General features: G+C 36.8%; 3 protein-coding genes, 1 long non-coding RNA gene and 1 pseudogene across 6 annotated transcripts; 4 read left to right on the forward strand and 1 right to left on the reverse strand.

Moving 5' to 3' along the window:
- Positions 1 to 6,045: 6,045 nt before the first annotated feature.
- LOC126606719 (uncharacterized) lies at positions 6,046 to 6,953 on the reverse strand. The gene is made up of 3 exons (XR_007617342.1): positions 6,782 to 6,953; positions 6,208 to 6,295; positions 6,046 to 6,127 (listed from the first exon to the last, which is right to left on the reverse strand). It is a non-coding gene; the product is annotated as an uncharacterized LOC126606719 (long non-coding RNA).
- A 3,949-nt stretch (positions 6,954 to 10,902) lies between these two features.
- Positions 10,903 to 12,805, forward strand: LOC126608739 (uncharacterized; annotated as a pseudogene).
- Positions 12,806 to 35,659: 22,854 nt separating this feature from the next.
- On the forward strand, positions 35,660 to 40,403 carry LOC126608466 (uncharacterized). The gene is made up of 7 exons (XM_050276353.1): positions 35,660 to 36,054; positions 36,160 to 36,243; positions 36,390 to 36,550; positions 37,379 to 37,496; positions 38,413 to 38,548; positions 39,092 to 39,270; positions 39,856 to 40,403. Exons 1-7 carry the CDS (start codon positions 35,737 to 35,739, stop codon positions 40,090 to 40,092), a joined length of 1,233 nt encoding a protein of 410 aa, XP_050132310.1. The 5' UTR covers positions 35,660 to 35,736; the 3' UTR covers positions 40,093 to 40,403.
- Positions 40,404 to 40,550: 147 nt separating this feature from the next.
- On the forward strand, positions 40,551 to 47,588 carry LOC126608465 (PH, RCC1 and FYVE domains-containing protein 1-like). Of its 2 annotated transcripts, none has more exons than XM_050276351.1 (10): positions 40,551 to 40,742; positions 40,988 to 41,401; positions 42,044 to 42,130; positions 42,274 to 42,363; positions 42,497 to 42,583; positions 42,669 to 42,773; positions 43,617 to 45,668; positions 45,790 to 45,936; positions 46,124 to 46,581; positions 47,182 to 47,588. In XM_050276351.1, the coding sequence occupies exons 2-10, from the start codon at positions 41,354 to 41,356 to the stop codon at positions 47,351 to 47,353; spliced, it is 3,246 nt and encodes a 1,081-aa protein (XP_050132308.1). In that variant the 5' UTR covers positions 40,551 to 40,742; positions 40,988 to 41,353; the 3' UTR covers positions 47,354 to 47,588. The 2 variants fall into 2 exon arrangements, with proteins under 2 accessions (XP_050132308.1, XP_050132309.1); XM_050276352.1 differs by lacking the exon at positions 40,551 to 40,742 and adding an exon at positions 40,755 to 40,875.
- Positions 47,589 to 54,967: 7,379 nt separating this feature from the next.
- Positions 54,968 to 61,194, forward strand: LOC126607802 (putative E3 ubiquitin-protein ligase XBAT35). 2 transcript variants are annotated; one of them, XR_007617704.1, is made up of 11 exons: positions 54,968 to 55,404; positions 55,580 to 55,694; positions 56,301 to 56,381; positions 56,516 to 56,604; positions 56,741 to 56,832; positions 57,114 to 57,195; positions 58,936 to 59,038; positions 59,169 to 59,240; positions 59,492 to 59,577; positions 59,711 to 60,479; positions 60,602 to 61,194. XR_007617704.1 is itself a non-coding variant. In XM_050275522.1 (10 exons), the coding sequence occupies exons 1-10, from the start codon at positions 55,303 to 55,305 to the stop codon at positions 60,386 to 60,388; spliced, it is 1,500 nt and encodes a 499-aa protein (XP_050131479.1). In that variant the 5' UTR covers positions 54,968 to 55,302; the 3' UTR covers positions 60,389 to 61,194. The 2 variants fall into 2 exon arrangements, 1 of the variants encoding a protein (XP_050131479.1); XM_050275522.1 differs by having other exon boundaries at positions 59,711 to 61,194.
- Positions 61,195 to 72,089: the final 10,895 nt, after the last annotated feature.

Below are 72,089 nucleotides of genomic sequence, written 5' to 3' on the forward strand. Positions count from 1 at the left end.
CTCATATCAATCAACATAAACATTATACATTCTAACACATTAATACATAAACATCATACATTCCAACACATTCATACATAAACATCATACATTCCAACACATCCATACATAATCCAACTGTGCTTCAAAAGAGTTCAACATACTTTGTGTCTTCAATACTTGCTACAATGTGCCTCGACACCTTGCCCTTATTCTCACCAACCAGGTGATGAAATGTGAAGAAGGAACTCATCTTCATGCCACCAACCAGGTGATGAAATGTGCAACCTGTACTCTCCTTTATGCCACCAATCAGGTGATGAAATGTACAACCCGTACTCTAATATTTTTTGACAACTTGCCACTGATGCCACCAACCATGTGAAGAAAGAACTCATCTTCATGCCACAAACTAGGTGATGAAATGTACAACCCGTACTCTCCTTCATGCCACCAACCAGGTGCTGAAATGTACAACCAGTACTCTAATATCATTTGGCAACTTGCCACTCATGCAGGTGAAAAATGAAGTACAACCCGTACTCTCCTTCATGCCACCAACTAGGTGATGAAATGTACAACCCGTACTCTAATATCATTTGGCAGCTTGTCATTCATGCCACCAACCAGGTGAAGAAGGAACTCATTATCGTGCCACCAACCAAGTGATGAAATGTGATGAAAGGTGATGAAGGAACTCACCTTCGTACCATCAACCAAGTGATGAAATGTGATGAAAGGTGATGAAGGAACTCACCTTCGTACCATCAACCAAGTGATGAAAGCAACTCACCATTCATTCCACCTACCAAAAGACGAGTGGTACAACTTGTACATGTGAACTCCTAGCATTCACAAATAATCAAAAACCCTCAAGCTTGACAACTCAACTAGGGGAGCACTTATGCCCAACAAGAGTTATAGTCACCAACAAAGTCTTATTGCAAGCCAATAACAACTTCAGTGCATGGCATACGAAGATCAAGTTATTCAGCCCTCTTGCATCTGCTTCAGACATTTCCCCTCTGTAACAATGCAAACACTACAACTCGTAGAAAGCTTCACACACTCTTGATCAAGACAGTGTGAAACAAAACCAATTTATGGTGCCAAAAAGAGCTTCATCAATGGAGGGCAACCACAATTCTCAAAAGCTTCACACACTCTTGATCAAGACAGTGTGAAGCAAAACCAATTTATGGTGCCAACAAGAGCTTCATCAAAGGAGTTCAACCACAATTCTCAAAAGCTTCACACACTCTTGATCAAGACAGTGTGAAGCAAAACCAATTTATGGTGCCAACAAGAGCTTCATCAATGGAGGGCAACCACAATTCTCAAAAGCTTCACACACTCTTGATTAAGACAGTGTGAAGCAAAACCAATTTATGGTGCCAACAAGAGTTTCATCAAAGGAGCTCAACCACAATTCTCAAAAGCTTCACACTCTTGATCAAGACAGTGTGAAGCAAAACCAATTTATGGTGTCAACAAGAGCTTCATCAATGGAGAGCAACCACAATTATCAAAAGCTTCACACACTCTTGATCAAGACAGTGTGAAGCAATACCAATTTATGGTGCCAACAAAAGCTTTATCAAAAGAGTTCAACCACAATTCTCAAAAGCTTCACACACTCTTGATCAAGATAGTGTGAAGCGAAACCAATTTATGGTGCCAACAAAAGCTTCATCAATGGAAGACAACTACAATTCTCAAACCTTCGAAGCAAATTCAAGTATGTTCGAAGCAAATTCAATTTATATGGTTCATCCAAACCTTCGACTACTACAAGGTGTGGCTTACATCACAATCTCTCGCTCAACAGTGTGGAAACAAAATTTGTATATGTTGTCTCTCCCACATTTTCAAATTTCTAGTTTCCCAAAAAAAAAAAAAAAAAAAAACAAGGGAAATTCAACAAAGCTTCATCAATGGAGGACAACTACAAATTCTCAAAAGCTTCACACTATCTTGATCAAGATAGTGTGAAGCAAAATCAATTCATGGTACACAACAAAAGCTTCAACTCCAAAGCTTCACCTACAAAGCTTCACCCATAAAAACTTCACCAACAAAAGCTTCACCTCCAAAGCTTCACATACAAAGCTTCAACTCCAAAGCTTCACCTACAAAAGTTTCACCTACAAAAGCTTCACCCACAAAAGCTTCACCTACAAAAGCTTCACCCATAAAAGCTTCACCAACAAAAGCTTCACCCACAAAAGCTTTCCACACCATAAAAGCTTTCCACACCATAAAAGCTTCACCCACAAAAGCTTCACCCACAAAAGCTTTCCACACCATAAAAGCTTCACCCACAAAAGCTTCCCCCACCACAAAAGCTTCACCCATAAAAGCTTCACCCACCACAAAAAGCTTCACCCATAAAAGCTTCACCCACCACAAAAGCTTCACCCATAAAAGCTTCACCTAGAAAGCTTCAACACAAAAGCTTCACCTACAAGTTCACACTATCTTGATCAAGATAGTGTGAAGCAAAATCATTTCATGGTACCCAACAAAGCTTCACCTACAAAGCTTTAAAAAAAAATTATATATATATATATATATATTTTTTTTTTTCAGAAATTCGAAATTTCAAAAATTCGGAAATTTGAAAATTCGAAAAAAAAATTTCAAAAAAAAAAAAATGCCTAGGCCTCCTCTTCTTTGGGTCTAACAACTTTCATAACAAATACATATGAATAAGGAGTTTTGGGCTACCACTTAGAAAGGAAATACCTCATTCGTTAACTCCCTCGACCGGAAACTTGGGGGACTTCTACCATATGCTACTGCACCTTGATACTCGGCAGTCTCACAACCACTCAGTGACTTGGATTTTTTGAAGTCTCCAACCGATAAGTTTTCCTCACTCGGGAAATTAAGGAAGCACTACCTCAACCTACATGCTTCACTCACAAAGCTTCAACATACAAGATTCAACAAAAGGAAAAATTCAAAGAACTTAGTGAAGAAAACCTTGGTGTATTTAACACAATACGTTGAAATGAAGCAAAGCTTGTTTATTGATATCTCTGATAAGTTACAAATATGTACATATACAAGAATCAAAATAAACAAACAAGAGGGAACATTCACAAAGGTTGCTCAGGAGAAGTCTCAGCAGTTGGCAAAACCCAGAAAGAGGCGGCACCAGAGGGTGATTATTTGGAGCCTCAATACTAGGCAGAACCCCAGAAGGAGGAGGCACCGAAGGTTGATCATTTGGAGCTTCATTACGCGGTACAACCCCAGAAGACGAAGGCAATAAATGCTTTTGGAACAAACCCACAAACCTCTTATGATCAAGTAAAATCTGACCATCAGATTCCTGCAGCTGGTCGAGCTTCCTCTTCATGTTTGTAGCATAGTTATGTGCGAGCTTGTGCAACTGTTTATTCTCATGTTTGAGCCATCTGATCTCCTGTTTGAGACTTATCACTTTAACCGCCAATGATTCAACTTGGCGGGTTCGAGAAAATAGGCGATGGGCCATATTAGATATAGAACCTGCACACTGAACACTGAGAGCCAGAGAATCCTTAACAACTAACTCATCAGACCGTTTGGAAAGTAGTCTGTTATCTTTGGGAGTGAAAAGGTTCCTAGCCACCACCGTAGCGGTTATATCATTCTCCATCACAAAGTCCCCAATGGTAAGAGGACTAGTAGGGGATAAGAAGGATGGGCGCCATATGTTGTCTTGAGAAGGCATGGCTGCCTCTTCACCAAAGTTCAAGTCAAAACGACGGTCGGATGGGCCAGACATTCTTAGAAATGATGAAGGAGAAATGAGGTGCAATAAATCTCTGAAGTAAGGGGAAAATTCCTACAAGCAATAACTCTCTTAATGTACTTCTTGCACACAATTGGTGCCCTTATAAAAGAAAGGGCAACATGATCGTTGGTTCAAAAATCGAAGAGGCATCAGTCTCCGGATTCCAAAGAGGCACCACTTTCCACACGCAACATCAGCTCCTCGGGTACCATAGATAACTTTGTCAAAGATCTCTGACAAAGTTTAGACACATAAATTTTGAAGGTCTAGCTACTTTACTATTACCTACAAGGGTAAAGGAACAGCACCACTGCTTGATAACTAGAAAGTCCCAATGTGTGTCAACCTCCGTGCTCCGTGGCAAGGATGATTGGCAAAAATGCCCAACTTTTACTCACATTCGGGAAAACACTTCCAACAAGATTGCTTGCTCAAAAATCGAAGAGGCACCGCCCTCCGAATCTCGAGAGCCAAACTCCCAACAGGATTACTTTCTCAAAAATTGAAAAGACACTACTATTCGAATCTCAAAAGTCAGACTCCCAACAGGATTGCTTTCTCAAAAATCGAAGAGTCACCGTTCTCTGAATCTCGAGAGCCAAATCCCCAACAGGATTGCTTGTTCGAAAACCGAAGAGGCACCACTCTCCGAACATCGAGAGCCAGATTTCCTTGGATAAAGCTTGTCTGTAATCTTCACACGCAACATCAGCTTTCCAGATACCACAGACCACTTTTTCAAAGTGCTCTGACAAAGTTAAAACACGTGAAGCTTGCAGCTCCCACTATATTGCTATGACCAAGAAGGGTAAAGGAATAGCACTACAAATTGTTGTTATGGAAACTCCTATATATGTCGACTTTCATCCTCCACAGCCAGGCAAACCTGCAAATTAAAAAAAAATGTTGAACTTTTCTTCATATCCGAGAGGGCACTCTCAGCAGAGTTTCTCGAAATACTCAGCTTCTTTTCCTCCCAATAATACCTCTGCAAACAAGCCACACCAGAGCAAGAGTATCTCATATCATTAGGGTTAAAAGCAAGAGTATCCCATATCATGCTTTTTCCATGTCTTTTCCTTTGGCCTTGTTCTTACCTGCAAGACAATGAGAAAAAGAGCAATCAGTCAACACTTGGAATCAAGCTTCCAGTCAGGAACTGACTGCTTGGAACCCCTTGCCTGATTACTTACCTGGCATTGCTCTCGAGTACTCATCTTCAACATCTTATGCTTTCAGAGAAGATACCACATCTACTTGAGGAATAGATATGGCAAGTGATAAGGATACAAGGAAGCATGTGGAGACAAGTGTAACAGAACACGTGCCGATACATCCACTACTTTGTCAACAGCAAAAGTATCCCATATCATCAGGGTCGAACGTACTTTAGATTTGATGGACTTGTTTTGACCCTCAAATTCTTGAGTCGGCCTTATACTCTGGAGGAAACCAGAAAACCCTCCAGCCCAGTTCAAGAATAAGCCTGTGAAAAATTACTTCTTCAAAAGAAAAAGTATCTCATATCATCTCTTCTCCATTTGCTTCTCCTTATCCTTGTTGTTGTTTACGACACAAGGAGAAGGAGAACAATCAACCGGAAGCCGAAGTCGAACCTCTGATCCAGGTTGCGTGCTTGGAAGTCTGATTGCTTACCTTGTCTGTTACCTCCTTCGGCAAATCTCCTAGCTCGGCGACTTGGGGGACTCCTACTATAGGGTTTGTATCACACTTGACCAAGCCCGAAACTACAAGTAAGCTTCAAGTGAAATTGATACATTACCTTGTGCATCTTCATTGGTTAAAGATACCACCCTTGGATGGAGGAAAAGTACTTCCAAAGAAGATGCCACATCTACATATGAGATAGATAAGGCAAGTGAAAATGATACCACACTTCGGTACTTAGAAGTTTCGTGATTACTTAATGGCTAACCTACTTATCAACACACCTAAAATTGATTAATCATGTAGCTTTACAGCTCAAAAAGGGTACATTCATAAGAAACTCCACATGCAGAACCTCAACTCACAATTGAGCAAATTAGAAAAAACCCACATCAAAATTCACAAACTTGATACAAACCCATGACATAACACAATTGAAAATACAAAACTATGCACAAACATAGGAACTATCTTACAATTGGGTTTTATAAAAAGGTGAGACTAAACCCAAAAGAACAAAAATCCAGCAGTAAAATCAAACTAAAGAATCAAACCCAGGAACAAAATCACAAAAAAAAAAAAGAAGGAGAAATTCGAAAGGGTAATGGAGAAGTGGAGGTGAAAAGAAACGTACTGGGATCTTGTGAAGAGGGACTTGGGACTTGAAGTAGATGTCATCTCCAAGAAGAGTAAGAACTGAAAAACAATAACAATGAAATGGGAAAATTGAATAACAACCATGTAAATGAAGAAGATAAAGGACCATGATCAATTACTCTGCTGCTCACTTCTTGTGATCCAAATTTGAAGAAGAATGGCGGTTTCTTCCTTCCGTGTATCTAGACCTCTTTGTTTCTTCTATCCCTGCATTGCCGACCTAAACAACATCAAACCAAGTGCAATACAATCCAATCCAATGTAATACTCATAGAAACAAAAGGGGGACCAACGTCCTTCCACCAACTACCCATTACAAAATATGTATAAAAAAAATATGCTAATCAAAAGTCCAAGCAACAAATGAGAAAATTTTCGAGCAGTGCAACCATGTAAATGAAGAAGGAAAAAGACCATGATCAATTACTCTGCTACTCCCTTTTTGTGATCCACCGAATTTTTCAGAGCTTCGACTCTGTAGTCCCAATCCTTTTCACGAATCTGCAAGGAACAAAGAAAATGAAAAGAGTGACAAATCACAACTGGAGTTGGGGATTTTCCGTGGCTCTATAGATGCCCAATCGCTTTTAACACACACAATCTCACCCATTGCGTAAGATACATTCCCAAATTAACGACAGAAAAAAAAACCCAAAAATGAACCCTAGTTTTTAAAATTGGGAAGTTGGGTACCTGGAGAAGATGGCAATGAAGGCGACAGTTTCAGTCACAACTAGCTTAATCGAAGCAAGATCCAGATGAACAACTAATGGGTAACTGAGATAAAGTGAGAGGAAGATCGGAGCTTACATGAAAGTTGCTGGTGCTGTTGGATCTGAGTGAATTAGTGGGAAGAAAACTGCTTTGTATTTATGCTGGTGCGGTTGGATCTGAGTGAGACTGCAGTTTCCTTCCATTATGCGTGTTCTTTACCAGTTTTTTGTTGAGATATGGTTTTTTACCAGTTTGTCCTTATTTTTTTGAATTTTTTGGGTTTTGATTATGAAGGAAACAAATGGACATTTTTTGCATTTTGGAAAGCTTCACGGGCTCTTCCTTTATATATATAAATAGATATATTTTTTTTTAAAGATAAAAGTCCAATTTTGTGAGTCACTATTAAGATTAGTCCATTTACTGAAATTGATTCAATTTCTAGGATTACACGTCGTCATATTTTTATTTTCATGACAATATACCCCTAAGATTATGAATTGTTGATTACTAGTTGAACGAATTCCTTAATTTTTAGGAGTCGAACTAGTCTCTTAATAACTTCCACTTTCCCATTCAAACTTTGACTTGTGTTCATCTTTATCGTTATCGTATGTTTTTTATTTTGTGTTCATCTTTCTCCTTAAACACCGTTGCTAGTTTGTATATGCATAAAACCTCTTCCTCCCATTAATGATACTCGTGTAAATGTTCGAAAAACTGAAGGTGATCATAATGAATCAAATTGATTGTCATTTAGTCATTTATGTGTATAGAACAAAACAATGATTTGATAACAATTAACATGAGATACTAACATTTAAAAAAAATAAAAAAATAAAAACATAAAAAAATAAAAACTTGCTTCAAAAGAGTATTTACTTGATTAATGATTTGGCTTGTGTTCTTTATCTTGATAGGTATACACATAAAACGTCTTCCTCACATCAACAAGGATAATCATATAAAAGTTGAAAAACATGAAAGCGACCAAAGTGATCAAGGCGTCTCTCAGACCAAAATGAGAATCAAAGGCACCTCATTTCCTTAGGTATTTTACATCTCCACAATCCAATTTGGTTTTTGTTAATGCCACGGTAAATTGTTCCATAATGCTACTACAAAAATATATGAACATCTTTATTCCGTAGTTCCTATTTAGGGTCATAAATAAGTCGAGCCAAACAAAATATTATGCTGCTCAGGCTTGATTTATTGGCTTGCTTATGATACAAGCCGATCGAGCCAGAGTGAGCTTCAAAAATTCAGGCTTGATACAAAGCCCAAGTTGTTTGGAGTCATTTACTAGACACATCAATTTTTACCCTTTTTGTTTTAAAGAAAACAAAAGCATAGTTTTTATTAAATCAATACAGTACATTAATTTGAAAATGCTTTTAAAATGACTAGAAGTGTTTTTGGTGAAAATATTTTTGAAACCAATATTTAGTAAAAATCCAAGTGGATCTTGGAAAAGCACTCTAAGTGCTTCCTGCAAGAAGCATATATTTGGTGCTTTTTCTAAAGTGCTTTTGGAACCCAAAAAATAATATCACCGAAAGTGCTTTCAGTCATTTTAAAAGCATTTTCAAATGAGTCCAAAAACTTTTTGAACTTATTCTACATCAGTTACAATTTGGAAGCCATTGTACACGTTACAAGCAAGTAAAGAAACTCTCAATTTTAATTTCGATATCAACATGAAATGCTATAATGACTTAATTGAGGGTAATTTGGGAAACCCGAAAAATGTTAAATATGACACAATCTCATTTAGGTAATTTGTTTACGGGGAATCTAGTCATCGGGTTTTCTTTAGTAAAATAGTTTATGGTGGATTTTATGTAAAGAAAATTGAGTTTGAAGGGTTTTCAGTGATTTTATTTTAACATTTAGCATATAAACAGTGAGTATAAATTTAAAAGGCAACTGTTGACTTTGCTATTATATAGAGTCCTTTATAGAGTCTCTTAGAGATGATTTTTTCATATTTCACTCTTTAAAATAGAGTTTTAATGGTTTTACAGTTTCTCTTGGAGATGCTCTAAGGGGTAGGGTAGTGGCTAAACCTTACAATGGGTAGCCATAATAATTTGATTCGAATTCGCATTTGACGAGGATCAAACCTAAGACCTCTCAATTACAAGTGAAGAGTAATATCACTAAATTTTAGTACTAAGTGATTCCGCCAATATAATTTTAAAGGTTAAAAAAGGCAGGAATTGAGGAACATAATAAAATAAATTAAATTAAATAAAAAAGTATTTTGGATGCAGTCCCTAGTCCTTAATACTCTTTAACTAAAACCTTAATGATATTCAAAGTTTGATCAAAGTTCTTTGACTTTGTACACCTCATTATATTACTATTAATATTTATATTTCTATAGGTTTGACATTAATTGTTTGATATTTTATGAGATTTATAATCCTATAAATTTAAAATCTCTCATTATAATACTATAGAAACGGCTACAATAAAAAAATTCAAACACTTTGATTGAATAAAGAGTTAAAAACTATGTCACAATATGAAATAATAAATGACAAAAGAATGTATCCTTTGTGTCAAAAAAAAATTGGTACATTTTACATATAAAATCTTACAAAAAAGGAGTACATTTTACAAAAAGAATTGGTACATTTTACATATAACAAAGTGGTACATTAATAAAAAAGAATGGGTACATTATAAATAAGTTACGGTACAAATAAAAGATTAAAAAAAATGAATTTTAAAAAATATGAGAACAAAAAGAAATTAATACATGGGTACAAATTAAAACTAAAAACAAAATAGTACAAATTTAAAAAAAAAAAAGGTTGCAAATTAAAAGTGGGTATAAACTAAAAATATAAATATATGATACAAAGTTTAGCCATAAAATATAGATATACCATATGTAATTTTTCTAACACTAAATGAATATTTTAGAAATTTAAAGTAATTATGTTGTATATTGAAATAATGACATTCATTAAAATCAAAGGATCTTGATAAAAAAAATTACAAAGAAATAAGGTTTCAATCAATGGAATAGAAAAAAAGAGAAATGAAAATCTAATTTTCTCTAATTATATATATATATATACACACACATACAGAGAGCTTAAGGGGAGGGATCCCCATTTTTTGAAAAAAAAGGGATTAGGTGTGGGGCCCACTTCACATCTAATTTCAACGATCCGAACCTTCTATTTTATTAGTCTCGATTCATAGATCATCCTTGCAAAATATTAGCTAAATTGGAAATGTTTAAGACATCTAATTGGATTCAAGGAAATAAATGAATACTTTGATATATAAGAAAATATGAAATTTGATATTGATAATTAAATAGGCAAATGATTTCGGATTGAATTGAATTTTTGCAAGGACGATCTATGAATCGAGACTAACAAAATAGACGGTTCGGATCGTTGAAATTAGATGTGAAGTGGGCCCCACACCTAATCCCCATTTTTTTCAAAAAATGGGGATCCCTCCCCTTAAGCTCTCTGTATATATATATATATATATCCGTAGCTTATGGTAAAAATCCAACAACAAGTTGGGGCACCACCGCACAGGAAAACCAAATAAAAAATCGTTTTCCAATTTTTACTTGCTTCAGGATTTTGAATTGGTAAGATGAACTTAGTCCTTTCGGGGAAATCCAATAAAACTGGTCAGATGAATTTAAATTCTTATAATTTTTTGCCTTTGCATTGTTAAAAAATTAATTAAGTTTGAAGTTTCAATGACTATGGATTATATGTTTGGTGCCTAAAAGATGATTTTTTTTTTTTTCATAATATGAATTTTTATCTTCCATAAAACACAAGTTTATGATTGTTTTTTTTTAGATGGTTAAAATGTTGGAGCTTTTTTTGTCTCTTTAGTTAGTTTATATATCGGCCCTGCACATTTAAAACTCTGGTACATTTCTCTAATAAATGTAGGTCCATTGATTCAAGTGTGTCTCACCTTAATTAAAAAGATAGTAAAAATATGATACAACAAATATGATAAAAGTAACATTTTTGTAAGAAAATAAAATATAAAAAAAAGCAAAGTAATACACATAGGTGGGTATGACAAAATTGACTTATAATGCAGGAATGAGTTTATTCCGAGGACTAGTGACGAATCTCCAAACACTTTTGGGTAGGCCACATACACATTCCTATCATTAATTTTTATGGATTTAGATCCTTGCAGTATCCTCTCCTTGGGGATCCTAGGGATCAACGAACATAAACCGTTGATAAAAAATCGTGCGGTTCCAATTAAATGCTTTTTATATTTAAAAAAAATAACATCGTTTTGCGTGAAAAATATAAAAAAGGAAAAAATTGTGGCCACACGATTTTTGATCAACAATCCGTATTCGTTGATCCCTAGGATCCCCAAGGAAGGGATCCGACGAGGATCCAAATCCAATTTTTATGATTGTTTTATTAATAGTCAATATTATATTAAAATGGTTGTAACTTTGTATTTACTTTTAATGAACCTAGGAATCAATCATATATATCAGATGAAATTGATGCATAAGCGGGTCAAGCAGTTTTTACCTTTCATGTGTAAAGCAATGAGAGCACAAGGTATGAGATATTTTAAAAGAAAGAAATTGAACGAAGCACTGCGCGTGGCAATAGAATGAGGGCATGTGGAGTATATTACTCATTTTTTTATAGATTCCTCATATCCTGTAGATGACGTTAAGAACGAAAAAGGCCAAACCTTGTTGCAAATTGCAACTGAATGCCGTCACCACAAAGTTTATAATTTTATATATGATTAGTTACGTAAAAAAGAAAATATAATTGGCCTTGATCCATCTGATGAAATACAGGAAAGAGGGGTGGAGAGATTATTTTGGCAATAATCTGCTACATACAGTAACCAAAATTACCCCATTGTCACAAATTGATCACATTCAAGGTGCAGCTTTGCAAATGAAGAGAGAACTACAATGGTTCAAGGTAATTATTTATCTATATATGCTTATATTTATGAAAAACTTAGACTATATGTTGTTTATATATATTTTTGTGGCTATAACTTTACTCTCATTTTCTCTTACTCCTTCACATATTTTTGTTATTCTATTTATTCAATTTCAAAGAAAAAAATAGAGAACGCAAAAATTATTCTCTTTATAAATTAAAAATAAAAACAAAAAGTTTGTCGACATACACAAGCATTATGGGAAAAAAATTGAAATTAAAAGGAAAACATTATTATTTAACTACGTACTATACTATCATCCTACATGCTTAACTAATGATTTTGGGTTATGTGGTGTCTCAAATGTCAAAAGTTGAAGGATTTATATGAAGAGATAAAGATTTCAGAGTCACATCCATAAACAATTTTGTCAACAAAAATGCAGGAGGTGGAGAGCATAGTAGATCCCAAGGATTGTGAATCTGTAAACAAAGATAATAAGACACCACGAAAAGTATTTACGGAGAATCACAAAGAATTGGGGAGAGAGGCAGAAAAATCAATGAAGGAAACATCAACTTCTTGTACAGTTGTAGATGCTCTTATTGTCACCATAATGTTTGATGTAGCATTCACAGTTCCTGGTGGAAATGATGAAAAGACAGGTCTTCCTACATTCTTAACTAAAAAGGTATTCACAACATTTATAGTATCAGATGCAATCTTGCACTTTTCTTGTACAACTTTGGTTATCATGTTTTTGGGAATTCTCACATCACGTTATTTTGAAGAAGATTTTCACAAATTCTTGCCAACAAAAATGATAGCAGGCCTTTTCACCCTCTTTTTATCTATTGTCACCATGATGATTGCCTTTTCTTGTGCCATTTACATTATACTTGATGGGAAATCATCGACTGTTGTTCCAAGCATGCTGCTTGCCAGTGTTCCAGTTACCTCGTTCATATGGATGCAATTTCCATTGCTTGTTGAGTTATTCATTTCTACTTTTGGACGGGGAATATTTGATAGGAACCAAAAAACTTTGTTTTGAATTCTTATGTTATCTTTAGTTAGATTCGAATTTGCTCCTTTCTAACAAACTTGTAAAGAAAAGCCAATGTATGTGTTTTTTATTTGAGAATTATGTGTGCGCTTTCTATTTAACAGTTATGTATTTTCTTTCGATCCTAAAAGAAAGTTCCAACTTCAAATTATTCTTTTCAGTTTTCTTTTTTGATGAATTTCTATTTTGAGTTAGTTACCAAGACAAGCTCTCTAAATAGGCTCTATTTTTTGGTCGATAAATTGAATTCATTATAGCAAGACCAACAAGGGGAAAAGTACAACAATGTTACCTCAAGTAGGGAAAACATAACCCAGCAAGTAGAGACTAACAAAACTAAGCCATACAAGAATACAAAATGAGGGTAGCAGAAGGCACTGCCGAGCCATAACAGTTAAAATACCGGAGAACATTGTAATCCATCGCATGACAGGAGTATAGGACCAAGACCAAAGACATCATATTTTGAAAATTACACGTACATCCAAAAATGTTTGGACTTTGAGAAGACGATTCACGTGTTAGTAGTTTAAAACGTATTTGGAACATGAGAAACCTTATGTGTTATAAACCAACACACAAATTAAACCCTATAATTTAGATGATTGTAGTATGAGCAAGTAGGGATCGTTCTAGGCCGGGGATTATGGGGGATGCTAATCAACACAAATTAAACTTAAAAACTGAAAACTAAGCTAGACTAACACAAAATAAGAACTGAGGGGATTTTTGGACGAATTTTAACAAAAATAAAGTAAATTGCAGCAAACGAATTAGGTCTTGTACGAGATATAGGTGAAAGTCTAGCTAAAGGATTCTTCTCCACATGAAGCATATGCATACGAATCGATTTCCAGTTATTATTTCTATAAACCATGAATGACAATACCCCAAATTCACTGTGAATTGCACAAATTAACTCTCAGATTTTCCTAGGTTTATTGAATTAAACTCAGCGACGCAATCAAATTATTCTTCTCAAGTTCCCCAACTATGAAAAGCATAATAGAGATAAATCTTGAAGATCATTAAGTTTTGTGAAAATCATAAGCATTGAAGAAGCATTCGTAACTATGAAAAGCATGAAACTCCTGCTAAGAATTTACTTAACTCAATCATGACTAGTGACCTTTACTACTTGCAAATATAAGTTCATAACGATTAGATGAAATTCCCTTATATTCTAGCATCAAATCCTTGCATGCAGACTAAGTATGCATCCTTAATAAACATACAAGAATAAGTTCTCTATAAAGCAAATAAGTAAATTGCATTCATGTCTTATGAAACAATAACTTGATGTAATCAATTTATATAAAACATATGATCATGGCTTCAAATTCACCTTTAGCTAAAAGAAACTTAGTTACACATGTTCATCATAATTGAAAAGCAATCTAAAATAAACATTAAAACTAAACAAGGATAGAAAGAACTCTGGAAACTCCAATGGTTGAATGGCAGGTTGCGGCACTTCCTCTTTGGATGCAGGTTGTTGCACTCTTTTCTCCCCCCTCAATATTTGCGGCACAATTTGTTTTTATAGGGCGAAGGCACGACTAACCCTAGGAGGAAAATGATTAGATCATTTGAATTATTTTAGGACTCCTAGAATCAGATAGGAAGTGTTAGAATGTGATAAGAATTCATCTTTGTAGCTGGAGATAAGATAAGGTAAGATTGGATAAGATAGGATAAGATAAGGTTGGATAAGATAAGATTGGATAAGGTTGCTCTTTCTTGTCTAATTCCTTATCTTCCAAGCCTCAATTTTAATTCCTCCAGATTTTAGCACAAATCTAGCACCATTTAAACACCAAAAATGTTAGCCCATATGTTGTCCAATCCAAGTCCAAAACTGCTCCAAATTGCTCCATTTTGCCATTTATTGCCATCTTTACCAATTGGACCTACAATAATATGAAAACAACATAAATTACCAAAATAAATGGAAATTAACTAAGAAAAAGCAAAGAAATAAGATAACAAAGTCACATAAATATGCTCCTATCAAATTCCCCCACACTTAGCTTTTGCTAGTCCTCGAGCAAAACAAAGAAAACAAAACAAAACCTAAACCTTCCAGCAATTGCCTCAGGGATTTCCAATGAAACATGACATGTTAAAAATCACTACTCACATAGATTTTAGTCATCCTTACTCTTGAGCTTATACTCAACTGCAATAACCACTCACTAGCTCGCATTTAATCATTTTAGAACAACATTTGAATGTAGTAACATGCCTTAGAGAATTTACTCAATTCCTCACCGGATATACTCTCTATTTTCACATAGATTTTCTGACTACACTCCCTATACTAAGTATATGTGAGAAGATTGATGTAAACATGTAGACTAGCACTCACATATGTTATAATCAAGAAGGCACTTTCTGGAATTATTAATACAAACATGTATAAGATCTTATGAACGGAATGCCACTACTTAGAAGGAGAACCAGGGATTCCATATGCTCGTACCAATTTCCAACTCCACATATTGAAACACATAACAATCAAGATAAAAGTCTAGGGTTGTAACAGGGCTAAGGTATTGGCTAACAAAGAAAGGTTAAGGATAAACAAAGGTTCTTAAAGGAATAGTAAGCAAAGTAATGAAATCAACACTTAGAATTCAACTTTTGATTGCAGTACCCAACTTTAAACACAAAGGGGAGATTCTTACAACATTTAGGGTCAAATTCACATTTTTGGACCCTTCTTCAACAACCAACACTTATGAACTCATTCTCACTTCTTTTCAAACTTTATTTTTTTCTTTTCTCAACTTCTTTTGTTTTTCTTTCTTTTCTGTTTTTTTTGGAAACATACAACATACACACTACTTCACCAGATTTAAAAGAAAAAATTCTTCCCCCACACTTGTCTTTCTGTAAATCATAGATAAAAAGAAATTCCCAACAAGTCATGTTTCACTATTCTTTAAGAACAGGGTATGAATATTCCTATACTAGGCTAGGTAGGGATAATGTAGGCTAACAAAGAAAATAGGCTAAATAAAGCTTAAAGGGGATAAACCTACAATACATATGCAAGGGATAAGACTTTTTGGCTCTGGTGGTAACTAAACAACTTCATCTTGTTATTTGTTATGCAATCAATTTTATGATTTGAATGAAACGAGCATGAGTTCTAGTATTTGGAACTAAAATGATGAAAAAGCATTCTAAGTAACAACCAAGCAAAGAAATAATGAGATCATGCAACGACTTTAGAAAACAAGAATATCACAGATTAATAACTCTCCAAACAAAAAATAGGCTCAAGTCTCACAGGATTGTAGCGTTAGTTTGAGTTTCTTCCTTCAAGCATGTTACAAAAACTGATTTTTTTTTTCTTTGTGATTACATGTGAATTCGTAAAATGACAACTACAACTAAGTATTAACCAAAGAGCATATCAAACTTCCACCCATGTTTGTAACTTTCTTTAACAGTCATGCAATTAAAAACCAAATCCTCATCATTGTGTTGGAAGGTACCCTAAGACACAAACAAGCAACAAAAACAACTCCTTTTGGTATTTTCTCAAAAAATTTCGATTTTTTTTTTAAATCTTTTTATATGACACACAAGAAAACACTTTAAAATAGTGAATAACAACGTTAGTAGTGATAGGTGATGAAATTCGCAGAGAAATCATGAAAAGCATTATGTTTACCCCCCCCCCCCACACTTAAACCAAACATTGTCTTCAATGTTTCAAAAATAAACTTAAACAAGAAAGCAATATAAAGATAACTAGCAAACAAGACAATAATGGAAAGTAAAAATAATAAAGAGATGGGTAAAAGAGAGCAAATCTAGTTGCAGGAGCCGGAAATTCCATGGTCTCTTTATTTGAACACATGGGTTGCCTTCCAAGAAGCGCTTGCTTTAATGTCTTCTAGCCGGACGATACCTCAATTTAAGCTTTACTAGGACTAACGGCATGGAGAGGTACCTCCTCCACGACATGCTCCTTAAAACTTCCATGCATTGGATCTATAAACTGAAGGGGATAATGATCCTTCCTGATTGTAGCGTTGAGCTTCCTAAAGTCAATGTAAACTCTCCCACTAGCTTGGATTCGATTGGGCACTTGAACCAAAGAAGGTAACAACCTATTAGTTGAAATGGGAATTGGAATTGGAATAGGTGGCTCACCGATGTACTGTGATGAAGACTCAAAAGTAACAGCACTATCAATAATTTTAGAGGTGGTGCTATCAGCCTTGGGTGCTTTGAGGGCAGTGGCTTGTCCTGTGTGATCCACTTCAATTCCCTTTTTAATGGCGATTTTAAATACATCCTTCTTTATAGGTGTTAAACGTTCCTGCCCTATATTTTTAATCACATTAATGGCAAAATAAGAACGAACATCATTAGGATACTTAACAGAATCAGAAACATTACAATTAATCACATCGCCATCAAACTCCATAGTTAAAACTCCCTTGGACACATCAATCTTGGTTTGTGCTGTTTTCATGAAAGGTCTTCCAAGTAAGATTGGCAATGGTGTAGAGTGGGTTGAATCCTCCATCTCAAGCACATAAAAATCTGCTGGAAAAATCAAATGGCCTACCTGCACCAAAACATCTTCCAAAACTCTTTTCGGATATGCATTAGATCGATCAACCAATTGAATAATGACACCATCATTTTTAAGCTCTCCTAGATTCATAGATGGATAAATGGAATATGGCATGACACTAATGGAAGCACCTAAATCTAGCATACCATGTTCAAACCTTGTATTACCAATAACACAAGGGATAGTGAAACTACCTGGATCTTTGCATTTAGGTGGCAGCTTTCTTTGCAAAACTGCAGAGACATTTTCACTTACATGTACCATCTCCTTCTCGAGAATCCGTTTCTTTGTTGTACAAAGCTTCTTCAAAAACTTAGCATACTTCGGAACTTGCTTTATTGCATCAAGAAGCGGGATATTAACTTGTACCTTTCTGAAGGTTTCTAAGATGTCTTTTTCACTTTCTTCTTTCTTTGATTACATAAACCTACAAGGGAAAGGCACATTTGGTGGAATAGGGTTAGAAGGAATTGAATTCGAACCAACCTTACCTGAATTGGGAGGCGTAGAAGCCTTAGGAGGTTGCGGCAAGGATTGTTCTTCCCTTGCCATGGCCTTGTCCACCTCTTCTTCTTTGAGCAGCAGCTGTTCGTCCTCTTTTTGGCTTTGTTTGGACGTTTTTGGATTGGTTCCAATCTCTTTGCCACTTTTCAAGGTAATAGCTTTAGCAGTTTCAAAACCTTCATTTGGATTTATAATGGTTGAACTAGGAAACTTGCCTTGTTCCCTAAATTGTCCCATGAATTCTGCCATCTGCCCCATTTGATTCTTCATTTCACCCATCTCTTTGGCTTGATTTTGTAAACCCTAAGTCAAAAAAGTTAGTGCTTGAAGAATTTTTTTCATTATCCATTGATGAACCTGAATTTGGTTGGGAAGGTTGTAGGGTGGCTATGGTGGTGCAAATGGCCTTTGATAGAGCCCAGGAAGTGGTTGTCTATATTCGCCTTGTTGTTGAGTGTGTTGAGGTTCCCTCCACTTCATATTTGGATGATCTCTCCAGCCTTGATTGTAGGTGTTGGAAAATGGGTCATTTCTTGGTTGATTTTGGCCTTGATAACCTATGGAATTGGCATTTTCCCATCCCCCATTCTCGATTAAGTGAGGACATTGATTAGTAGGGGGTCCTTGCATAGAGTATACACCACATGCAGCTACACTTTGCATCTTGGATCTTTCAACAACCTATGATATAAGAGTACAAAGATTAGCCATTTGAGATCGAAGTTCTAAAATAGCACTTACCTCATTAACTTGACTTTGCCGTGTATACTCTCTTCCTCCAACTCCTTCGTATTGTTATGCATTCAAGGCTCGATTTGCTATTAAGATCTTCGCAGCAACAGGTGTTTTGTCAACCAAAGCACCTCATGCTGAAGCATCAAACATTTGTTTCTCAAGTGGAAGTAGTCCTTCATAGAAATATTGAATTAAAAGCTCTTCCTTCATTTGATGTTGTGGACAAGATGCAACTAAAGTTTTGAAACACTCATAATACGCTGGAAATGATTCTCCTGGGCCTTGTTGAATTCCAATAATTTTCTCCCTCAAAAGAATGACTCTTGAAGTTGGGAAGAATTTCTCTAAGAATGCTTTCTTCATGCTTTCCCAAGAAGTGATGGTTCTAGGTGCTAATTCAAAGAGTCAATCTTTAGCCTTTTTCCAAAAGAGAGAATGGAAAAGCTTTCATCTTCAAAATATTCCTATCCACATTAATTGGTGTCATGCTCGAGCACATCACTTCAAATTCCTTAAGATGCTTGTTCAGATCTTCCATGGACAGCCTATGGTATTTAGGAATGTGATGCAACAAACTAGACTTTAGTTCAAACTCATCAGTTTTGCCTTGAACGGCTGCAGGGTATTGAATGCAAAATGGAATGACATTGACCAATCCTGAGGCTGAATGCTCCTTGATTGTTTGATTGTCAACAGCCATGACTTGTTCCTCTTCTAATTCCGTTTCAATTTCAGTTTCAGATTCGGATTCAAAATTAGAACTAGGTGGATTGAATTCTAGCTGCCTCCTCTTCCTTCTCAAAGTCTATTCAAAATTGTTGTCAAATTCTAATATATTCTCACGAACAGGTTGAAAACTTCGAGTCATAAACGAATACCTAAATCAAAACAAAACAAAACAAAATCAGACACAAAAGGAAAAAAAAAAAAACAAGAACAGAAACAAAGGGGAAGATTAGCAATTTTGCTAATCCCCAGCAATGACGCCAAAATTTGATGTGGTATAAACTAACACACAAATTAAACCCTATAATTTAGATGATTGTAGTATGAGCAAGTAGAGATCATTCTAGGCGGGGGATTATGAGGGATGCTAATCAACACAAATTAAACTTAAAAACTAAAAACTAAGCTAGACTAACACAAAATAAGAACTGAGGGGGTTTTTGGATGAATTTTAACAAATATAAAGTAAATTGCAGCAAACGAATTAGGTCTTGTACGATATAGGTGAAGGGCTAGCTAGATGATTCTTCTCCACACATGAAACATATGCATACAAATCGATTTCCAGTTATTATTTCTATAAACCATGAATGACAATGCCCCAAATTAACTGTGAACTCCACAAATTAACTCTCAGATTTTCCTAGGTTTATTGAATTGAACACAGCGACGCAATCAAATTATTCTTCTCAAGTTCCCTAACTATGAAAAGCATGATAGAGATACATCTCGAAGATCATTAAGTTCTGTGAAAATCATAAGCATTGACGAAGCATTCGTAACTATGAAAAGCATGAAACTCCTGCTAAGAATTTACTTAACTCAATCATGACTAGTGACTTTTACTACTTGTAACAATAAGTTCATAACGATTAGGTGAAATTCCCTTATATTCTAGCATCAAATCCCTGCATGCAAACTAAGTATGCATCCTTAATAAACATACAAGAATAAGTTCTCTATAAAGAAGATAAGTAAATCACATTCATATCTTATGAAACAATAACTGAATGTAATCAATTTATATAAAACATATGATCATGGCTTCAAATTCACCTCTAGCTAAAAGAAACTTAGTTACACATGTTCATCATAATTGAAAAGCAATCTAAAATAAACATTAAAACTAAACAATGATAGAAAGAACTCTGGAAACTCCGATGGTTAAATGGCAGATTGCGGCACTTCCTCTCTGGATGCAGGTTGCGGCACTCTTTTCTCCCCCTTCAATATTTGTGGCACAATTTGTTTTTATAGGGCAAAGGCACAGCTAACCCTAGGAGGAAAAGGATTAGATCATTTGAATTATTATAGGACTCCTAGAATCAGATAGGAAGTGTTAGAATGTGATAAGGACTCCTCTTTGCAGTTGGAGATAAGATAAGGTAAGAGTGGATAAGATAGGATAAGATAAGATTGGATAAGGTTGCTCTTTCTTGTCTAATTCCTTATCTTCCAAGCCTCAATTTTAATTCCTCCAGATTTTAGCACAAATCTAGCACCATTTAAACACCAAAAACGTCAGCCCATATGCTATCCAAGCCTATTGTCTAATCCAAGTCCAAAACTCTCCAAATTGCTCCATTTTGCCATTTATTGTCATCTTTACCCATTGGACCTACAATAATATGAAAATAACATAAATTGCCAAAATAAATGGAAATTAACTAAGTAAAAGCAAAGAAATAAGTTAACGAAGTCGCATAAATGTGCTCCTATGAAAACCCTTCCACAACTATTATTAACATTAGCAACGATGATGTCACATCTTAACCCGGGCCCTGACCACATCCAGGGCTCGACTCCGTCATAGCACGATATTGTCTGCTTTGGGCCCCGACCACGCCCTCATGGTTCTGTTTCTGAGAACTCACATGAGAACTTCCTAGTGGGTCACCCATCATAGGATTGTTGTCGCGCGAACTTGCTTAACTTCGGAGTTTCAATGGAACCCGAAACCAGTGAGCTCTCAAAAGGCCTTGTGCTAGGTAGAGATGAAAATATACATATAAGGCTTAGAGGATCCACTCCCCTGGGCAATGTGGGATATCACAATCCACCACCCTTAGGGGCCGGACGTCCTCGTCGGCACACTTTCGGCCAGGGATTAGCTCTGATACCAAATTGTTACATCCCGGCTTGGGCCCTCACCACATCCTGAGCTCGACTCCACCGTAGCACAATATTGTTCGCTTTGGGCCCCGACCATGCCCTCACGATTTTGTTTTTGGGAACTCACACGAGAGCATTCTCAGGATAAGTCCAGGCACCCACCACATGCCGGGCCCCACCTCCACCGTAGTACGATATTGTTCACTTTGGGCCCCAACCACGCCCTTACGGTTTTGTTTCTGGGAACTCACGCGAGCAGAACTCCCCAGAAACAAAACCGTGAGGGCGTGGTCGGAGCCTAAAACGGACAATATTGTGTTACGACGGAGGCGGGGTTCGTGATGTGACAAATGAATGCACTATTACATTGTATCGGTTCATATTTCGGATACACTAAAAAGTATGTCCCCACAAGGGCCACAATACATACATTAACCACCATTCACAATTGGACCTAGGAAGACATTTAAAATTCATTGATAGAATTCTCTACCAACTTCCAATTTCAATGTCTGTTTTAAATTTAGGTTTGGAAAGAAGTTCTGAATTTACTTCAATTGCTTTAATTAAATTGTACAATACTACATCTATATATAATTATGAATGATTTCTATAAACTAGTTATTTGTTATAAAGAAGGAATATGAACAATTCCTTTATATTTTTTTCCCTAATTCACGTTGATTAAGGAATGAATTGAAAAAGAGTCGTTGAAGTGAATGTCATGAACACCCAACTTACCTAACAAAAAACGAAATCTTCCCTTGCCCAAAGCTTTGGTGAAGATGTTGGCAAGCTGTAACATGGATGGAACAAATCCCGTGATGATTTTTCCTTTTATGATTTTATCTTGAACAAAGTGACAGTCAATTTCAATGTGTTGTGTTCTCTTATGAAACATCAGATTAGCTACAATATGAAGAGTAGCCTGGTTGTCACAAAATAAGGTAGCCGCCCCTTTGTTGTGGATTTGTAAATCATAGAACAAATTCAACAACCATGCCAATTCACAACATGTTTTTGCCATGGACTTATACTCTGCTTCGATGGAGGAAAGAGAAATGGTTTTTTTGACGTTTGCTTTTTCATGAAATAAGAGAGTTTCCAAGGAAAACAAAATAGCCAGGTGCACCTTTCAAATATTTTAAGATACATAAGACAGCTTCATAATGCGGCTTTTGAGGAGCTTGCATAAATATATTAACAAGTAGATTGAATATGTGATGTCTGGCCGGGTAATAGTGAGGTAAATTAGACGACAAATCAATCTCCTATACTTGGCCAGATCATTGATCTCACATTCATCAGGAAGTAATTTTTTATTTTGCTCCATAGGAAAATTAGTAGGCCTAGATCATAGAAATCCCACATCATCAAGAATATCCAATAAATATTTCCTTTGTGAAATAAAAATCTCTTTCTTGGAGCGTGCCACTTCTAAGCCCAAAAAGTATTTTAAATTACCAAGATTTTTGACATGGAATTTAGTGTTTAAAAACATTTTTATGTTATTAATGGTAGTCAAGTCATTCCCCGTAATTAGAATGTCATCAACGTAAATAAGAAGAACAGTAAATGACTTGCCTTCTCGTTTGTTGAAAATTGAATAGTCAGCTTGTGGTTGAATAGCCAGCAGACTTAATGGCTTGGGAGAACTTGAAGAGCTATGGTCGAGAGGCTTGTTTCAAACAATAAAGTGACTTGTTTAGGTAACATACCAAATTCTCTTCTTGGCACTGAAGACCAAAAGGTAGAGTTATGTAAATTTCCTCTATGAGATCATCATCGAGACAATGCATTATGAACGTCAAGTTGATGAGGCCAAGAATAGGTGGAAGTAAGAGCGAGAATGCAACGAAAAGTGACTAGTTTGGTAGTGGGAGAAAAAGTGTCATGATAATCAATACCTTTGTGTTGAGTATACCCTTAACAACCAAACGAGCTTTGTAATGCTTAATAATACCACCGGTTTTGTATTTAAACCAAACGAGCTTTGTAACGTTCAATAATACCACCAAATTTGTATTTAATTTTGTACACCCATTTACATCCAATGAGTTCCTTACCATGCAGCAAAAGAGTAATGCTCCATGTGTGATGGGCTTCTAAAGCCTTAATTTCCTCGTTTATGGCCTACTACCACTTAGGATCTGGATTAGTTTCGACATAATTGGTAGGCTCAATATGGGTGAAATACTTGCAAGAAAAGCCAAATGAGTGCGAGACAAACCATGATAAGATAAATAGTTCGAAAGAAGGTACGGTGTATTAGGACTGACAGACGAGAACTGAGCAGGGGACAACGTAATATTGGAGCAAACATAATTTTGGAGTTTTATTGGCGGAATCATAACAAGACCAGATCATCATAAATGAGCAGCTGGTGCAGGTTCATTTTGCAGTACGTGCAGATGGCTCATCAGGGCCTATATGGGTGTGATATGGACTTGAAGCAACTACTGCCAAGTCATCTGGGGGTAGTTGTAGGCTTAATGACAGGTTGTTTTGGGTGTGGTGAAGTGGAATGGGCCATTTTATGAAATTGTGGTATTTGTGTTATGATGTTTGATGATGGTAAAGTGTTTGGAAGCTTAGCAGATGTTGCTAGGACTGGGGATGATTAAGTGTTGGGTTATGATAAGGAAAAATCCTTATGAAATACAACATCTCGACTATGGGACCATGATTTTCCAAGGCCGAAGTAAGGCTGATTTGAATAATGTTACCTTAAAAGTCCAGTCATAAACTCACCAGCTTTGAGCGGAGATGTATTAGACAGAGCAAGGTGCCACCATCACTCTACTCTGGGGCAATAGGCGGCAGATGACCATGCTTGTTCTGCAAGATAGCTATTTGATCCAAATATGGACACAATTAAATCTTATAAGTCTTAGAGTCCCTACCATCTAGAGATATGTGGGTGCCACAAGTATTCACACTCATAAGAGGATGCAATATCTACTTACTAGATGTCCTCTAAGATTCTCCTGGCTTAGAACGAGGATTTTATCCTAAAAATGCTTCTCACTTGCTGTATAAATACACCTATGCAGGGTTTATCTACTGTCACGTAATCTATACACTTTAATTCTCTTGCCCACTACTTGAGTCTAAAATCCATTCACTAACTTGACTATTAGAGAGCCTTTACCGGCACACACACACCCCTATCTTGGCCTAAGGTTTGCTTACGGTTGTTTTACTATTTTGCAGGTTACTCAGGATTACACGGATTTATGCTTAACCGCCACTCACGGAGGTACATAGATTTGGTTTCAACAATTGGTGCTTTGATTGAAATAGAATTCATATTCCTCTCGACCAAACCATTCTATTCCATGAATACCACGCTGAGGAAATCGCTATTTTAACAAACCATAAACCTGAATGAAGAAGAGACTTCTTTCAACAACCAAGTTTGGAATGACGTCCTAAAGGTACATACGTCGGTGAAAGACCTTAAAAAGAATTTATAAATCCGAGAATGAAAACTATAAAAGAGGCCCTCACCCAATTAGAGAGTCCTATTCCACAACGATTTTTCCATGAGCCCTTCCCAGTAGCACATCCAACAAGGCTGCGAGAAACTCCAGGATTGTCACTTCACCAACACTCAAGTAAGAAGTTCTTCCCAGACATTAATCACATAATAAGAAAACAGGAATATTTCAAGAAAGTAAAAAGGAGAAAGAAGAAGACTCAGGGAGAACCTTAGGCGAAAGATCCTTTAACTAGGCTAGGAACTGCTTGCCCGCATTTTAATGGCACCCTCGTCGTCAGGTTACAAATCCAACAAGCCATGGTCGGAAAGGTCTTAATTGATAATGGGCCAGAAGTCAACATCCTCTTCAGAGGGGAAACTATAAAGATGGGCATCCTGGGCAAAGTCAACTCAAGAAGATCTACTATCCAAACCCTTAGAGGGACTCTACTCAACACTCTGGGCATGTTTCGAGCAAAACCATCTGAGTATATGATAACTTTCCATGTGATGGATAGCTCGTCTCTATAAAATGATGTCTTTGATCGAAAATGGTTACATGTCATGGGAAATGTTCCCTTTAAAGATAGAATCTCGTTCGCTATCCCATAATGTTACTAAGTAATGAAATATACAACAACAAAGAAATTACTTATACCAAGAGATGAAGTCCCTACTACAGACAATCAAAGCCATTACAGACTACTCCAAGTGGCCTGAAACAAAGCCAATCACAACATGAACTACACGTGATTTGATTCCCTTCTCATGATTTGTATGTAGTCATTTCCGAAATCAATCGCAACCCCGCCATGTGTGCGAAGACAAGTCCACAAAGAACTCATCTCCTAATGCCACACTATATGCTTATCTTCAAAAGTGATCCCTAATGTAATTTTTATGCCATATCATATTTTCCTTAGAACTAAACCAATGATTGGATTCTCCATCCCGGGATATGCAAGCAATCTTTTTCAGATTCAATCACACGCCCCCCCTCATAAACCAACTTTACTTGGATCATGTATAAATAGCATATGTTTGTCTTAAATACATGTTCTTTCTTTATTTTTTTATGATGTAGGAAGTACCCTACCCATTCAAAACAGGGCACAAACTTTGTAAACTTCGCAGTAATGCAAGTCTAAAAACGTTCAAAGTTACACTATCAGAGGAGCCTCCTTTAGCCCAATCCATCTGGAACAGTTAGCAGTTTGGGAGACTTGAAGTAATAAGCGCGGTAATGATTAGCGGGCTACGGACACATGCATATGGCGCCTTGACCCAGAAGTCCAATGCACCATCTGGCTTCTGTTAAGTTTATGCAACCAGCAAGGTTATGGATTATAACATTCAAACCCAGGCTTTATGACATTCGAGGGAATAGTTGAAAGGACGACCCGGAACTCATTCAAAGGTCACTATAAAATTTGACCCCGAGTATGACTACTTCTATCTCAGACCTACTTACAAAGTCAAGTGAGCTCTGCAACACCAAGTGTTAGCAAGTCCGAATGGGGCATCCAGACTAGGCAATGCCCAAGAGGAATTTATTCCAACATAGCTCCGATACACATAAATGCTTTGGTCAAGCCAACCAAAGTAGTCCAATAAAAAACCCTCAGGTCCGAAGCATAGGGTCCGACAAAAGGATTCAAAAGTGTTTTCAACCCACATGCTGATGTCCAAGTTTCCAAAAAAACTTTCGCTTAAGATTCACAGGGGACGAACATGCAATCTAGACCAGGGGAAACCATATTGGCACCAAATTGCGAGAATTGAAGTCCTTACCCTAAGAGTCGGGCAAGGCTCGAAGAAACAAATCCTCATTTGTACAACATTATTAGGTACACTTTGAAACTCTTACATTAGATGGATGCATTACAATAAGTGCGGGAGCAAGGGTATTCTCGTGGGTTTAATATATAATTCTTGGTATGGGAACAATGTGGTGTTTTGGGTATCGCGGTGAGAATACTCTATGAATAGTAAGTTTGGGAGGCAACATTCCACCCGAATCAACGTTGCCCAAAGGGAGCTAATGAGCTCTATCCCGGGCCCATAAACTTATTCGTATGCCTATCTGCCACTTATTTCTCACACAAAGTTTATTTACTTTAGAGAAATTCATCGGGTCAAGATTTCTCCCAAACAGATTAAGGAGCAAAAGAAAGAGACTTGTATTACAACAAAAAAATTGGGAAATGGACATGCCCTATTTCTGACCATAAGTAAGTTCAAATCAGTCCCTTTTTGGAGCATCTTTCTCTTTAAGGGTAGCAAAAGACTAGCCAGGGACATCAAGTGCCAAGTCATTCTTAATATCGCACTTCCCTTGCTCTGCGTCTGGCTCTACCTCTAAGTCTGACATCTTATCCAACAAGTGTTGGGGAGAAGGAAAGTCCATGTGCTTAATCTCCTCATAAATTTTGAAGACGCTCCAACCCCTGTGGTGATCTCACTTGACGTATCTATTAAAGAATCCGACATCAAACTCATCTTCAAGCAATTTCTTATGGTCCTTTCAGAGTGCACACACCTCAGAAGAGTATCTGTTGGTGAGCTATTGGAGGTCCTCGATGCACTTGTCGTGTTTAAGGCCGACCTCTTGATGAAGATCCTCAACCTTTTTTAAAAGAGTTTCTTGCTCCTTAGCTTAAGCGTTGAGCTTCGAAGTTAGCACACGCTCCGACTTTCCTTTTAAGACAATAAGAGTTGGGGTCATTTCCACCTTGGCCTGCCTCTTGAGCCTCAATTCCTCTCTAATTGCCTCAAAGATTTCTCCATAATCCTTGGCCTCACCTTTTCAATAGTAGCCAGGTCAATATATCGAACTATCTCTACCTCATGGGTAGAGTCTGAGGCTTACTGTTTGGCGTGTGTAGTCTTGAGTTCTTCAAATTGGGTTAACAACTGCCATTCAACCTCAATCCTCACCACCATAACAAGGCCTACAATTTGCTCAAACTCTTGGATTTGCCTTGTTTGTTGAAATAAGGCGACCTCTATCCACACGTTGGCTTATCACAAGGCCTACAATTTGCTCAAACTCTTGGATTTGCCTTGTTTGTTGAAATAAGACGACCTCTATCCACATGTTGGCTTATCACAAGGGCTATATTAAAAGAAGGTTCGTGAATATTAACGAAGTAAAATGGGGAAAATCAAGATGAATATCTCATAGCAGCTTCCATAACATCGCATCATGACATCGTTCATAGAAGTACAAGCTCTTTTGAAGTCGATAAGGGCAATCACGACTTCAAACAACGCTTGAGCATAATTCGCATTTCGAAGACCGCTAGCAGCTGAAGAAAAGGCAACTCGGTCAACCAAATGATGGATCACAAAAGAAGGATAAAATGTTCCCTCTAACCTCAACGGAGTTGTTGACGGAAGACCATTATGACGGGAAGGTTCATCAACAAACACTTATGGTGGAGGAACAGAAGTTAACGCTGAGGCAATAGAATGAGCGGTAGCTTCATCAGCACAGATGGAACGGTTGGCTGAATAACCAAATGAAGAAAGTGAGACTCTAACTCCAATAAATGGAGCAACACTTTTAAGAGAGGGTAGAGGTAGCGAAGAGGGCGGTTCGTCTGCCACGGATGCAAGGGTAAAGGCATTAGAAGTTGGTGGCTCTAGAACAGTGGCGTGTCATTTCATTCAGAGAAGGGTTTCTTCTTCTTCTCCAAGATCTTCGGAAGGCATGTCCTTGATTAACAGTTAAGGCTGAAGAGTCGTAATCAGTTGACGAGAATAAGAACTCCCAGGATAGTTTCGCTTCTTTGGGAAAGGTGACAAGGCCACTGCAAGTCTAAAAGAACAACTCCTTCTATGGGCATTGCAAGCATCGACCCACTCTGGGTCATTTAGAGGGAATCTGAACAATGAAAAGCGTCAATATGTTTTCCCCGGTCATTGAAGTGCTTAGTGGAGAATAGTTATTTCCAGTTACGATAAACGGCCAGAATTTGCCTTATCGATGAATCAAGTCCAGACAACACACTCTAAAATCAAGCAACTCATCTTTGAAATTAGGAACAATTCAAGGACTTAATCTGATCTGAATTCTACTGATATCCTCTTCCTATGCTTCATCAACAACCAATATGTTCCCAAACTAATCTTTGTCATGAAAGAGGATGTCCTAGATGTATATCTCCTTAGCAGACTAGCTCTGGTTGTAAAGTAATAATGATCGTCCTAACCTGACCACATGTTGTGCAACATCCTAAACTCGAGGATGTCCAACTCAGCCCCGAACCATTGATTCAGCAACGCAAAACAGATACGAAATCTGAAGGCGGCAAGAGAAAGATTGCTAATGGCTATGTCATAACACAACAAAATGCCTTTCATAAAGGTAGAAAAAGGAAATCGCAGGCAAAGTCCAAAAACCAAGGATAGACTTTAGTACTGGGAAAATTGGGATTAGACGACAATGGTAAATCAGTGTAAATGTCATGGCTAGGTTCCTACCAGACGTTGCAATCATTTAGGATGTCACGGTGCATTTCGATGAAAGATTCACCCTCCTCTTGATTACGAATTCTTGACAGAGGGAGATTCTATGGAGAAACCTTGACTAATTGGGATTTCTCACTTGAAGACACCATGGGTAATAACTCAGAAAAAAGGTAGACTTTTGAAATAAGTACGGATGAAAATTGGAGCTGTTTTTTTACAACGAAAGTTTATGGTGGAGAACAAAAGAATGGTCAGTAGCAGCAAGAGCACGAAGCAGTTGATAAACCTCCCCACCGAACTCCCACAAAATCACTATTTCCTATGCCGACTGCATCTAAGACCTCGCGTATTCTAGTCAAGTGCCCGACTTTTGCAGCCGTGCATGTACAAATTAATTACTGCTACTAGCCTCAGTTCATCCGTGTTATATAAGTAAGAGTTATGTATCTGCATACTGAAAATGCATTGCCATACCATGATTGCTTTCTCTTTTGATCATGGAAATGTATACAAGAACTTCATTCTTTCTTTCGACTTGGAAAGGAAGAGTTCAAATTAACTACTCGTCCTAACTTGCCAAACTACGAAGATCACACCCTACACGATTAATTGGAAATGATCGTTATCCATCTAACATGTCTTCAGTAACAAAGGATAACGAATTTGATATACGGTTGCTGAAGAATTATTATGATAGGAAGAAACTCGTGGGAGAAAGACTTCAGCATCCACATCAAGGTGAGTCCTAATAGGATAAAAAATTTCACACTCCTCTTTATTTCAAAGGATACTACCCCAAATATGAAAGTAGAGTCTTCTTTTTCAATCTCAACAGTGGAAACATTAGAATTGTACAAGTTGGAACTTTGAATGGGAATTGCAATGTTATACCACTCGATATATTCAATTACACCACAAGCTTGACTCCTTTTCGAAAATATGGTAATTTGATCTAAAGTAGATGTAGACCAGAGAAATCTCTTTGACATAGGAAAGTTACAGAATTTTACTAATATGGCATGGTATTGCAGGGAAGTTGGGTAGAGAAATAGCACTGCAAGGAAAAACAGTTTTTGTGTCAAAATATTTGGCCACTGAAGTAGGATTTCAACCCCAAAGGTATAGAACGTGTGGCAATAGGCAGACTAAGAAATAGAATAAGGTTAATAGGCCTGGGATTTTAAGGGGTGTGTGAGACTCCAACTGAGGCCCTTAGAAAATATAGGATTTTGGTTGCTACGTTTTCTTTTATATTTTAATTTTTATGATTATGTATAAATTGAGATAAAGAAAAAAAATTAGTGTGGTGGTTAGGTACTTTTTTGTGGATATGTTTTTGAGTTCGAAACTTCTTATTTCTAAGTACTAAAAAATAAATAAATAAAAGCCCTTAGAAAGTCTAACTTTGGTTGCTACGTTTTCTTTTACATTTTAATTTTTATGATTATGTATAAATCGAGATAATTCAAAAAAAAAAAAAAACTTAGTATTGTGGCTAAGTACCTATTTGCATCCTTATGTTTTTGGGTTCGAAACACCATGCTTTTATATGCCAAACAAAATTAAATAAAACGCAAAACCATGCTTTTAAATACCAAAAAACTTAATAAAACACTAAAAACGTCATTGGGAGGATTCAGTACCCAGTTTGTGCATCACAAATAAGACGCTTAAAACAATTGCACTGAGAAAACAATTTAGAAAATTGTTACAGATTTAAATTAATATATATATATATATATCATATATAAAGGTAAAATAGAATCATAAATTGGGAGCCCTTCTGAATTGGAACCTTGTGCGGTGGCACCACTTGCACACCCTCAGACCAACTCTGAAGATTAACTGAAAAGTAACTTCGCTTGAATATTTGATTATGTACGTGCACTTAATTACCATGTACCTTACTTTTACTGCTTTTGTTTGTGTTTATTTCAGTTTGGTGGATTGTGCGTTGGCTCTGCTTGTTGAAGCTAGCTAGCACATGTTACCATGAGTACTTGGCCACAGCCTTGCTTCTGAAGCAACTTGAGTCATCATCTGTCAATTACCGTTTAGCCCTTTAAAGCTGTCTCTGTCAAATTGGATAGGTTTCATAGTGTATTTTAAGCATTCTCAAATCTTACCTCTCCACCTAAGAAGTTGAGGGAATTTACGCAAAATTTTACATATAATCTTTAAAAATTAATTAAACTCCATCAAAATCCAAGAATTTATAAATTCATCAAAATACCTCCCCTTCACTAGCCACGATAGGCAAATTTCAATAGGGGTGGGTAAATGAAGGTTAAACCCGCGGGTCGGGGCAAGTTCAAGGCTGGTCGATATTTAGTAGAGAAGAAACAGGGCAGGGCGGGCCAAGGTATTTACGACACGTGGCCTATCCAAAACTTTAGTATCACGGGATTTTCATACCATCCCGTTTATTACATATAATTAATGAATCTAATTCAATATCAGTAAATCTCCAGCATTGGATTGGATTTTACTTTTCACTTGTTCAATCTCCCCACTCCCCACTTCCCACTTTATCATTTCTTCCTCCTAGCTAGACCTGGCATTCAAGTCGTGTTTTTTGTGTTCGTGTCACTTTCACGCCATAACAGAGATCTTAACGGGTTGTGTCATGTAATACCTGTTAAAATGAACAAATAATGATCTGAACCGAACTTGGCCCATTAATATTAACGGTAATATGACCCAACCCGTCACCCGTTAAAGAAAATACATTTTAATCCAATAAATAATCAAATGAAAAACATAATACTAAATTAGTATATACATATCATGTTGCTTGTCACATAAATATTACTTCAAATCATAATAACACATTTGTATTTCAAGCATTACATACCCCAAAATAAGAGCCTAATGAAAAAAAATTAGTACATTACAAAATATCAAATGTTGAAGGATATGTGAGGTGAAGGGAGTTAGTTTAAAGGTTATGGAACCTTGCATGTTTTTTGACAATAAAACCCTTCAATTTTTATCAATCACTAGGGGAAATGGTATTAGAATTTTGGCTTGATATATTGTCTTCAAGAGTTATATTGATGATGTTTTCAATAAGACTTTCCACATTAGCACTCTCCACATAAACTAAGCATAGAAAAACCAAATATTGTAAACCATTCAAATTATGAGTACCAAAAATAATTATGAAAATAAATAAAACAATAATATTGTATTATATAATAGATATATAACCTCCTCCCCTAAAAATACTACTCACGAGGGTTTGTTGGGTTTTAAAAATTCAAACACGGTGTACCCATCCACAAAGCATAGAGAATGAGAGCACGTGTATTTGCATATTTTTTTTTCACTTTTTTTGCACTTGTATATTAGTTATTACAATGTTTTAATGTGTTTGGTATTTTTAATTACTTTGATATTTTTATTTTTAATGTGTTTTCCAATATTTTAATCTCACTTTTAAGAGGATAAAACATTTATGATTATGATTGTATGAGAGAGTAAAAACTTTGTTAGGTATTGACCCTAAAATTGAACGTTTGATTTTTTGCATCTATTAATATTATACTAGTTGATTTGGTTTTTGGACAATATGTCAAGTAAAATTTATCCTAGTAATAATAATAAGAAACTCTCATAATAAAAATAAATAAATAAATAAAACTTAAAATTTAAGTTATATAGAATAATAAAACAATAATACATATTTAATATACAATATCTACACTATGGCTATTGTATTTGATAGTAAGTTTTTAAGTAGTTTGACTTTAAAATCATCAAAATAATTATTTTCTTAACGGGTTGAAACAAGTTGCCTGCGTGTAAACTCATTAAGAACTCATTATTAATAACTTCTTAACGGATGACCCGATAACGACCCGATTAGTTATCGTGTTGATCTGAAACCTATTATTTTCGTGTGATTTTCATGTCATGTTAACAGGTCGTGTAAGAAATCGTCAAGTTTACTACCAACTACCACCTCTACATGACTAGACTCCCTCTGTGAGAGTGACTAAGTCTCCTCGACCTCGACTGTGTCGACATTATAGCAACTAGCCATCATTTTCTAACTCTCCCCCAGTCCTCCCAATTGCAAGTTGTGACCACCACCACCCCATCCCAGCCATCGAGAAATTCACCATCATCCTGCAATTCCCTAGGTGTATTTGAATTGTGTGGGTTTTTTATTCAAGAATTTAGGGTTTTTGCTCAAATTTGGGCTGCTTCAATTTATGGTTTGTGAATTAGGGTTTTTATTCAATTTTGGGGCTGCTTCAAATTAGGGTTTTCGTTTGAATTGAGATTTTTTGTATTGTCTATTATAGACTTGATGAACAAGGACTAGAGCACTGAATCATCGTGCAAGGGATCTTGTTGTCTTGAACATAGTTTTTATTTTGTAAAGGTGAAATTTGAAGTTTTTGATTAAAAAAGTTCATTGTGAGTGTACAATAGAATTGCATGTTTGGTTTGTGATTGAAGTTTTGAGAGGTGGGTTCCTTTTGGATTTGGAAATTGAGGTTCTATTTTTGTGTTGTTTTGATATCTACAAATTCAAATTGCTCTGTTGTTTTTGTTTGGTAGCTTTTCCCATAAAATCTTATTATTTTTGTCAGTAGAATTTTAGGGTTCTGTTTCTGTATGGAAAGAAAATGCATGTTGGAAATGTGTGTTGAAGATGCATGTCGGCAATATTTACAATTACAAAGGAGATGATGCAGATATACCTATTCAAATAATAAGGTCTAACAATAAAAGTGTAATTGGACCTGTGAAACCGGCCCATTTCAAATGAGTTGGGTTAGGTTTCCAACGTTCAGAATCTTTATACTCGGCTTGGCCCGTCTCATTGTATTTTAAAACGAGTTTGGGCCATCCCTCCAAATTTGGGTCGGCAATATTTACAATTACAAAGGAGACAATGTAGATATACCTATTCAAATAATATGGTCTAACAATAAAAGTGTAATTGGACCTGTGAAACCGGCCCATTTCAAATGAGTTGGGTTAGGTTTCAACGTTTAGAATCTTTATACTTGACTTGGCCTATCCCATTGTATTTTAAAACGGGTCTGGTCCATCCCTCCAAATTTGGGCTCGCCCTGTGCCCACCCCTAAATTTCAGCTGAATGCCTCTCTCTCTCTCTCTCTCTCTCTCTCTCTCTCTCTCTCTCTCTCTCCCTCCCTCCCTCTCAATTCAAACTTGTTCATCTCCATCTCCATACCCATCTCCTATATTTGTCCATCTCCATCTCCATCTCCATCTCCATCTCCTCCCCATTTTTCTCACCCTCTCTATCCAATAGGCGCGGTAACTGTTACCCTCTCTCTTTTGTAAGTACAAATTATGTACGCAAATAACAGTTTACCGTAGTGACGAAAACCAATTGTGTCTATGCACCTTGATGCGAGTTAAATTAAATTTGTTTTATATATCTCTACCATAATAAAGTAAGATCCCCGCTTTGCAATCACAAGGCTTCATTAAATTAAAAATTATTGTGGGTGGGCAATACAATTGTGCTTTTTCTTTTGAGTAAATTACATCCTCATATTTGGGCGTAATTACAACCTCATACTACATTTTTAAAACATTTCAATTTCATACATTTATTATTATTTCAATGTAATTTCATACATCCGTTAGTCAAATTATCCATTTAACCATTAAGTGATGACGTGACAATATCAAACCTATTTATTTTGATGATGTGACAAATAAAAATAACTAAATATTAAAAAAAATACAGTTCAAGAAAAAAATTGAATTAAAACAAAGTGGGCCCCACCCACCTTGTCTAAACCCTATTTTATTTTAATCATCTCCTTAGTTCATCACACCATTGTTTAACTTCCGCCTCTTCCCCGTCCCTGCATATTGTCACCGCCCTCGTCCACTTCTTTCCATCTCTTCTCTCAAGTTTAATGTATCAAATTTATTTAGTTTTTACTACTCATATTTTACGATTACCACATCATCACTTAACAGCTAATTTAACAGATTTTTTAACGGATGTATGAAATTGAACTGAAATAAAAGTAAATGTATCATGTTTTAAAGATGTTGTATGAAGTTACAAGTGAAGCCAAATTTGAAGGGGTAAATTGTAATTTACTTTTTTTTTTTTTTTTTGGTTACAATTCGAATTATTGGGCCTAGAGGTTGTCATTGAAGACGAGCTAATCCAATTACGGAGGTCCGGCCCACATACCCAATCAACTACCTCCTCTCAGTTAAGATCACCACCAGTCACACACACACTTTTAACGGTTGGATTTCGATAAGGCCTCAGCACCGGAGCAAGAAAGCCTTATTCGTCGCCATGGCATTGGCCTCGTGCTCCACCACCTTTCTCTGCAACCACGCAGCGGCAGCGGCACCGTGGTCACATCCCAGAACTAGACCCAGAAGCTTCCGGGGGCGGAGGAGCTCCATTATCAAAGCAACCGTCACCACCGGTGCCAAGCAAAACCTGAAGACCCCATTGCAGTACAGGAAGCTCGGGGACTCGGACCTTGTAATTAGCGAAATCACTCTCGGAACCATGACATTCGGCGAGCAAAACACAGAGAAAGAAGCTCATGAGATTCTCAGCTACGCATTTGAAAATGGGATTAACGCATTGGACACTGCCGAGGCTGTGAGTGATTGTGAATTGCTTGATTAATGGCCTCAATTGTGCTTTGTTTAGTTTCATTTCGCTTTATCTCGGTTTTGATTAAAGTTTAAATCTTTGCTGTTGCAGTACCCAATTCCCATGAAGAAGGAGACACAGGGGAGCACTGATCGCTACATTGCCAGTTGGCTCAAGTCTCAACCCCGTGATAAGGTATTCGGACATGTTATGTTGCGAGATTTGCAGTAAGAATGTTGTGGACGAGGTGCAAGTATTATCGCAATTTAATAACATAACATGCTAAATATATTGCAAGAGATAGATTTTGTGTTTCTAACTCAATAATATTTTCCAAATAGGTTGTTTTGGCAACAAAAGTAGCTGGCTATTCAGAGAGGTCAAGTCATTTGCGTGACAATGCCACGGTTTTGCGGGTGGATGCAGCAAACATTAGAGAAAGTGTAGAGAAAAGCCTAAAGCGCCTTGGGACAGATTACATTGATTTAATACAAATTCATTGGTAAGTTTATCGACCAAATTCCACACGTTATACAAGCTTTAACATGCTACATTCTCAAATGATTTTGTGATTGTGATTAGTATTACAGGAGATGGACCTTCACGCTCTAATTGTAAAATTGTTCTTTTCTTGACCCATTTGTTGTATCGCAGAACAACTCTTGAAATTAGTTTAGGACTGGGAGAACTGTTTAGTCTGTCTTGTTTTGGACATTTCAGCTTCTCGTAACTCTTACCGTTTTGTATGGATGAACTGAAGATCACTTTTTTCTGTAAGAAGAAACAACCTTTTCACGTTTTTTATTTACTTTTCGTTTCACCTTCTCCTAATTCAGCAATGAAGCCAACCATTCTGCTTGAGAACCCTTTTGATGATAATTGGAAGGTGGTGATGCGTATTAGCACTTTGCTCATCATTGGATATGCTTGTCCATTTTGTGTGTTAAATTCACAAGTAACTTGTAGTAAATAAATAACTTGAATGATTACATTGGAAACTCATTAATTAACCCAGTTTGGGAGTGCAAGAAGTGATGATAATAAAAAGAGAATAACATGAAAAATATATTTTCTCCGTTTGTTTTGTCTGAAATCCATCCAAGAGTACTCACATTTTAGAAATCAAATATTAGCTGAAATAATTACTATTCGTAGAAATTAGAACCACTTAAATACAGGGTAAAGACGAATCAAGCTAAACCAAGAACACATGTTTAATGTGTTGGAATGCCACATTAACATGTTTTCCTTCCCTTTTCAGAAGACAATCTGGATCTTAAGTTGTTTAATGTGGAGGTTCTCGTAAAATAAAATAATTTCTTTTATGCAGGCCAGATCGCTATGTGCCATTATTTGGTGGGTATTCATATGATTTTTCAAAATGGAGGTCAAGTGTACCATTCGTGGAGCAACTAAAGGCTTTTCAAGAACTCATTGACGAAGGAAAGGTAACATAACAATTCAAACCAATGTTTTAAAAGGCTTGCCTCAGAGCGCACCTAGGCACCCTCTGAGGCTGGGCTTGAGGGTTGTCGCCTCTGTTTTGAGGGAGTGGGCGTAAGGCTTCGCCAGAGCCGCCTAGGCGGCGGAAGGCGCGCCTCAGGGCTTTTTTTTTTTTTTTTTTTTTTTTTTAACTCCCAAACCCAAATTTTGGGTAGGGTTTTAACTGCCTCTCTTCCTTGCACTATCGTCTCTTTGCCTTTTTTTCCAATTTTTATTTTTAATATAATTGATGTGTGTGCTGTCTGTGTGCATTGTTATATGTCTGCTCATTGTGCTTTTCATCCTCTATTTTATACATACATATATATATATATATATAATATATGTATGTGCTTAGGGTGATTATTGGTTAATAATCTTTTTTTTTTAATATAATATATATGTACGCTTTGTGTATATATTAAAAAATTTAGGTCCCGTGAGGCGACGCCTAGGCCGGGCTATCCCTTGGACGCCTCGCCCACGCCTGACACTTTTAATACACTGATTCAAACCAATGAAAGTTTTGACTTTCAGGCTCAATATTAAAGCACTTGGAATGAGAAGTGGAAGTTAGATACAAATTATTAAATTTTTCAAGACCTGTTGTAATGTGGATTGGAAAAATAGTATCATAGTGTTCGTGAGTTTTTTGTAAGTGAATCACTGGCCGCAACTGCATCGATTTAGATGAAACATATTGTTGTCCTATGAATTGGTATACTTATAACTGGAGGAAGAGTGAATCTTTGATTCTTGAATATTCAAGTTCTTAGATGATTAATGAGTGTTGTTAAATAAATGGAGTGTCACCAGTTCTGTATAGCTTGAAATTCTAAGCTTTTTAACTTACATGTTATATAATCCTTTTGAACTTTATAGGTACGCTACATTGGTGTTTCTAATGAGACTTCATATGGAGTGATGGAATTTGTACATGCAGCTAAAGTTGAAGGGCTACCAAAGATAGTCAGTATCCAAAACAATTACAGTCTTCTAGTTAGAACTCATTTTGAAAGTAAGTCACATACCGTGAGGAGTGAAATATTACTTGACAATAAAAGTTTCTGTTCATATTTCTCTTTAGATGGTTATTCTTGTACCAACTGTTTGATAGGTTACCTATCATGTGAATATGCTAGTTGATATATCAGATTATGTTCTGAGATAAGTTTTATCTAAAGTGGTAGGGGAAATGTCTCCATTTTCATTGATTACTTGTTACAAGCTGATCCATGAGCCACACTTGAGCAATATGATTAAGTTAGATGAATGCCTGCTGTCAGTTTGTTTTCATTTCTTTAACTAATCTTTGATAACTTGTTGACATTACACGACTTGACTTGTTTGAGTGTTAATTTTATTTGCTTGACCGATAGCTGCTCATTTGATGGATGTCGACCTGGTTGGGCTGTCTATCCAGATTCCAACCTGTTTCTTTAAATGTCGGCACCTTTGTAGTGTGTGTTGAGAGTTTTTAGTGTTTACCTTCTCCCTTCTAGTTTCCCATGTTATTCTCTTAGCCCAATGAGTTTGTAATTCTTTTGTTGATTCTTTGCAGTTGACCTTGTTGAAGTCTGCCACCCACAAAATTACAACATTGGCTTGCTGGCTTATTCTCCACTGGCTGGTGGATCACTGAGTGGGAAGTACATAGATAGCACTTCCGAAGCTTCAAAAAAAGGGAGGCTAAACCTCTTCCCCGGCTACATGGAAAGATATAACAAATCTTCTGCTAGGGTATGTTAATATCTTGCATGTCGTAGAGTGTAGATCGTGTAAAACGTGGCTAAATCCAAATAACATGCATATTATAGAGTTATTTTATAATCTTAGAAACAGATGAACTCCTTTGATGTGGGGATTTATCATCACGGTGTCACATTGTAATTTTGTTGGGGAACAGCAGATTGTTTACAGGGACTTTTCGTCACTTGGGAAGCAACTTGTTTATTGTTTGAGTAAAACATTTTCGAACTGCTATATGTTCGCCAAATATTGATAAAATTTGCATTTTCTGCAATTAAAGGCCTGGAAGTTAGGACTTAGGAGTGCTAGGCTTAGCACCATATTTAACCAAGTTTTAAAGCAAGGTTGAAAAGTGTTTGGTTACCACCCACAATGCGCGCAGATTGTTTCGCACGTGATTAAAAACCTTGGCTGATCTTCTGAGTATGAAATTAACTTTGGACACCGGGGTCTTTTGGACGTAGGCTGTTTTCCGTTCTTGATGAGTTACTTTATGTTTTGAATATGAATTGCTGAGGATAATTTCATTACTGCTGATTGGTTGTCTGCCTAATTATTACTTGTTTCTGTTTTTAGGAAGCAACAATAAAGTACATCGAGCTAGGCAAGAAGTACGGGCTAACTCCAGTTCAGCTTGCACTTGGATTTGTACGGGACCGTCCATTTGTGACAAGTTCAATCGTTGGTGCAACTTCTGTCACCCAACTGAAGGAAGATGTTGATGCTTTTCTATTGACTGAGAGGCCTTTACCACAAGAAGTGATGGCTGATATTGAAGAGATTTTCAAGAGATACAAAGACCCTACCATTTGAAAAAGTGGCCTTAGGAAGTGTAATTATTACTTTTCTTGAAACATCAGCTTAAGATAATGATCGAACGTCGATGGTATCCCTTGTTGGCCTGGGCAATTCCGATTTTGCGGTGACCAAAAAACATGAGGGAAGGAAGCCTCAACTTCCCTTTTGGGGTCATTATGCATCCTTGTAGTTTTTCTTGTGTATTTTCCTCCAATGTGCAGAGAGTCTTGTTTCTGTGCTTTGATTGAACCTTGTATATTTTCCTCCAAATGAGAGCCTGGATCGCATATATCTGAGTTATGGATAGAAAGTTAGGAGATTGTCAATTTTGATCTGCGAATTTCAGATTCGTGTAGTTGCATCATGTTTAAAATTGATACCCTTAACGGAGAATCGACCGCATGTATCTCTCTAGTTGCAAGGTTCTTGCATGAAGTTCGTGATTTCTGGAAGAAGAGTCCTTGAGTTCTAATCCGTCGAAGAAGAGTGTCCTTCGAGTTGTTGGCGAAGGATTCCGACCGATGATGGTCGTGCACCTTCAAGAGTCTCTTCACATTATTCTTCCAAAGCATCATCGCCAAATCCATGTTGCAAGGAATTATGCCTTCCTCCATCTGCCCCTGTTTATTCTTCACTTTCCGTATCAACCCACGTGGCAGACTCAGGTTGAGTGTAGTATTTTTTTACTAATATATTTTTGAAAAGTAGTTTAACTCGTTGGTGGGACGTGGAGGAAGAGAAAGAGGCGCGCCAATGTCTCGCCTTCTTTTCTTTTGACCTGCAAACTATCCTAAACATGTGAGATCGCTTACTGCCCTCTCATTTCCCACTCCTCTCTCTCTCTCTCTCTCTCTCTCTTACCCCCCCCCCCCCCCTCTCTCTCACTCTGATTGATCTGCATTGTCTTCAGGGTCAATCTGCAAGACCCAATTCGCCAAAGCGCTCAGAAACTCGATATTCACATCTTTGCAGAATTTTCCGGTGAATATATGAGGCGGTTGATTGATTTCCGTGAGATTTCGTCAGGAGGGCCGCTTTGCAATTGGGGAAGCTATTGATTTCCGACAAGTTGGTGGCCGATTGAGGTTCCCAAGTTTTTTGTTTTGGGAATGTATATGGTTCTTGTTTAGAAGGATACTAGGAATTTTGATGAGAGGCCAAACCGGGAGAAAGCATATGCATCTATGAAGACTGGTGAAGGGAAGTCGCCGATGCAGTTGTCGGTTGAGCTTGCTTCTTCTTCGGCGTTTAATTCCTTACGAAAATTTCAGATGGAATGGCAGATCCTGCTAGCTATGGGAATCATGAGCGTGATATTGAACAAGTCGGTTTCCCATCACCGCCCTCTTTTCTTTTCCTTTAGATTATTTGGTGTTTGGTTTTGTTTGCCTAGAAAACAAAGAGACCTCGTACATTTTCGGGTTTGCATACATTTTTTGACGATACGGTTATAACTGTAATAGGTAGATCAATGCGTATGTATATTGAAATTGCTACAAAACCAATTCTAATGAGACAAAGAAAAATGTAAATGCTAGTATTTTGCTAAGTTTTCAACTAATGAAGGATGACATAGAGGAAAAAGAGACTCGAATTGTGACGTCGAACTAAGAATTTAATGGACTACACACTCAAAAAGGAGAGGAGGAGGATGAAACTAGCATCTATATGTATGAATATTTCGATTAAAAAGCCCTTTTTCTCGTACACTGAGCATCTTTCTCCTTTGAAACTACCTGCATCACTCGAACAATTTGCTTTTCGATTCAAGAAGGGAATTGATGAAAACCCAATATCTTTGTACAAAATTTAATTTCTAGCAGTGAAAATGTTGCCTTTTCTTCAGACTACACCCTTTCACACTATAATTTTGATATGGTTAAATATATATATATATTCAAGATTTTGATCCGTGTGTTCTTTGGCAGTACTTTTCGCCTAATATTCCTCTCTGTTTCTCATGAAGGCACTCACTGCATTAAAAAAAGGTTCCCAGTTAATCAAGTATAGCCGGAAAGGGAAGCCAAAACTTTGTTCATTCAGAATTTCTACTGTGAGTAATTTCCTTTACTTATCTTAATTCTTAACCACTTGAATGCGTTTTTTATGTTACACCTTCTTCCTGCTGCGCATCTCCACAATCATTACTACATATCTTAACCGCTTGAATGGCTTCAATTTTCATATTCTTAACAGGATGAAACTACACTAATCTGGTATTCACATGGAGAAGAACGAACTGTGAAATTAGCTTCTGTCTCTCGAATTATCCCTGGACAGAGAACGGTGAGTTAAACAAAACTCCCAAGAAATAATTGATATTGTGGTGTTTCAAATTTTTTGATTGTGCATCTATATAATTTTGAAATGCTGTTGTGTCCTAGTTGACAGAATAAATACTTTTACTGCTTCTTTATAGGCTGTATTTAGAAGGTATTTGCGCCCAGAAAAGGATTACTTGTCATTTTCTCTTCTATATAACAACGGTGAACGAACACTTGATCTGGTAAGTAAAATCAAGTATTAGTTTCAAATTTTTCTGCTACGGTCAGTTTAGACGAAAAGTATAAACTCAGCAATCATCTTTATAGATCTGCAAGGACAAAGCTGAGGCAGAGGTATGGTTTGCTGGCCTTAAGGCACTAATTACTTCAGGACAACAACGTAGTAGACGTACTAAGAATGATATTTATGATGTAAGTTTCTATTTTAACAAAATGCATTTATAACTGCTTATATTTGTGCTTGTTTTTATGGTTTCTAGTTCTTTCTTATCGTTCGAATGGTTAATTTTGTAATGACTATAATCAATTTGTTGATACGAGTTTTTGCCCTCAAAAAGGGCTGAATATTTCTTGTGAAATTACCTGCAGATGGTGAGAAAATATCTGCCACACAATTGCATGACAATCATTATATATTTATTTGTTTGTCATTTTATTAGTCTGCTGTTTACTAAATTATGAACATTCATCGGCATGAAATAAAAAAGGAAACTTTTAAGCAATATGTATTAGAGTTACGTATTCTAGTAAAAAGTAGATGTACCATTTACTGATACAATAAATTGTGGCAAATTATTACAACCCTGAGACGACAGATACAGGTTTTTGCCTCTCAAGCCTTTAAAAAAAACATACGGAAAACTATCCAGGAAGTAGAGTGGTATGGGATGTCTAGCAATTGCAGATGAAACATAGCCCTCACCATATTCAGGAACATTAATTTTTCTTGGAGATAAGATTTGACATATGGAGCCGCTGGAATTTAAGTTATGTAAATAAAAGAATAGTTAAAATTCCATGAAATCGACAACTATGAACTGGAGATTCTGTAAACATACAATTATATACAATTTAGAAAATTATTAATGCATTAACATATTTGGTAGTTTCCTTCATATGATTCATGGATTATGAGAAACTGCCAGCACTTATATTGACAAAGTAAATGTGGCGCAATTGTCTTGATCCACTCAGAATTGTTCTGCATTAATATGTTTTCAGAAGATTCAATGTAGTTGCTTGCTTTACTTTCAGCTGCAAGACTGTGCTGAATCTGTTAATGGTCGTCCTTTTGGTGCGGCCTTAGATTTCACTTCGAGCATTGCCCGTGGTAGGGGATCTGTTGATTCTCGTGAATCAGTGAATTTTTCAGGCTCAGATGTGGGTTCAGAACGTGCAAATATGCAACTAAGAACAAGTGCAGGAGATGGTTTTCGAATTAGTGTTTCAAGCACTCCTAGCTGTTCAAGTGGAGGGTCTGGACCTGATGACATTGAATCACTAGGAGATGTTTATGTTTGGGGAGAGATCTGGTCTGATGGAAATGGACCTGATGGGTCCACGAATTCAATCCCTACAAAAACCAATGTGCTGATTCCAAAGCCCTTGGAGTCGAATGTTGTTCTTGATGTTCAGCAGATAGCTTGTGGTGTGCGACATGTTGCTCTTGTAACAAGGCAAGGGGAGGTTTTTACCTGGGGAGAGGAATCTGGGGGAAGACTTGGTCATGGGATTGATAGAGACTTTAGTTGTCCTCGCCTTGTTGAGTTCCTCGCAATTAATAACATTGAATTTGTTGCATGTGGTGAGTACCACACATGTGCTGTATCTACGTCAGGTGATTTGTTTACGTGGGGTGATGGTACACATAATGCTGGACTTCTTGGTCTTGGAACAGATGTTAGCCACTGGATACCTAAAAGGGTTACCGGTCCTTTAGAAGGACTTCAGGTTCTATCTGTTGCGTGTGGCACGTGGCATTCAGCTTTGGCAACTTCAAATGGAAAGCTGTTCACGTTTGGAGATGGAGCGTTTGGTGTTTTGGGCCATGGAGATCGAGAGAGTGTTCTGTATCCAAGGGATGTACAGTTGTTGAATGGACTAAAGACGATAAAAGTAGCATGCGGAGTTTGGCATACTGCAGCAATTGTAGAGGTTATGGGCCAGTCTGGTGCAAATGCTTCATCTCGTAAGTTGTTCACCTGGGGTGATGGTGACAAACATTGTTTGGGTCACGGAAGCAAGGAAACTTATCTGCTTCCCACCTGTGTCTCTTCACTTATTGACTATAATTTCCACCAGCTAGCATGTGGACACACTATGACTATTGCCCTCACCACATCAGGTCATGTGTTTACCATGGGCGGAACTGCTTATGGTCAGCTAGGCAATCCAACTTCTGACGGGAAAGTACCTTGCTTAGTACAGGATCGATTGATTGGTGAGTTTGTCGAAGAAATATCTTGTGGGTCATATCATGTTGCTGTCCTGACATCAAGAAGTGAAGTGTTCACTTGGGGAAGAGGGGCTAATGGAAGACTGGGACACGGGGACACAGAAGACAGGAAAACTCCAACTTTGGTTGAAGCCCTGAAAGATAGGCATGTGAAAAGCATATCGTGTGGCTCAAACTTCACATCTAGTATATGCATCCATAAGTGGGTCTCTGGAGCTGATCAATCAATTTGTTCAGGTTGTCGACAGACATTTGGTTTTACTAGAAAGAGGCATAACTGTTATAACTGTGGACTAGTCCATTGCCATGCTTGTAGTTCCAAAAAAGCACTGAGGGCAGCATTGGCCCCGACTCCTGGAAAACCACACCGTGTATGTGATGCTTGTTATGCAAAACTTAAAGCTGCTGAGGCTGGTAATGCTTCCAATGTTAGTAGGAGATCTATGATCACACGCTCAATGGATAGCAGGGATTTTCTAAATAGGGGAGAGGTGAAATCTTCAAGGATTCTTCTCTCTTCCACTACAGAACCCGTTAAATACCTTGAGATCAAGTCCATGAAGCCTGGGGGTGTCAGATCCGAGTCCCCTTCTATAGTCAGGGCTTCCCAAGTTCCATCCCTTTTACCACTAAAAGATATTGCGTTTCCAAGTTCATTGAGTGCACTTCAAAACGCTTTGAAGCCTGTCATGACAATGCTGCCTCAGCCCAATTCAAGATCTACTTCACCATATTCGAGGAGACCTAGTCCTCCCCGGTCTACAACTCCTATATTCTCTAGGAGTGTTATTGACAGTCTTAAGAGGACAAATGACACTCTGACTCAAGAAGTGCTGAAGTTGCAAAACCAGGTACTATTTTACACCTTTTGAAAATTAACATTTTTGGTTGCGTCATTATATTGGCTTGTGGTATAGAAATGTCAAAACCAAGATGCCTTTCTTTAGGTAAACTTTCCTCTCTTTACCTCAGGTTAAAAGTCTGAAGCAGAAGTGTGATGCTCAAGATGTAGAGATTCAAAAACTAAATAAGCATGCCAAAGAAGCTGGCTCATTAGCCAATGAACAATACTCTAAGTGCAGAGCTGCCAAAGAACTTGTCAAGTCCATCGCTGAACAGGTTTATAAAACTTACTCAATATTACAATGTCACTCTTTCTAATCATTCTTTGTGGCACGAACATTTCCGTTGACAGCATAACAATGACGGGGAAAAGAAAATCTACTCTTTTTATGGCCCTGCCATTCAGTTATCGGTGAAATATGCTGATGTTCTGTGTGCTTTCTGTCCTTTCTTTATCTTGCAGATGAGGGGGTGGGAAGACAAGATACCTCCTGAGATTTTTGACAGTGATACTTTCAAAGCATTGCGTACGCAAGCTAAAGATTTTATGAACATGAATATTGGAAGCTCAAGCTCAGAGCTAGGCCAACACTATGCAGCCGATAGAACTTCCTTGGTTGTTGAGCCTTCTAGAATGGAAGACAATAGAGCAGACGACTCTGCAGAGGCTGAACCTCAAAACAGCTCAGAAAACCGCTCAAGGTCACCTGAATCATCAACATTGAGGACAGAAGACAACAGAGCAGAAGACTTTGCGGAGGCTGAACCTCAAAACAGCTCAGAAAACCGCTTGAGGTCACCTGAATCATCAACGTCGCATAGAGGACAAAAGGAAGTCATTGAACAATTTGAACCGGGCGTTTATGTAACTCTCCTTCAACAACAAAATGGTACTAGGATTTTTAGGCGTGTTAAATTCAGGTAAATATTTGATCTTATAACATTCAGTAATTATATGTTTGTGTTAGACGGCCACTGGACCCTCGAGCTTTTGGGGTTCAGTGGTTGTCTAACACTGTATCAGAGCTCTTGTTGCACGAGGTCCTGAGTTCAAAACTTCCGATCCTCATTCCCCACTGCTTTCTTCATTTTCAAGCTGCACACTGGAATTGCACCTATGTGTTTCTGTGTCTTCATTCTTTGCCTCTCCACGTGCAGAATGTGGCTGCACGTGAGTGAACGTGTTAGCTAGATATATAATGTTGACTCGTTATCTAACAGCTTAAACTTATGGGGTTCAGTGTCTACGATGCCATATTACAACTAATGGATCTCAAAAGTTTAAGCTGTTTGCAAACTGATCAACAATGTATATCAAGCTTACGATCTACACATGTACCCGTACTAATTGAAACAAAACTTGTTATAAATTATTATCAGAAAGCCATTTTGTTTTGTGTTTCGTTTATTTTCCATATGCTAACTTTGTTTATGATAAGCGTAACACACAACAAAGTCTTGGATCATTTCAATGCAGTTCTCTTCTAATTTTCTCACACCGGTCTCAAATATTTTCTGCAGCAAACGAAAGTTTAGTTCGGAACAGGCAGAAGCATGGTGGAAAAATAACAAAGATAGGCTGCTTAGGAGATATAGTCAGCCGAGTACAAGTCCTGCTCCGAGTGTACCACCACCCAGCAGTCCTGTACCGCCGGAGGAAAACAGCGAGGCAGCCGCAGCTTCCCCGACTTAGTTTCATAACTTAGTCTCTTACAGTATGGTATAGAAATTTGGTAAGTAGGATCAAAGGATCTGCTTTAGAATGGCAGTGTATGAATCAGTTAGGTGTAAACTTATCTTTGTTCAGAACAGAACAAAATAGAGCAACATCTTCTTCTTTTCTTTTTTTTTTTTCTAGGGGAAATATTGAGAGAATTTCTCCTCCTTTGAAAAGAAGAGCTTCAATATAATTATTTCATCCATTTTAATTTGTTTTTCTGTATTTTACGGTTATCTAATCTTTTCGGGGAAGAGGATGCCAACTTTAGTGGGAGGGGGCGGGCACATGCACATAATCCTGATCAAATAGTATGACCCACGTATGTGTATAGTAGTCAGGAGGATCCACTCTTGGACCCGGTGGTTTCGAGACCACCCAGACGTTTGAAGAAGCACCTTTGAGGACTTTTGAGGACCACCCAACGGTCTGGACATATGGTGGAAGAGAGAATACCACCATAGTTGTGTAGGTGTTCTACAACAGAAGCTTTGAACCAAGAACCAAGAAGAAAGATCTAATTTTAGACAAAGTGGAACACAGAGAAGATGGCTCTACTGTTCTTGAACCTTGGTTACATAAAGACCTTCTCTCTCCATTTCCCACGTGACCATTTCCCATTTTCCAATTCTTTTTTCTTTTAATTGTTTTCCAATCAGGTTCTGTTACCCTAACAATTTAATAACCAAAGGAATGGTGTATTACTCAACTAATATTTTTATACTATATGTTTAACATCGTTATTTTTTTTTAAAATAAAATTCTTATAAATTCATACGACATCTTAAAGTATTTTGTAAAGTACTATGAACTTGTAGTCACTTGCATTTTCATCTCATACCATCAAATTTACTAAAATGGTAAAGCAAAAATTATGATATTTTTCGTATATTATAGTTGAATAATAAATTTAATTAAAATAATAAACTTCAAATTCTCAATACAAGTATAGTTTTTCTGTAAGTATATGGTACATAATAAGTTTACTTAAATCTACTTAGTCCGCCTATGCCTTTGCTTAGACCCATCTAGGCGCATAGGCGCCCAACTCGTTGTTGGAGTAGTGGCTAATGTCTCTTGATCAGGACCAACCGATGTTAGAATCCTAGATTCGTCACTGATAGTAGTTGATATTACTAAAAATATGTGTTTAGTCTCTGAAATTCAAATTCTTTACATAAAACTCCTTTTTTTTTCTTACATGAGTAAAACTCATTGACTAGGCTTCGAATAAGCAAAATCATTAATTATGTTTTACTTCACACATTTTGCAATTTTTGGATACCTAAAATACCCTTAATTACATTTTTGACATATATAATTAATTATATGCGCATTGAAAAAGAAAGGCATTAATGTTATAATTTAGGGTAAATTACACTCTACCACCTTATGTTTGAGGTCTGTTGCAATCTTATACAACATCTTCAAAACATTTCACTTTCATACCTCAAGTACTATTTTATTTCAATATAATACATCCGTTACATTTTTCATTCATTGATCCGTTAAAAGCTGACGTGGCTGCCAACTTTGTGCCACGTGGCAATTTTTTTTTATGCATTAAAATATTATAATAATTTACCCTATTAAAAATAAAAATAAAAAAAATAAAAACTGATAACCCAGAAGCCCTACCTCCCCCGAAACCCCCCACCCCCAGAAACCCATTTCCCCAAAACCCCTTAGCTCATTCATTTCTCTCTCCGATTCTTTGAGCTTGTTCTCTTGGTTTGTTCTGATTCCCAGATCAAAACCCATCTTTTTTTTCCTCGATTTATTCTGATTCTTGCATCAAAATCCTACCTTTTTTTTTTGCTCTGTTTTGGTAGGATTTTGACGAAGAAAACAGCGATTTCTTCAGAAATTGAGACATGGGTTTTTCGAAGAAGTCCCAAGTGGTGGATGGAGGCATGGAATCCGAATGCAAGAAGTGGGTAATCGCCGGAATCTCGGTACGAACTTGCTTAAAGCCGGTAAAGAGAGTGGAGGAGAGGGAGGTGAAGAGAGTGGGGGTGGGGTGGGGGGTTGCGGGGGAGGTGAAGAGAGTGGAGGAGAGGGAGGTGGTCGGGGGAATGGGATTCTGGGTTTTCAGTGTTTTTTTTTTAATAGGGTAAATTATTATAATATTTTAATGTATAAAAATAAAAAAATAAAAAAAGTTGCCACGTGGCACAAATTTGGCAGCTGCGTTAGCTTTTAATGGATCAATGGATGGAAAATGTAACAGATGTATTATATTGAAATAAAATAGTACTTGAGGTATGAAAATGAAATGTTTTGAAGATGTTGTATGAGGTTGCAATAGACCTCAAACTTGAGGTGGTAAAGTGTAATTTACCCTATAATTTATTATTTGATTAGTTTTTTTTTTTCTCAAATATGTTTTTCTTTTTATCAATGACCACCACAACTTTGTTTTAGGGTTCAAAATGGATTGTAAAAGTAATTAGAGTTAGTTTGGGATTGTGGTGCTTAAAAAAAAAACAGTTTATTAAAAAATCTGAAGTATTAAATGTGTTTGGTAAAACAAAAAAGAATATTTTTTTTATAAAACTGTTATAAATGAAAGTAGAAAAGTATAGAAAAGCAGAAGCATGTCTACCATGCTTCTAAAAAAAGTGTTTTTTTTTCAAAGAATTATAATCAATGCTCATTTAATGAACTTTTCAAATGGCAAGTATACCTCACATGTTTCACAAAATTACAATCTTTCCCTACATTATTGTCTTTGACAATTACTATAGGAAATTGTTATTAACACTCCAAAAATCTCATTATACACTCCAAACTTTCTATATTATGAAGGAAAAATACACTTATGAGGAGTGTAGAATGAGATTTTTGGAGTGTCAATAACATTTCCCTTATTATATCACATTAAACACTATATTCTTTTTAGTTATTTAACATATTCAAAGCAATTTATATAAAAAGTTTACCAAACACTAAGACACTGATTTTTTTTTTTATTAAAAGCACTTTTTAAAAAAAAATTCTACCAAACACTTAATAACTTTATTTTACAACTGTTTATTCTCACAGCACAGCAGAATCAATTTTTTTTTTAAATCACAGCAACACCGAACACCAAAGTAGCTCTTAATGTACCTATCTATATGTTAGTGTATCTATTTAGAATAAGTATATTGTAAAAATAATTTTACCTGCCTCATTATAGCTATATACATAAAGAAAATTTTATTTTATTTTTTGAGGAATTTGCACAAATACCACCTAGACTTTTGTTGGTGTGCGTACTTACCCCTGAACTTTTATTTTATTTTTTATTTACCACCTAGATTTTGCATTAAGTTGCAATGTATCACTTACTGTTTAAATTTTTATTACCTGATGATGTGGACACATAAACCCTACATTTTGGCTGACGTGGACCCCAGGTGTACAATAATGGCAGTAGCTCCTGCGCTTGCCCCCTCCCATCTCTCCCACCAGCTCCCCCCCCCCCCCCGGCACCACAGGACGACAGTTGCAACACTCTAATGGGGGAGGTGGGCTGGTTGATGATAGAAAGGTATCATGAGTTATTTATTTATTTTTATATTAATTTATAATACTTTTAACTAATACATATTTATTTATCACATAACATTCACGTTAGCAAAAAATTTGAGCCCTATGTTATACATGTTAATTAAAATTTTCAAAAAGGTAGGTGGTACATTGCAACATACTACAAAGTTCAAGTGGTAAATAATAAAAATTAAAAGTTCAGGTGATAGATCTGCACACCAACAAAAGTCCAAGCAGTATTTGTGCCAATTCCCCTATTATTTTTTACCTGGTTCATTAGCTATATATATTGCAATAAAAATTGTGACAACCCGTCCCTAAAATTTCGTTTTATTTATTTATTTTAATCGAGGGAATTGACGAAAAATGCCTAGTGGCAAGGATTTTGATTTCTGTTGACCATCGTCTAGAGGAATGTATGACTTATTCTTTTGGCGTATTTAAGTAGTACTCGTTGGTACGAACACATAGGCGAAAGCCGTTTGTGAGTCCGGATTATAACGGTATAGTTACAAACGTTTGAAGTTGGTTATTTAAAGTTAATTAATTGGTTAAAGAGGACCAATTAGATAAAAAGGTAGAAAAAGGACAGCAGCCCAATCAGAAATCAGAAAAGATAAAAATAAAAAAATAAAAAAAATAAAAAAAGGGAGAATGCTCCCAGCTTTCCCGTGCTCGCCACCACTGCGACCACCCAACTTCCAAGGCCGATTCCAACCAACTATAGTGGAATTTTTCAACGCCACCACCGCCATCTTAAGGCTCTCATTCCCCTCTACAAAATCCACCCAATAACCACCTTGATTAACCTTTGTATGTGGCGTTTTGAGGCCACGAAAGTTGACGGTTCTCACGGTGCTCCGGCCACCCTTTTTTATTTTTCCGGCAAATCGGCAAAGCCATGGCCGATGCCACCACTTGGGCTTTGTAGCCCATCATCCCAGGAGCAAAACCCAACCAACCTTGACCCCGTTGGACCACCGTAGACGACGAATCGACACCGGAAAGCTTTAGGCACCCGCCGGCTTCGTGGGCAAAATTGACCATCTTTCGTCCACTTTTGGACTTCGCAGAAGGTACGAAAGTTGTTCCTCTCATTGAGATCTTCATTTCTGTGAAATTTGAGAATTTTTGGAGATAATTAAATTTTCCAGCGAATCGGGACAGCTGACCGCCGTGTGCCGAGTCACTTCTGACCTTTCTAAGTTAAGTTTGACACCCCAATTCCGTTGGTAAAGCTAGATTGATGAAATCTCATCGTTTGAACAAATTTTGATAAAGACCGCTACTTGAGCATTATGTGAATTGACGATCTAACCGTTGGATCGTCACCAAATTTTAATACATTATAGTATGTAATAATTGAGGACCATAGAAACTTACGGATCGGAAATCCGACGTACAGATCTTCTTGAATTGGATTTGTAAGTTCATAAAATAAAATGTTGATCGCCACTTGGTTTTGGCAATTGGCGGAGATCCGACCGTTGGATCGTAATAAAACCTTAGGACGTTGTTCTAGAAACATAATGTGGATCCTTGGAAGTAATGGATCGGAAATTCGTGATGCAGATCTTCCGAATTGAATTACGTAGGGATGTGTTTTATGTAAATTATGTATTCTATCGGTAAGAACTCTGAGATGTGATTTGATAATTGTTCTAGGCGACGATGGTTCGTGATGTCTCGATATTCGTGCTAGGGAGTCGTAGCGCGGACCTAAGGTGAGTGGGTCTTTTCCTTTCTATCCTATAATACAAATATATATATATATATATATATATATATATATATATATATATATATGATTGACAATTCCACAAACGTTTATAAATTGATTATTGCATATAATTACTGTGAATGCTTTAAAATACTAATGTGAACTACGAATGACTTGATCCCTGTTTAGGGTACATAGGCAGTCTAACGAGACGTTAGATGCAGCCATACAAGAAGTGAGATTAAATAATTGAGACAATAACCTTGTTTAGGGAATTGAGTAATGTGAGGGACATTGGTGGAAAATGTGAGATTTAACCTTATGATTTTGTGGTTAATGTTGGTCATAAATCAATGTGTGAAGAATCAAGAATTTGAAGTAAGGAAACGTAAGTAATGATAGTTAATTAAATTAGTGTCTAGTTGGGCTTATCACCGATAATTATTCCCAAAAATAAATAGTTTGGGAGTAGGGCGTTACAACCTATGCATTTTTATGCCATATATATATATATATATGTATATGATTGAAAATGCTATAACCTAGTTGAGTATTAGATTGCATCATGGTTTATCTATATGTATATTACCTGCACATAATTATTGTGAACGCTTTGAAGTGCAAAGAGGAACGCAGGACAACCAGGTAAGTTCAGGTGGGTTTATGGTATTAGTTGAAACGATGGAGTTATGGCATGACTACATGTATGTTTTAGGCAACTCCGACCTTGTCATACAAGTTGCAATGATAGGCAACTCCGACACTGTCGTACAGGTTGCCCATGAGTCGTATAGGTTACATTAGATGCAGTTAGAGCTCATAAACTTGCACCCCGGTGTTAGTGCTCCCGCCCGTGGCCAGGGCACATTCCTTCACGTGATGTTCACCTCCAACACCTTACGCTCACCTTGGATCCAAGGTAGGTGCACAGTCCTATCATACAGACCACTATAGATGGTTATGACTCGTAGGTAACCCGCAATTATTCGCACAGTTTTCACGTGATCGTAGCACTTGAGCGTACTTATTTACACCCAGTCATGTCGTACAGACCACTATAGGTGGTTCCGACTAGTGTGTAGGGATATGTGATGAGCTATGGGTTCAGCCGTACATGCCACAAGGGGTGGATCTGGTTGACATATTACTTGGATATGTGATGAGCTATGGGTTAAGCTGTACAGGCCACAAGAGGTGGATCTGGTTGACATATTACTTGGATATGTGATGAGATATGGATAAGTCGTACAGGTCACTATGGGTGACTCCGACTTATGTGCTAGCATTGATTGCTGAGAAATGGATAAGTCATATAAGTCACTATAGGTGACTCCGACTTATGTGCTAGCATTGGTTGCTGAGAAATGGATAAGTCATATAAGTCACTATAGGTGACTCCGACTTATGTGCTAGCATTGGTTGATAAGTCAAAAAACTGGAATGATCATTTATTGCCTGTAGATAGCTTGTTTTTTCTTGAACTTGTGCCTGTAGATAGCTAGCAGGTTCATCTTGATAATGTCTTGTGCTAACAAACAATGTTGTTGGTAGTTCAGTGTTGAACTTCTTAATTATGAGTAGGTTGAGAGAGTTATGAGTTTTGGTATAGGTGGTTGAGTCTTGGGTTGGGACTTATCAATTTTTGTTTAGGCATTTTTTAATAATTAGTTTTAGAAATTATATCCTCTAAATAATTTATTATTTTTATCTCAGGTTAAAAGTCAGTATTTGGAAATTTATGCCACTTGTTGTCCTATGTACACAAAATTATTATTTTTATTTAGATCGATCAATCAATCAATCAATCAAAGTGCAGACCTTAATATTTTTACACAAATGAAATGAAATTAAACACAAATGAAATGAAACTATATTCTAAAACGTGACTTATTTTATTTATTATTAATTTATTAGATTGCGTGTTCTATTTCACAAGATTTAAATCCAACATCTGTCCATTTCTTCTGTTTATTAGCAATAGCAAATTATTGAAAAAATAGTGTTAAAGTTCAAACTCTAGAAAATGCTTATTTTATTAGGAAAACTAATGAAAATGGCTTGAAAACTTTAAGTTTTAATGATAAGGACAAAATAAAGGGTAAAGTGAATAGTATCAGGATTGACTTTTTAGTGTAAAAATATGATTTTTCGTTAAAGTGAACATGTGTTTTTCGTTAAAGTTCCTTATTTTATTTCTATTATATGAGTCGAAGGAATAACCAAACTCTACTTCACTTTTTCTTCTTATTGCAATATAATTATTACATCTTTATTATAACACAATGATTTATTCATTATACGATATACACATCAACGATATGACCATCACCTTAAATATTTCCTTTATTCGTTTAAAGGATCTTGAAAATCTTGTTAGCCAAAATTTTCTCTAGAAAAAAATTTAATAAAATAAAATTTCTTGGTCACAATAAAAAATATCTTCGTTGCCAAGGAATTCAATTAATTTCATCATCCACTTGCGTTCCGTTTTGAACACCTTTCTTTGAAAGCACAGCACTCCCCAGTCCCCATCCATATTCCAGGGAAGTTGTGATTTTCCCAGAATTTTTTTTAGTTTCTTATATTTTTCCTCCTGCATTTAACACCCTAGGTCCTCAAGTTTTGCTTCAAAACCCACAAAGGGTAATTGCAGTTCTCCCCGGGGATTTCAATGGGACTGCAGCAATCGAAAGATGAGTTGCTCCATCAGCAAGTCAGCAATGGAAACATCGAAGGGATTAAAGCACTCTGCAGAGACGGTGCAGGCCTGGAGGTAATTAAAGGAGATTAATTTAGGATTTTTGTTTAAATTGTAAGCATAATCTGATTGTTCGTAGTGATAATTTGTTTTGTTTTGTCAATTGGTAGTGATAATTGTAGAAGATTTTGGATTTTTGGGGGTTAAATTTGCTGAATTATTGGTTAATTGTGGTCATTTTGGTTGTCAGTGGATTGATAGAGAGGGGAATACCCCTTTGATCGTGGCCTGTACAAATCATGGGCCCTATAACGTTGCAAAAACCTTGATTGAACTCGGTGCAAACGTCAACGCCTATCGCCCCGGTACGTTTCCTATCTTAATCATTACAATTTGATAACTTGTCAGTTGGGTTATTTCATGTTGAAGTTTATGTACTTGGACAGTGAGAAGAAAGAATGAATAATGAAGATAAAAAATGAAAACTGGTATTTTTGGGTTCATAGATATCGAAGAAATGTACCAATTGGCAAGGTAGAGTTGTCACCAAGGACCAGGAAAGTATTAAAAGAGTGGCCTGGCTATAGTTGGTAGCCACTCTTTTTGTCTAAAATTTAGGTTTTTGGTCCAACTTCTCTCTACAAGTATTGCCCTTTTATGTGGAGCTAGTGTTGGATCCAAATTTATACTGCAATCGTAATGGAAAAATATCACCATTGATCTAAGTACCACTTTTGTACTGTTTTTTTTCCTTTGCAGAAAATGGAACACTAAGATTAGATATGCTTCCAGTGTTATTTCTTTCTGATCCCCTCTCTCCTCCCCAGAATTTTGTTGTGTTTTACCGTATTTATTTATTAAACTCGTCTTGTAATGCAGTCTTCTTAAAACATGCTATTATAAATGCACGCACCTTGATCTTTGGCTTGCATTAACAATTTCCTTTTTGTTCTTTTCTCAATGCGCTTTAGGTCGTCATGCTGGGACTCCTCTACATCATGCAGCTAAAAGAGGCCTAGAAGATGTTGTTAAATTACTTCTTTCGCATGGAGGTGTGCAACTCTATCCATTCATCTGTTTGAAAGTCTTAAAGAATGGAGTATAAAATTTATGATTTTACAATAACAAACACAGTTCTTTTTATGCGTTCTTTATAGCTAATATATAATTTGTTCAAAATTTTCAGCAAATGCTTTAATCATGAATGATGACTGTCAAAGTCCTCTTGACGTTGCTAGGGCGAAGGGGCACACCAATGTTGTCCGCGCAATTGAGGTAATTAGTATGCAATGTCGTTCTGTGGATATTTTTTTACCGTCCAGTGTTGCAACTTGTTTTCATTGTCTTCTCTGATAGTTCTTCATGTTTCTCTTTTAGTTTGTCTTCTTAACCCATTTCCCAATGTTTGTAGAGGCATATTTGCTTATTCTCTGGTTGGTTGCGGGAGTTTTATGGTCCTGGATTTCTTGAAGTACTTGCTCCTCAGTTGGTTTCAAGAAAAGTGTGAGTATTATGTAAAAGTGATGTCATCTGGAAGTATTTCCATGTAGTTGTTTTGCTTTTGTTGTCAATCATGATCTATGCACCAAGTTGTCTAAGCAATAATATAGACTGATTGGTTTGACCTGTTTTGAAGAAGTTTATATCTCACTTGTTTTAATTATTTATGTATAACTTTAATTAGTGGGATAAGGCTTTGTCGTCATTGTTGTTCTTGTAACTTTGATCGAGTAATTGTCTGAAATTTCACTTGACATGTGTGCCTACCATTGCATACTTTGCAGTTGGGTTGTTGTTTTGCCATGTAGTTCTCGCAAACCCACCAAGCCTTTCAAGTTGGAGCTTGCCATGTATCCTACCATGCAGGTATTGCTAAATACAGCCTTCTATTCTTAGGTTGATTAGGCTTAATATATGATTTTAAATGATTCTAGATTTAGTTCTTCTACTCCTACATTGCATTCAAGTCGCTTTTAATTTAGGCTACATTGAGTGTTTGCTTGCAGATTACATTCGCGCGAATTCTTTCCTAAAAAAAATATCACTCTAATAATTCAATAAACAAAACACAAAGCCTGCGTGAGTTAAATATGATTCCTAAAGTTTTGCATTATATAGTTTGCTAACTTGCCATCAATAATGTTTCCTTTTCTTTTGTAGTGCACATTCTTGAACCGTCCATTCTTTTTTGTCATGTAGATGATAAAAAGCGTCTCCACTTAGTGGGATAAGGCTTTGTCGTTGTTTGCTGTTGTTGTGGATGATAAAAAGCATCAATTTAATTTCCAAGCTCAGGCCTTTTTTAGGAATGGAGATATATTAGACTTATAGTGCTACCACCTCTTTATTGTCTTCTTACTCGTTTGATATTTTATGCATTTGGAACACTCTGACCAAATTACAAACTGAAATAAATAAATAACCTCCATTAATTATTGCTTATGTCAGAACTCGACAAATAACAATGTTATTTCCCATGGGAGTTGGTGGGTGGGTAGTCTTAACAAACCTTCTTGATTAGGATCTCCTTTACCTTTCTTTGCCTATTGTAGAATTCTTCCTTCCATCAAATAGCTCAATTGGAAATTGTGAGCCAATGTTTCTTTATTTGCGTAAACTTGAACACAATATTAAATTTGAACCCTAGTCTACCAGTTGGGTATAGCACTCCTAGTCAGGAAAAATAGTGACTAAAATACTAAATAAAATAATAAGGCCAATATGTTAAGTACACCCAGGTACTGAACTACACTTTCAGAGCAAACAAACTAGTACCAGTGGTTTCTTCTCATTAGTTAATCCCTAACTCAAAACCTGTGTCCACCCGAGTACCCCCTAGTATACTAGGTAACTCAAGTTCCAGTGAATTACAGTCCTTTTCAACTCTTACGCTCAGTTCTCTACTGTGATTCTTGGTTTTGAGAAGCTTTCAAGGGCTCGTATGGTAGACAACTTCTTGTACCCTCTCAAAGTAGAGATTCAGGGGAGTTCCCCCTGGAGACACCAAGACTCTTTGTTCTCTGTCAAGTTCAACCTCTTTTGGGATTTCCCATGTGATTTACCGAGGGTCCTGATACTGCTGTTGCTTTCCTTTGGTGTGTCATGTGCTCACAACCCTGGGCTATCTAGTGCTACCATCTTTGGTTCTTTCCTGAGAATTTGTCAGGGAGGGCTTAATGTCCGGTGTTCATTTTACATGTGGCCAATGCTTTCATGTCCCTATTCAAATACTATGGGTCTAGAAGTTGTCATTGAAAGCCTTGTGTTTGCAACGTAGCATAGCCGTAGTACCTTTATATCTAATTTGTACTGTGCAGAATACAAAAGAGTTGAATCTTGTTATGTGGTGATTTGTAGCTTAATTTTTAAATTTTTTATATTATTGTTAGTCTGCTTGTCTAAGTACATGCTAGATTGATTTACATTGTTTGCTCATTTCCTATTTTCCAAACACTTCGATAAAATTAGTTGTCCAACATCATGTATGTCTACCTTTATCAACTCTGGATTGATATATCTAGGATGCACATTTGTTTTATGTTCTACATATTTTGGGTTTGGCTAATATTGCTAGTGTCCGTACATTAAACTCTTTCTGATAAGCAGGATGCCAAGCCACGGACAGTTATTGCATTGTGGAAAGTCAATCTGGAAGAACCAAAGTTACACCTGTCTGATCCTTCAGTTGTGATTCACGATAACGCCGCGAGTAATACCTTTATTCCAAAACAATTATGTCTGAGTAATTTCAAACTTTATTTCTTTAGGCTATAAATCTGGGGTTGATGTCACGTTGACTTCCTATCCCCTTTTTAATTGAATTCTATGTCCTTGCATAGTCCCAAGAGGCAGGAGGCGGAGAAGAAGCATGTACATCGCCCGAGAGGCTAGTAGTAGGCATCAAAAACTGCGTAAGTATGATATTCGTTAATTACTTCCAATCAATATAAATCATAGAAGTGAATGAGCACTTTAGCAGAAGATTTTGGATAACTTCCACATCGAGTGCTGCAGTAATGTACTGATGCCATCCTCCGGCCTCCAATCTATATTAGGCTTGCCGTCTAGCTCAGAAGAAAATGAAGTTTAATTGTTGTGTGTGCGTGTGAGTTAGGTTTCTGTTGTTAATATCCCATTCAAACTCTGCATTCCTTCTTTGCAGAAACACGTGTCAAACTTGCAGCTGCAGATGAAAATGACAAGCATCAACTTCAGTTGTTTTGCAATGCATGCAAAGGAATTCCACAGGTAAATTTTATCTTATCCTTCTCTGCTGTATACATGCCGTTTTTAACTCCCATCCTCTCTCTGTAAGCAAGCAATTAATCTTTGGCAAGATGCTTGGGAGGCTATCATGTCTTACATTTGTGGAATTTTTCAGGCGTGTCCTGCATTTTTGGGTAACAACCAACCCCCAGTTGCTCCAGCAACGGCACCACCAGCGGCAGAAGATTTAGAGTTGGCCATGGCTATTAGTGCTTCCATTCAGTCTGCTATGCAGGAGAGACCATCCTTTCCTGATCCTCACCCAACCTATGAAGGAAGTGCATCCAGTAGTTATAATGGTTGGGCCGGAGCCTCTCCGAGTAATGACAGTTACAATGGTTGGGGTGTACCAACTGCCGCTGCTGCTCCAAAAGTAAGTAGCAGCAAGTGGTCAGGGACTGAGAGTAGCGAAGTTGGAGAGTCATCTCAGCAGGTGGAAATCCAGGATACCTCTTCTGTCCAAACAGCTCCTACCTCAGATATAATTCCATCAGCCCCACCAGTTGCAGATGATAGTCTAGATGCAGCTCCTATTCACTATCCATCAATTGATTTCAGTCCTATCGATATCCCATCCCCAAGCCTTGAAAGCACACCTGCTAAAGTTGAAGAGAAGAAGGGTGAAAGCGGTTCATGTGTGATTTGTTTGGATGCTCCAGTTGAAGGAGCTTGCATCCCTTGTGGACATATGGCTGGATGCATGTCCTGTTTGAAGGAGATTAAAGGCAAGAAATGGGGATGCCCCGTCTGTCGAGCCAAGATAGACCAGGTTATAAGGCTGTATGCTGTATGATCAGTGATCCATAAAATAATATATATATATATATATATATATATAGAGAGAGAGAGAGAGAGAGAGAGAGAGAGAGAGAGAGATAGACCAGGTTATAAGGCTGTATGCTGTATGATCAGTGATCCATAAAATAATATATATATATATATATATATATATATAGAGAGAGAGAGAATATATATATATATATATATAGAGAGAGAGATAGACCAGGTTATAAGGCTGTATGCTGTATGATCAGTGATCCATAAAATAATATATATATATATATATATATATATAGAGAGAGAGAGAGAGAGAGAGAGAGAGAGATAGACCAGGTTATAAGGCTGTATGCTGTATGATCAGTGATCCATAAAATAATATATATATATATATATATATATATATATATATATATATAGAGAGAGAGAGAGAGAGAGAGAGAGAGAGAATTGTTATTGGCATTCCAAAAATCTTATTTTACACTCTAAACTTTCTATATTTAGAAAGAAAAATACACTTGTGAAGGGTGTAGAATGAGATTTTTGGAGTGCCACACACTTCCTTATATATATAAGTTTGGCATTGGTACTGCAAACATCTTGAAAGATATGTTTTTGTATCATATTATGTACTAGATGAAGTTGTGTGTGACTTAATGTTTCTGTACATGTTACCACATATTATTTACGTTTCACTATGTTTCTTAAATATCAGCGAGACGGCAACCTCTGTTAATTTTGATTTTCCATAATTTTTTGTAAGTTGTATATGTGAATAAAACTAATTTCCCAATTAACTTGGGGCTGGCTGTTCAAGTTTTATTTTCGTCTCAATTTTTTTTTGGTCAAACGATAGATTTTGTTAGATTAAATGTTAGATTAGCTACCGACGGATTCGAACATACGCCGTCATGCAAGGGCTCAACTCTTTTTCACTATTATGGTAAAAGGTCACTCGCTATTTTCGTCTCTACTTGGGTATTGTGGGATTTTACTCTTAAAGTTACCATTTGCAAACCATTTTAATGTACTTTGTAATTTGGGAGAAGGTCAAATTATTTTACTTCTCAAGCTTTCTATTAGGGTTGCAACTTGGTCGGGTTAGAAGGTCAACCTACCACTAACCCATCCTTTACAATTCGGGTCATCAGGTTGGATGTTCCAGTATTAATATTCGGAAAGAAGAAAGACAGAAACACAGAGAGAAGCAAAAGTTTGATGATATGAAATTCGAAAACGAAGAAATGGGGAACTGTTTTGAAACGAAGAAATGTGCTGAGTCAACTTGCCATGATTCCAAGCACTAAACAAATTTAGGGTACCACGCTGTCTCCACTGTTAATTTATATTGAATATTTGGATTGTCAGCCACAGTGTATTGTTAAAATGCTGATAGCTACGTTTCCTTGATTGCCACTCTTTGTTTAGGGTTCCAATATTTTAAGAATGGCCAAAAAGATTAGTGTGATATAGACACTTTACGCGAATTTCCAAGTGGATGAGATTGGTCGAGTGGTCTCTGTTGGATATAGGATTGAGTCTGTAAGGTAAGGAAGGCAGATTTCATCGATTATTCCTACTTGACGTTGTAGACAAGTATTTTCAAAACCTTGTACCAATATGGAGAGTAACTTTCATAACACGAATATATACCATTATTATGACGTTTCGTACTAATGATACAACATTCGAGAGAAAAATTTATAATTAATGTGGGACACCATGGTAATGGTATACCCTTGCTATAGAAGTCTTTATCCTAGTTATGAGGCACACATACATAAAAGCATCTTAAGGCTTGTTTGGTGGGTCGGATGAGATTGGACTTGATATTTAGGATAGGTTAGGATTGGATTGGAGTGGTTAGGATGAGACTCTTGTCAAGCGTTTGGTGTAAACACTACTAGGAATAACTTCTTAGGCGACGAAGGGGAAAGTGTTGTGCAAAGACAAAAACGTCGCCGGAAACATTGGGCGGCGAGGAGAGCGTTGCACAAATTCTGTCGCGCAAAGCTCATGACGTCAGGCATTGCGTGATGGAGGGATATTGTTCGTTGCGCAAAATGAATATTACGCGACGAAACTAGTGGTCGTTGTGCGTACTGAGCGACGAAACTGGGGTTCGACCCCCAAACTCTTGTGTGACAGACATTCGAGTTTGACCCACAAACTCTTGCGCGAAGAATATAGAGGTCGTCTCAGTAAGATCTTAAAATTAGGTTTTTAAATAATATATTATTTATTTTTAAATTAGTTTTTTAAATGAATTTAAAAATAGAAAATGTAAAGAAGGATATTGAATTAAAAAATTATTGTAAATGTACATACAATGGAAAAAAGTATTTTTAAATTTGAAAACAATTTAAAACAAAACTAAAAAAAGTAGTCCTCGACGTCACAATTGTTGGCTGGTGGTGTTGTTACTGTGTCCGGGGGCCGGGAGGTCGTAGCTGTTGCGGCGGCAGGGGAGAGGGGCTGGGAGATCGTTTCTGGATGTGGTTCAATGTTGGGGAAGTGAATGCCAGAGATTTGAAGTGCGCGACGTATTTGGTTCATCAAATTGTTTTGGGCTGCAATCTGCTCCTTCAAGCCCACCACTATAAATGTCAGCATTTGGACCTCTTTAGTTTTTTGCCTGGAGGATGAGGCAGACGGGTCCCGAAGGCGGGCTTTCCCAAGCCCTCGGCGAACGTTCCCATGCCGACGACTTAGGGTCTGATCAAAGGTATCTATCATGATTTGAAGCCCATCATCCTCAAGAGGAAACACCTCCTCGATTAGGGTCTCTAGGGGAAGTTGGGAAGCCACATCCTCCAAAGCGATATGGCCCTTCTCCACCATGGTGGACTAGAAAAATGAAAAAAAAACAAATTAATTTGAATATACATGTAATTAATATTAATACTAATTGAATATTAAAAAATTGAAATGACTTACATGAAGTTGCTCCGTCAGTTTCAGGAAACTTCCTTGAACATGTCAATTTCAGGAAACTTTGAACCCCTTGAAAAAATTTAAAAAGTGTTAACATAGATTACCAAATGTGTAATAAAGAGTAAAAAGATTGAAAACTTAAAATAAATATACAGTTATCTTACATCGCTCCTCCAACCTATAGGAGAAGCATTGTGAGTTGGATCGATGAAGAAGCTTCTTCTTCGACCGATTGATCGAGTTTGCCTTCACTTTTTTATGTTGAATTTAAAAAACATATTAGTTTAGATATTTATAACAAATGAATGAAAAATGAAAATTTTATTTAAAATTGTAAATTTTTTTATTAATATATTATTGAAATATATATTATACGTACTAGGTATTTCTCGTCTTGAAAATGGTCGTAGAGCCACTCCAATTCATCCCGACGGTCCACCAACTCTATAGGGCACCCAACTTCTAGAACGACCTCCGGACCGTCATATAGCTCATAATGCTTGTGGAGGTCGCTCGTTAAAATTTATAATCTTTGTATACTTTAATAAAAATTTAGTATTTGAGGTTGAAATTATTTACTGATAATTCATGAAAAATGGCGTCCTTGAATTCTTGTGGGACAGCTTTCCATGACTCCCACCTGAGGGGGCAATGGTTCCTAATAACCTACCCAACATCGGTGGCCAACACACTGTGCTGCTCCTTTGTTGCAGCCGCAGGTTGTTGACGATCCTACGTAATGGTGATCTTCTCGGTCGTGGTGCGAGTGGTCTATACCGTCTTAAGGAGTCTGCAAGGGCCCCTAGTTTTTTTTTTTTTTTGACCTACCAAATAAACAAAGTAAACATTAGATGAATTCTAGTTTGCACTGAAAATTCGGTGGAACCTCCCTTAAAACTATAACATTTCCTAAAACCTGCAGACAATATAACAACAAAAACAACACATCTAGCCAACAATTCAAACAATTTTTACCATTTAGGGACGTTAAAACAAAATTTACATCTTGTTGATACGACTTCAATTTACTCAGTGCTGCTTAACAATAATTAATATAGGTCAAAAACACAATTCAAATTAACTAGCTAGCATGAATGTTATTCTCTGCAGAAAAGGGATCAACTCATTGTTGACAAAGAAAGATGTAAAGCAGGTTGATTGCTATTTAGCTTAAGCATATTCAGAAGAATATAACAATCTTTTGCAACTACATATCAAATTGTTCAAACCAATAAAATCCACACCAATTTTGCTTTGTAAAATTAGTTGGAAAAATGGTTATATGTGTGTGTGCGCGCGCGCATGGGACTAACAGTTGAAAATAATACAAATACTCTAGTTGTAAGATAGCTTAAGACTGAAAAACATTTGTATTCATTAATGGAGACTATTTTGAATTATTGTTTGCGGTCAATTTGCAAGCCAAAACTTGAGAAAATATTACAAACCACATGTGCGACTTGTATATTTGTAAGGAACATATCATTATGGCTATGAATAAAGATAGAACTAGAAGCAAGCTTATCAATGGATAGAGCAAGCTTACCTGTCTAGGACCCCTCTCCATGGGCAGAGGAGGATTCACCAGACGGCTGAGCTAACTCAGAACTCTGGGGCCGTCGATGAGTCTGTCGAGCACTTAGGACAGGATGCGTCACTAAAGAAGTTGATGACGCATCAACAGTAGACACCGTTGGCCCCAAAGGCGTGACCAAAGGGACACCCGTCATGCTCATATTAGGTATGGAGGTGGCAGCAACATTACCTCCTGGAGAAGGTGTTTAACTGCCCTTACTAGCTGTCCGCCGGTTTGATATTAAGTTCGACATTTACAAAAACAATCATGAATATGTTTAGTTGGTCATCTTATTATATGCATTTCATTTCACATATATAAGGTGAATCAAAACATGAGATAGGAATAAAATTGAGTATTGCAAGGAACATGTTTTTTCATAAAAACAAACAAACAAATTGACCCATCTACAATAATCTTGAAATGCATGCCATTACAAAGTTAAAACCAACATATTATCAAATCAATAATCTTCAAACACTTTTGGGCATACAACATTTTTATGGACTGAAGAAGATCACTTATATATAGATGCGATGAAGAACTCAGAGAAAGAGAAAATGGAAGAATCTTGCAATCTTTCAAAAAAATCTCGGAGTTGGTTACAAATAATATTCTCACCACTATTTATACTAGATACAAAGCTTAATGAGTAAGCAATCCTTATAACTACCCAACTCACTAGATTATGACACATGTAATACATCGACCAATGACCCATGTCATCATCTAAAACCATCCATATTACTCAATGCCTTGGTGGGAATTCGAATAAAAATAAATGGAAAGAGTATGAGGACATGAACTTATATATCATTTATTTGATTAAGAGGCAAAGAATGAAATTATGAAATTAAGTGTTGAACCCTCAACCATGAGCAAATTACATTTGTGAAAAGGAAGATGCTATTTAGCCCAACAAGTAATAACCATTAGAGATTCTAAATTTAAATCATTGCAGTTGACAATTGTACGATTAAAAAGTTGGATTATATCCCTCATGCATATATAGCCAATATGAAATTTAAAGGTATCAGAGAATCCGAATAACCAACAAAATGTCATTGTCATAGTCATGATTAATCCCTTAGAACATCTGATATGGATTTTAGGTAGCTGATCACAAGGCATATCTTATTAACTTCTTTACGTATATATATGTTATGCTAACAAGATCCCAAGTTAGGTAAATATGTATTGGAGCACTAAATATATTAATGGTTATCTACATGTACAAATTATGGATTTTGAAAGATAACTATTTTAAGAAACTAACAAAAAGTCATGTGATGAGGTTTCTTTTCAGTGCAGGAGTGTGCTAGGAACTTGAAGACTTAATTGAATGCTTCTTCCTATGTTGTGTATCCTGAGAGCACTACTTGGACATATACAGTGCCTTCTTTATTCTTAAATTTCCCTATTTATACTCCACCAAACCACCAAAAAGAAAAGCCAAAGAAGCACAATTTCACAAGGTCATCAATATCTTGTTCTATAAACTCAAGGAGACAACGCCATATGTTAAATAAATCTCAGGATCAGAACTTGACATGAACATATATAAAAGTTGTTAAAAATAATGTGATGAATAAACTATGAGCAATCAGCTCTAGAAGGATAACATATATCAGTGAGAAAAAGTAAGCATACATGCAATGTCCTTCAGTACCAGAAAAGTTGCTCAGTTGCTCGGTAAACTGTTTAACTCCTTTATTAGAGAAGTGGTCTCCAATGCCTGTCATGATGAATGAAGCATTAGAATGCAGCAAGAACGTAAGAATGCAATAGTAAATAATGGTAAGATAAGAAATGAATTCTTAGTTTCAATGATCTACAAAGTTAATAAAATCAAATATATGAAAGGAGACTAAACAAAGAACTAAAATGGATGATGTTCATAATCCAACCAAAAAGAGTTGACAACTAATATTAGATTGACCAAATTCAAGGGAAACTAGGTAGCACTATAAATGTCAAACTTCTTTTCAAACATACAACACATGAGAAATTGAAAATCATATACGAAAGATTTGGCATGGAACTTTTTGCAACAAAAATTGCACACCACCAAGTCAATCAATACAATGCTACATCGGTTTAGCATCGAATCCTTTCATGATAAACACAAAACAAGTAGAACCACATGATTATAAGTTACAACCGAAAACATACATCAACTTCATTCACGTCTGTATTTCAACGAATGATCCAAATCATTCGATCACCAGCCACCAGTTCACGACTTAATTCAACACATCATGCTGAAATGATAAAACAATGTCTACTCAATAAAGTCCGAAGTTTCTAATCCTATCTAACTTGAACCCTAATTTTACCACAAGCACAACATAAAATTCAAGACACCCATTAGCAAAGATTTTAGTAACTAACAATGATATTGACAAACAACAAACATCTGCTAAGATTTTATCAACTGACAATGATTTTGACAAACAAGAAGCCACAACATACAATTCAATCACATAAACCCGAAACAACATGGTTCAAATCCAAACTCTACGAATCCCGAAATAAAATTGACAAAGGAATTTCAAGAAATAAACATTTCAATCAACACTTGAATTATAATTTTATAGGCTGGTTTACAACCTGGGATGAATGTATAGCTACATGCACGAAGATTGAACCCAGGATGCCCAATTCAAACCCAATTCCAATTCCCTAAATCCCTAAATCCCAACCCAATTTTAACCTTGAATCCCTAAATGTTGTAATTAGAACAATTCAACATAAAATTTAACCCTAAATCCCTAAATGTTGTAATTACTGGGTGCTTACCTAGTAAGGTTGAGGCGGCTGGGAGAGGGTGTGGCATCGGAGTGTGGCGGATGGAGAGATTGTGAAAGAGACAAAGAAACAGAGAGAGTGCGAGAGAGGGAGATAGGAGCTTGAGGTAGTGAGTCTAAGATAGAGAGAGTGTGAGAGAGGGAGAGATGAGCTTGAGAGAATCAGACAGAATCGAGAGAGAGTTAAGGCGCATAATTAAAAATGCGCCCACTTTGGCAAAAAAAAAATCAAATTTTTACATGTTTGCTCGACAAGGGTGTTTAAACTTTTGTCGCGTCACCAATTTTTTTTTATATTTTTTTATAAAATATCATCATGCAAATCTGTAAATTTAATTTACTTTTTTGTTTAAATAATTAAATAAATATATTTTAAATTAATTTTGTTACAAATTTTAAATGAAACTTTTGTTTGTATACAAAATAAATACCATTTAATACATATCATTACATTTCCATCACAATTTTTCATTAATCCTCATCTGAACTAGAATAAAGATCATCACTATCATCAAATTCAGATGCTTATTCCTCCTTGTCTGTAGGCACGTCAACATCGTCATTCGCACACTTGGGTGCATTGTATCGCTGTAGATCCCCAAGGTCAATCATAATGGAGTCGATCAGTATTTCAATTTCAGGACCTCCAGCTCCCTGATACGGTTCTTGTACAATAGTCATATCCCGTAGTGTATCTGCACCAAGTGTCATTGAAGTCTCCAATTGTTAGTCAGCAATGTCACCATAATCGTCATCGCCAGCAGGATCTAGGTCCGGAATATTGTACAGCCTTCTGAGCTCAATCTTCTGAACTACTTTCCATCCCCTCCCACCCTTAAGGTCATCTATATAGAAAATTTGTTTAGCCATTGTTGCCAAAATGTAGGGGTCATCATTATACCAACATCTGTTAGTGTTGACCAATAGCAAACCATCATCTCTCTTAACACCTCCAACCTGACGTGGGTTTGTATCAAATCAGTGACACTTAAACAAGATAACTTGACATTGGTGTTTGTAAAGCAATTGCACAACACTTGTCAGTTTTCCATAGAAATCAATGTCTACAATGTTTCCTGCACGCAAGACATGTACCTCACTATTTTGCGTACAAAGCTTGTCATCGTGATCAGCTGCCAAAAACTTGATGCCATTTACATGATAACCGGAGTACAATTATGCGCTTAGGGGCCCAATCGCCAAGTTGTACAATTCTTCAGTGTAAGCGGGCGAATTCATTTCCTTCAATTCCTTCACCTAAATAAATGAGAAAAAATTGTCATCTTAGTTTAACATTTACAATTATGGAAATAACCCAAAACACAAATAACTTACATTTTCACAAAACCATCGAGGAAACAATTCACAATGCTTTTTGGCATATAAATGTGAAGGATGTTCCCGCTTCATCAACTCTTCATGCTCATCTAGGTAGGTAATTGTCTCGTCACAATTTTTAAGTACAAACCAATGTGCTACCTCCATGTCCATTTTGTCAAACAACTCCCCTTTGATTGTTTCGCCAAAGGGTTGTGCAATTTGGGTAAAAACAGAAAGTTTTTCACTTCTCACACCACCGTCATTATTGCGTTGCTGTTGGTTGAATGTAGTCTCAACATCTTGTAAGTACATTGCACAAAATGTAAACGACTCAAATCCGACCCATGCCTCCACGATTGATCCTTTGGGCTTTGCCCTGTTCCGTGCACTCTTTTTTAATTCACCTAGTAGTTTGCATCAATAAACAAATTATCATATAAAATTAGTCAAATTGTACATACATCACGAACTAAAGTATTTATGGTGATTATATACCTTTCTATCGGATACATCCATTGATAGTTGAGGGGTCCGGCTAGAAGTGCTTTATCCAGCAAGTGAATCTTCATGTGGATCATGCTTGTGAAGAAAGCTGGAGGAAATACTTGTTCAAACTTGCATAGCACTTCAATAATATCGTCGCACAACTGTTTCACATTGGATTTGCACCAAGATCTTGCAGTTAATTGAGAAAAATATCTCTCCAACAACATAATCGGCTTTACCATGTCATCGGGCAAGAGGTGTCGAATTCCCACTAGGAGAAGGCATTGAAGTATGACATGACAATCATGACTCATAAGACCGGAAAATTTGCCTCCATCCACGTTTGCGCAATGCCCGATGTTTGAAGCATACTTATCTGGAAACTTTACAGAAAATAGAAACTACAAAAACTCTTTCCTCTTTTCCAGTTTCACCAAACACGATGCGAGCTTCTTTCTGGGTACGTTTTCGTCCCTTGTCATCCATAAACTTGGTCTAATGCCCATTTTTTCCAGATCGATCCAAGCATGGGAGCTCGAACAACCTCGTCTTGTGTGTCCAGTTTAGATATGTGTCTAGTCTTGTCCTATTTACGGAATTTGTAATACCCTCAAAATTTAATATATGAATATGTGGAGAAAAAAAAAATTAAATCGATTTATGGGTATGGAAAATTGAATTGAGAACTTTTATAGTTTTGTTCCGGAAATTATTATAAATTATGTTGAAAAAATTATCGTTAAGTGAAAAAGACAAAAATGTCCTATTTGGTTTAACATAATTATGTGAGGACGTATTTTATCCTCATATATTTTATCGGATTTCTTGACATATTTGGATAGAGGAACAAACGAAAGAATGAAATAGACAAAAACTTTTCGTGAAATGGTGTTATAAAGAATGAAATAGAAACGAATGAAAGTAGGGGCAAAATAGTTGTTTTGCCATGAATTTTGAAGGCTCCAGATTCTGTTTTAGTGGAAATTTGCCACAGGAAGAAAAGGAGGGAAGAAATGAGGGTTGGGGTGACCAATGAGAAGGGTCTCCAAGTGGGAAAGGGGAGAGAGAGAGATAGACAACTGGGTCTCTCGACCCGTTTCCCTTTTTCACGACCCGATCGACGGAAACCATGGTTTCCTATGCATTTTTCGGCCGAATTCAAACGACTTACCCTAAAATATCACTTGGAAATGGGTTCCCGACCTTCCCTCTCTCATTTACAACAAAAAATTCTTGGAAATTGGGTTTGCATTTGGGTAAAATACCCCAACGGGAACCGTGGGTGCCGTGAAGACTCTTGCCAGAGATTTACCAAATCTAAAAAAATTTCATTCAATTACCACCACCATTAGACTCTCATTGAATCCAGAAACAAAGACCAGGCATTGGTTGGGACGGCGGATCACCGGGGGTGGTGGATCGAGGCCACCCAAATTCGAGGGTTCTGGCGATTCGTGGCTAAATTCAAGTGTTTTCCCGCCGAATTGGACTTCAGCCTAGGTATAAAATATGTTCCCCTTAACTTGCTCTACATTTTTGTACAATTTGAGAATTTTTAGAAATAATGAAAATTTTTGACGAGTTGAGGCGGCCGATCACCACCTGAGGTGACGTGTGCGGTGGTACACGGCCGGCGCTTTTTGGTATCAAATTGACGTGCTTCGAGTATTAACACAAATGTTGGATATTTTGGATAAATTGAATATTTTCAGAATGGGTTTGAAATTGAATTGTGAACTACAAAAGACTTGATCCCGCTCAAGGTTACGTAGGCAATCTAACAGAGTTAGTTGTAGCCTTAACTAATCAAAAATTAATCTTTTGTTGAGAAGTGGTTTTAATAGAAGAAATTGAGGATAAAATTGATAATTGAATCCTATGTTTTAGAAGTTTAAAAATATGGTCATATAAATGTAAAGGGATTAAGGAACTTAGATAAAGAATTGCGATTAAGGGTAGTTAAGCAACAAGAGTATTGAATTGGGCCTATCATCGAAATTATTGCCCGAAAGTAAATATTTCGGCAGCGTGGCGTTACAGAATTGCCTAACGGAGCAAAATCCAACTGATTCACCTGAGCCAAAATTTCATCGCGGGACCATTCTCTGGGTCTTAGCCCAAGCTTTGTGCCGTTAAAGAAGGCTATCTCATTCTGACGCCACTCGTGGTCCCATGGCAACCATCTACAATGCCCTAAGTAACAAACTTTTCCTACGTGCCAACTAGATGTCATGTCCCTTTTGTAAATTGGGCATGCGTAATAGCCCTTAGTGCTCCACCCAAACATCATAGCGTACACCAGAAAATCGTTTATAGTCCACATTAAGGCTGCTCTTAAAGTGAACATCTTCCCAGTAGATTTATCATATGTGGGAACATCGCTTTCCCATAATTCTTTTAGTTCATCGACCAACGATTGCAAATATACATCAATACACGTGCCCGGATCTTCGGTTATCAACAGCGTCATCATATATTCTTTTTTCATGCACTTCCAAGGTAGCAAATTATACGGAATTGCGAAGATTGGCCAAGTGATGTGGTTTTGGTTTAGAAGCCCGAACGGATTAAACCCTTCTGTAGCAAGTCCCAAT

The sequence above is a fragment of the Malus sylvestris genome, chromosome 16 (genome assembly GCF_916048215.2).
Source record: "Malus sylvestris chromosome 16, drMalSylv7.2, whole genome shotgun sequence".
NCBI classification, from domain to species: domain Eukaryota; kingdom Viridiplantae; phylum Streptophyta; class Magnoliopsida; order Rosales; family Rosaceae; genus Malus; species Malus sylvestris.

Bases quoted from the DNA above. Each gene is read 5' to 3' on its own strand.
- LOC126608466 (XM_050276353.1), top strand. From the start codon at position 35,737: ATGGCATTGGCCTCGTGCTCCACCACCTTTCTCTGCAACCACGCAGCG. The intron at 36,055-36,159 runs GTGAGTGATTGT...TTGCTGTTGCAG, and splicing joins CATTGGACACTGCCGAGGCT to TACCCAATTCCCATGAAGAA. The intron at 39,271-39,855 runs GTATGTTAATAT...TTCTGTTTTTAG, and splicing joins ATAACAAATCTTCTGCTAGG to GAAGCAACAATAAAGTACAT.
- LOC126608465 (XM_050276351.1), top strand. From the start codon at position 41,354: ATGGCAGATCCTGCTAGCTATGGGAATCATGAGCGTGATATTGAACAA. The intron at 41,402-42,043 runs GTCGGTTTCCCA...TTTCTCATGAAG, and splicing joins ATGAGCGTGATATTGAACAA to GCACTCACTGCATTAAAAAA. The intron at 46,582-47,181 runs GTAAATATTTGA...TATTTTCTGCAG, and splicing joins TTTAGGCGTGTTAAATTCAG to CAAACGAAAGTTTAGTTCGG.
- LOC126607802 (XM_050275522.1), top strand. From the start codon at position 55,303: ATGGGACTGCAGCAATCGAAAGATGAGTTGCTCCATCAGCAAGTCAGC. The intron at 56,382-56,515 runs GTGTGCAACTCT...CAAAATTTTCAG, and splicing joins ATTACTTCTTTCGCATGGAG to CAAATGCTTTAATCATGAAT. The intron at 56,833-57,113 runs GTGAGTATTATG...CATACTTTGCAG, and splicing joins CAGTTGGTTTCAAGAAAAGT to TTGGGTTGTTGTTTTGCCAT.